Raw genomic sequence first — 51762 nt, forward strand, 5'->3', positions numbered from 1 at the left:
AAAAAGAGGTTGAGTACATTATAACAGTTTGCAAATAAAATATTAGTTTAGTCAGGGTAAATAACCAAACAGTAATATAAAAACTATGGGTCAAAACAACCCATATTCTTGGTTTTGATTGGTGACCAAATGGTTTTAAGTTAACCCGGTAATGAGTCAGTGCTATATTAAACTATATTAAAGTTGGGTCAAATTTGACACAGTGATTTTTGGTGTGTAGATTTTTTTTCTTACATTTTTGCATTCTGCATAAAATCAAAGTGATTTAGTGTTAAATTAACTAATGGGTAATAGTACTTACTTAATGTGAGAGTCATTAATATTTATTTATTACATTTCTATTTTTATAGGGACAAGTATATAGCATTGACAAATGTCACATACCACAGCATTTATATCCTAAGCTAGTCTGCGATGAGAAAAGAAACAAGAAAACACATAAACAACAGCACAAAACACAAACAATGATATATTCAAATTACCATAAAACTCAATGACAAACACCAGATTCATTAATGACTACATGACGGATCCCTCTTGAAAAGCTGTTTCAAAGTGAGTTTGAAAATGATCCCAGTCATGATCCATTTTGATCTGTGGGTGAGGAGTTCCACATATTGATCCCCTGAACAGAGAAAGACGTCTGTCAAAAGGAGGGTTTCCAAAAGGGCACCTTACAGTTAACCCATAGACACAAGCAACCCAGAGAGAAATTTAATTAAACTAACATATTTTGTTGGCCTTATTGGCTTCCTATCCTAAATTTAATTGCATGATCATCATATCATCTTCAAAGGCTTAAATATCTATATTACCATAAGAAGGAGAGTAAAACTAGCTTCATACAGTAAAACAAGTGTATAAGCTTGCTGGGTTGTGGGTACTCACACTACCTACCACTTTCCTGTATATTGCCTCCAAAGCTATAGTTAGTTGGTTACTGTGATTTTAGGTCTCACAATAGCTGAATTCCTTGCTGAGGTCAACTCTGCCGTTATATCTTAAAGCGTATGTATGAAACACATATTTGTCATTAATAATTAACGATAAAACATGGAGAGTGCAGGTAAAATGTTTGAGAGTGAGGGACAGATGGGGAGTTGTGATGGATCACAAGGTGCTCATCAAATAGTGCATCACATACATACAGTAATATTTTAATGATACAGTAATGTGTTTTTAAGAGGTGGCTTAATGGATCAATAAATGATTTAACAATACCAATGATCATGCTGCTGAGACTCATTGAATCCTGTCTGATCATATTGACCATGTGGCTTTAATATTTTATAGCTGTATCAATCAAATCTTTATAGTCAGATCATTCACAGTGGTGCAGTTTTGTTATTGACTGAAAGTTTATTTGTCTTCTAAGTGCATGATTACCACAAAGCAAGTTGAAGAGCTTTTTTCCCCCAGCATTTGGTTACAACACTCAACTTGTTTTCTCACAAAAGCCTTTTCATAACTTCAAGTGCTAATTTCATTGGCTGTGCTTCATACAATACAGTGCAGTGCTCATCTGTTTCTTTGCTCTGACCTCTAGTGGAAAATAAGTGGTACTGTAACTGACCCTGTTTATACTGTATTTCCTAATATTAAAAGAATATCCAAAATTACATGTTTATAATGCAATAATATACTGTGTGACATTTAATAAATAGAATTAAGATCTAAGGTTGATGTTGAAGTGAAGATTAGCACATTAAAAACTACTGTTTTTTCCACCATTTTAAATGATTTCCCACCCAGTGGCTCTTTAAAGTAAAAAAATCTCATTGGCTCTTTGAAACATCCCTTCCATCCGGATATGGCTTTATCCCTCTGGAGGGCGCTAAAGATTTAAATTGGACTCCGACAGAATTGCAAGTCAAAAATGAATTTGACTTCAAAGGTAAGTAATAAGTCATATGCAGCATCAAAAATGAGTCACAAAAATATTTTTTTGTAGTGGAGGATTTGTTTCTTTCTTTTCTTATTATGAAATTCCTGTAAAATAACAGCAAGATTGAAGAAGAAGTAAATGAAGACATAGAATAAAGAGACTGTGGTAGAAGCTTTTGATAGAACACACATACAACACAAACCACATCCTTTCATGTGGCGCTTAGACAGTCTGCAGCAGCTGCTTCCTGATGGTTTTATATTATTTTTTTACACTGGGTTTATTGATGCGATTAATGGTTGTTGTGATGAACTGTGCACCAGCAGTAATGGAGTGATCAGTGATTCATGAACTCTCACAGCACAATTCTTTCTGTGATAACTTGTTAGGCTGTCAGCTACTGTTTAGGTTTAAGTTTGCAAAGTGTTATTTTAAAGTGGTCTGAAGCCATATGTTCTAATGGAACAATATGAAATGACCTTTATGCAATTTGATCTCATTTAGCCAGCGTCCTTTCACTTAAACTTGTATAACTAACACAAGACTACTATTGTAAATGCTTCAATAAACTACTGACAGGGAAATGTCTTGACAAATTCAAAAGCACTGACTTGTACAGGTAAGTAAGTAAAGCTTTATTTGTATAGCACTTTTTAAAACATACAGTTACAAAGTGCTTCACACATACACACACACACGTGGAAACACAGCAAAAACAAACCAAAACATAAGACAGGGATGGAAATCTATAAAAAGGCTTGCCTATAGAGATAGGATAAGCAGTCCAAAGATTCAGCAAATCTGATAGTTTGTGGAAGATGATTCCAGAGGGTTGGGGCTAAAACAACGAAGGCATGATCACCTTTTGTTTTGAGGTTGGAGCGCGGGATGTTTAAATGGCAGAGTTTAGAGGATCTGAGTTGTTGAGAAGTGAAATGAGGAACGAGGAGATCAGAAATGTAACTGGGGGCAAGGTCATTCAGAGCCTTATATGAAGCCAATGGATGGAAGCAAGAACAGAGGTAATGTGGGACTGATGGCTAGTTCTAGTTAGAAGCCTGGCAGCTGCGTTTTGGAGCAACTGTAAACCCATGCGTGCGGGAATTACTTTCACGAGGGGGCTGCTGCTGACTTGGCCAAAACTGAAAAACTGATTACCACTTTGGTGTTTTATTCAACATGTTATTAATGATATGTCATGTTTCAGATAAATGTCCATCCTGTCTGTCCTCAGAATCAGCACCTGCCAGTACTTACTCTTCACAGAGCATTTGTGTCTGGATTTGTGGAAGTAAAGAGATAAAAATCTCTTTACCTCCACAAATCCAGAGTGGGTTATTTGCTGCTCTGTGCGCACAAGAGGACACTGAGATTCTGTGTCAACAAATGAAGGAAAAGCTGGATTTACAGGCAAAAAACCTCCAGACAGTATAAAAGCAGTGTAAATTCTGTGCCTGCATGTAGAGATAACATGTAGCCCACTCTCACTACTGGATGCTTTTCCATAGAGCCTATTTCAGTCAGTTTTGGACTATTTAATGTGAAGAAACATACAATTTTATGTTGTTTTCTGCTCCATTATTTTGCTATGGCAAGCTATGTTCAGCAGCTCCCCTAAACCTTTAGCTGAGGTGAAGGCACACAGTCACATCAGCATACTTGTGTTTATCCTTTCAATTTACCATATTTTCATACTTGAACTACAACAGAATAATGCATCCACAAGCACTTGAAAGGAAACTGTTAACATTATTTTTACGACTTTTTAAAAATTTAACTGCTAAATGTCAACACATTCATCCTGTTAGATTGAAAATGTTTTTAATATAAAAATTCAGTGTGTATTGTTGAGGACTTAAGGCTTAAAGGTGCCCTGTGGAGTTTTCTTGTGAACAAACGAAAGTTGTTTACATTCAGTGTTACTCAAAATGCATTGTGTGTATCTATGAGGGCTGACAAATGTGTTGATGCAATGTATTTTTTGACCATTTAAAATGCATTGTTTACATCCATGTTCACTAGCTTGCACTCTTGTTCTTCAGTGCCTTTGTTGGTGCATTACTGTGTTTCTTGGCGCATTACCGCCACCTGCGGATCAATCGAATATTGTGAAACCATTGGCAGGAATGTGTATCGTTTCACCCACCCACATGCATTGTCATGCACTCATAAATAAACTACTCAATAGCACTACTGAAAATAAAAACCACCGCAAGTTATCTTTAATCAAATAAGGCATACTAAAAAAAATGCAAAAGAAAACCTACTGAAATGAGGAATCTAGTGCAATTGATTAATTAATCATGAAATATATCCTATTAACTGAAAAAATAAATAAATAAAAATGAAGACCCTTTCTAGAAAACTAATATATGTGACATGCAGATATTATTGTCCAGTAAAACTGAACTTGCTTAAATATGCTCTAATCAATAGTTTTATATTGGAGGATCAGATGACTTCGAGTGATGTGAAAGGTAGTGACAAACCCACAGAGAACAGCTGACTGCAGTTTACCCCAGCTTTATGGAGCTTTTTTAGCACCTTTCAGCTCAAGGGCCTTTTCCACAGAAGACATTTGACTTTATCAGCTATGACAAGTCAAAATAACTCCTGTGAAAAAGGTCCATTGTTTTGTCTCAACAGCCAAATATGAATTTTGGAGATTTGATCTGTGAGATAGGATTGCACAGGTGTTACTAATAACATTAACAATTATTATTAATAATGTTCTATTCAAGTGTCCCAGTAAGCCATGACAGTGTGACAGTGAGCCAGCATGCACAAAACCAGGACCCTGAAACTGAAGCAGCTAAATGGAATTCAGCCGTCATTCATCTTAGTTACACCTGCGCTTTTCCTTCTGTGAAAAAAGGCCCATCTCATTACATATTTTTTCTCTCTTTAACTGTGTTTGACATAAATATTAAAAATAAATATTTAACTAAAGAATAATATTTAGATAACTGGAGAAAAGTCAGGTCTTATATGGCTTAATTTGTCTTTGTCTGATTTGTGAACTGAGCCTCTAAACATTGCTGTGAATCAGTGAGCTAAACTGTTGTTATCTGTCCACACATACTCTTGTCGGAAATAAAATGGATTTCTGTGAATTGTGTCTGGTAATCTCTGTCATCAGTTAGAGTGTGCAGTAACTGGAGTATGAGTCAATGACAGAGCTGTGGAAAATTTACACCCACAAGACAAAGTGTAAAATGTCTGTGCGTACACCTAACCCTCGTGAGGTGTGACTTCCTGACCCCTTAAGCTGCAGTGCTTTCTTGGTTTCTCTCTCTGTTATCAGAATCAGAATCAGAATTACTTTATTGATTCCCTAGGGGAAACTCTTTTGCTACAGCATTTCACTTTCTCGTCAGTGCACGCAGGAATAGAAGTACTAAGCAAAAAAAAAATATATATATATAATACACTATAATACAGGTCAGAAAATAAGTTAAGTACCAAGTGGGTATAAGTATAAAATAAAATAAAGTAAGTGTGAAGTACAAAGTGAGTTTATCGGTTGATGATAATAATGGTATAAAGTAATAGTGCAATCAATATCAATAAATAGGGAATTTAAACAGAAAAAGGGTATATTGCACAGGAGTATTAACACAGGATATTGCACAATTATCTCTAGTATTGCAGTGATGTTAATGATCAATGTCAAGTTTAATGACTTAGGTTCATATAGACTAACACTTGAGTTAAAGAGTTTGATGGCCACAGGCAGGAATAACTTCCTGTGGCGCTCTGTGGAGCTTTTTGGGGGAATGAGTCTTCCGCTGAAGGTACTCCTTTGTTTGACCAGCACGTCATGGAGTGGGTGGGAGACACTGTCCAAGATGGCATGTAGTTTGGCCAGCATCCTCCTCTCTGACACCACCGCCAGAGAGTCCAGCTCCGCCCCCACAATGTCACTGGCCTTACAGATTAGTTTATTGAGTCTGTTAGCGTCTGCTACCCTCAGCCTGCTGCCCCAGCATGCAACAGCATACTGGATAGCACTGGCCACCACAGACTCATAAAACATCCTCAGCATTGTCCGGCAGATGTTGAAGGACCTCAGCCTCCTCAGAAAATAGAGGCGGCTCCGGCCCTAGCCACTGGGACGCAGCGTCTTCGGCACAGGAACAAGGCAAGATGTATTCCACAGAACAGGGACCTTTTGAAGACTCAGGCTCAGGTTGAAGACATGTTGAAGGACTCCACATAGCTGGGGGGCACAGGCTTTTAGCACCCCGGGGCTAACTCCATCGGGGCCTGCAGCCTTGTTTAAGTGGAGTTTCATCAGCTGTCCTCTCACCTGGTCAGCAGTCAGGCACACAGCAGAGGTTACAGGTGGGGGAGGGGGGGGAGTCGTCAGTCAGGAGAGGGCTGTTAGCCTGATAGCCAGTTGAGGGGGGAGTAGGACTCTCCCAGGAAGATGGGGCAGGGGGGAGCAGAGTACTCAGAGGAGCTTGAGGGCCAACAGCAGAGTTAGAGGGGGGATGAGTAGGAGCCGGTGTGTCGAATCTGTTAAAGAACAGATTAAGTTCGTTGGCCCTGTCCAAGCTGCCTTCAACTCCTCTGCTGCTTATTACTTAGTTACCACCCTGATGATCCTCTAATGCCCACGTTGGTACACACAGCGGCCCTTGCTGTGTCTGGTTGTGTGTGTGTGTGCGTTATTCTTGCGCACACAAAGCATTTCTAATGGGACATCCTCTGAGGAAGCCGTGTGACAATGCAGCTACACAATGCAGCTACAAGTTGGACCACAGGGGCTGTCGGAAGTAACACGGTCTGATGTTCTCTGTGGGGTTTCTGAGGGGCCAACGAGGAAACACCTTCAAAACAAAGGGCCTTGAAAAAGCAACATTTCGTCTGTGACAAGATCTCAAATACAAGGAACAATATGTATGACATAATTAGAAAGTAGCTTACTGACATTCATGTCAGCTGCTCCAAATTTACTGAGCGCTCCAAATATTTCAGTGCTGATGGAAAACTTTATCACAGTATTATTATTATTAGAATTCTTTATTCGTATTGAATTATATAGTGGTCATATCAAAAGAAGTCAGAAATGCCCTTCAGAGCACAGGGAAGTGTACACTGACAGCCTGGGTGGCGCAAAGACACTTTGGTAAATAAATACATGAGTGTACCTAAAAAGAGACTAACCTTGCAAGTAAATAAGCACATGAAGCAGTTTGCACTGAACAAACCTGAAATTGACATTATAGCAACAGTCTGATGACAGATGTCATATTAAAGAAAAAGTCTGTTTGACAAAAAGCTGTCCAGATATGGCTGTTTCAATTTCTTACACCTACAATAACACTACTTGGGGGCAGTAGTGACATATTATCACCTTAAAAAGTTGATTTAGCGAACATGTTACCAAACAGTTACTTATTTACACATCCAGCTAATATGTAAAAACATTATCATTCATTTGGAGTCGTGTTTCTGGCCACTTGGCAAATATAAGTGCAATATTCACTCTCTTTTAGCTCTGTGTTGGTCTCCACCAACTCCTGAGGGGAATATCTTGCTCTTTTTGAGTTTTTAGAGCTTTTTTTTTTTACTGAAAACAGCTGCCTGCCGTCTGAAAATGAGTGATTAGAGTGAACCAAAATAGTAAAGTTGCAGGATGTAAAACCAAAACAGCTGAAAGTTGTTAAAACACTCTGTAGAGTTGAGAGGGAGTGTAGAGTTGGGTGATAATTCTGTCTGGGTTCATCACTATAAGCGATCCCTTTCACATTACACATTTGAACAGAAAAATACTGATGAAAGCTGCTTTAACTTCTTTTGCAAATGAGACCTTCAGTGAATCCCTTGGTTTTCATCCAGTTTTTCTAAGATTTTAATATCAGCGGGCGTATCTTTGTTCTCATTTTGCACAATATGAATGGGAGAGTAAGGCTGAGTCATTTTCCATTTATTGTTTCATCATGTGGATGTCCTAAATCATTTTGACGCTGACTGTTAACGTGAAACGCGAGCACAGCAGCCTTCAACCACAGCAACTTTGCGGAGATGTAATCCCTCCAACAAGTCCTGAATTCCAAGTAATGTCTTCTCCCAGTTGTCGTATCTAACAATTACATATCTGCAGTGGATCATCAACTGTCTCTTTTCAGTGTGATTGAGCAGGGGATTAATACTTGTTTTCTGTGATCACTGAGCAACAAATTCTACAATCTTGAGTAATGCTAGACACATCACCTTTATTTACAGTTACAGGTTAGAGTTTGGCCAGTATTTCAACACTCTCACTTCCTGATCAGCACAGATCAGCTTCCGGACAGTGTCTTCTGAAACTTTTTTCGTGAGTTACCATGAAATAGGTTTGGCAAGACATTCAAGGAAAGCTCTCTCTCTCTCTCTGAGAGTGTCAACTTTATGTGTGTGTGTGTGTGTGTGTGTGTGTGTGTGAGAGAGAGAGAGAGAGACCACTAAATTACAACATACAAAAAACTACAACATAAACTCCACAGGCAGCTATAACATGGCAAAACATCTCATAACATAACATGTGAAAGATCTCAGAGACAAAGCAAGAAGAGCTTTCTATGCAGTTAGAAGAAATATTAAATTTGACACTCCAATTAAAATCTGGATAAAAATGTTCTAGTTTGTATTAGAACCTATAATTCTCTATGCCAGTGAAATTTGGGGACCAAAATTTAATCAAGAATTTGACAAATGGGACAAAACAATAATAGAATTGTTCCACACAGATTTCTGTAAAAACATCCTGCATGTCCAACGAAAGACACCAAACAATGCCTGTAGCGCAGAACTCGGCCAATACCCCATATTGAAAATACAAAAAAGAGCAATTAAATTTTACAATCACCTAAAAACTAGTGACCCCCAGACATACCATCACACAGCCCTAACCTGCCTCAAGACCACAACACCAACCCAATCAGGTCAATCCAAATAATCAACCAACAAAAAGAAAACTATATCACATATTGGAAGGAAATAACGAAAACACAGAGTAAATTAAAATGTTATCTGACCCTAAAAAGAGACTTCACATTAGCAACTTATCTGGCCACAGTAAAAAGTCCTAATTTAGGAAAAGTCTTGACCATGTACAGACTCGGCGAGCACACTCGCTACAGAGAAGGGTCGGCAAAGCCAGAGCTGGCTGCCAAAGGAGGAGAGACTCTGCTCCCAGTGTAACAGACACAAGGTACAGTCAGAACTACACTTCCTCACATCACGCCCCAGAAACCAGGCTCTGAGAAATGAATATTTTCCCAATATAATAAAAAATACACCGTGAATTTGAAAACGTAACAGACCAAATGTGAGATTTTTGCAGCAAAATTTATCATCTCATGTCACCTGAGGACAGCCAGTGGAACCTGAGAAACACACTATATATACACACACTACTGTATACTTCTTTTTAAAATAGTTCGTTATTGTTACTGTTATTATTATTATTATTATTATTATTATTATGATATTATTATGTATATATCAGTCAACCTGGTTGGTAGGCCCATAATTTATCTGGTTTATTAAAACCTGATTATCATTTTTCTATTATAACCAAATTATGTATATGTTGCTAAATATAAGAGTTCATTATAATTCTGTAAGTACTTTTATTATTTAATAATTCCTTGCTCTTATACTGATACTGAAACTGAGTGTGATGGAGAGTCTAATGTCATCAACACACACACACACACAGACACATACACACACTCACTAACAACACACACACACTTCCACAGTCTTTCACAAACACACAAAGCAAATGTTAATTGTTTTTTTCCCCTGCTATTTTCCTGATTTTATGAATTGTACTTTTTTCTTTTAATCTCAGTATTGGCAATATTGTTACACTCATGCCAATAAAGTATACTGAACTGAATTGAGTGAGTGAGATGCAATGACATGCAATGTTCAAGGTTCTCTTTTTTGTTTGGCGTCACCATCAGAGAAGTCTATTTAAATCTTTTGTCACTTATGTCAAATGAACGGCTATTCTTAGTTTTGACTGGTAGAGTATTTGATGCTGTTGTATTAGGCAGTCAAAACAGCCATAACAGCCATTTTCACATATTTACTAACTATTAAAATACTGGTAGGAAAGTGAATTAGCTTAATCGTTTAATAACTTGTGAAATAAATGTTAAGTTTTAGATTATTGCTGGAATTGATTGACAGTTGTTTGTAAGTGTATATGAAATACCTTCTTGCAGCAGAGAGCAATGACAGATCAAGTTCTAATTAATGGAGAAGTGTGTTTCAGTTTCCTGTCTCTTGTGGCTTTTTGTCTTCACAGCAAGATCCTTGATCATATTAATAGACATTACAAATTACATTGTTGTAAGACCTTTCCCTCCCTTAACACATCTAACACATTATGAGATATGCATTTTTCTTAGCTGCAGACAGAATGTCAGCTGCCCTCTCAGTCTTGTTTGTTGGCACCAGACAATCAATCTGAGAGAATCCTCAATGGTAGACTGAACTCAAGAGTGTGTGTGTGTGCACACTGTGAGAAGGTCAGAAAGGCCTCTAATAAAATATGTATACACTTTGGGGAAGGGATGCACAGCTGGAAGGTTTTACTATACAAAGCATTTTCACCTGTCAGGTCAAGCCCCCATTAAACGAGTCGTGTCTAAATCATGACAAAGCCTTCAGGAAACAAGATACAATACGTAGACATCTACAAGAAAATAACACAATAAAGTGAATGTCTCTATGAGGACAGATTCTGCTTTTATAGTTCATTCATATCTATTTTTAACAATGAAGTGATGGAGCCACAACTGACAATACTGCGTGAGGTATTGTTCTCTTTTTATAGCATGGGTAAAATTGAATTTATCAGAGGACACAAATGTACATTTTGATCCTCATCATGATCCACCTCTTGCTGGAAACACACACTCACAAACCATTACAAAATAGCTGAAGACCTCAGAGACACACCTGATCAGATGACAGTGTGTATGGTGCTGTAAATATGTTTATATGACTTTAGTCATTACTGCAATCTTAATCACTCAATCATTTAAGTAATAGCTGTGTGGTTTGTTAAAAAGCATTTGATAATCATATGAACAAATGAAATTGTGTGGTTAGTGGACTGACTTTTCTCTCTCTCTTTTAGTACAGAGTCAGGCGGTTTGGTGTCTCTACCCACATTTGCTGATCCAATGACCCAGAATGTTTCTTTAAAAATGTCATGGTACAGCTGTACCACCCCTCTTGTCTCTGTTGTCTGTTTGTCTCCTGTCGGTTCCCCTCCTGTGTTTGTCTGTGTATGTGTGTGCTAGTGGGGCGTGGCCTCCGGTGAACCTCCCCTTGTACACATCTTCTTCCCCATTGTCACCACAAGAGATGAAGTAGATTCCCCTCAAAAATCAAGGCACCTATTCTGCTAAAGTACAAACGTTAAAAAGTCATTATTATGGTGGCTATATAATTTTTTTGAGGAATCCATTTCCTCTCTTGTGGATAGTGTGTGCCAACCTGTGCATCAGGAGCACGTGCTTTGCGTTATATTGCTGTCACATCCAAGTAGCGCTTTCTCCCTTGTTTTTCATAGGAGTTTTATATATCAGGAGAAACTGTAGAGCCATCTCAATGCTCAACTCAACTGCTTTAAAATCTGTGGATATGTGAGGTACATATACTGGCATGCATGCTGTGCATCCCTCACCTGGAGTTAGGAGTCTAGCCTAATGTACGCCTACATTTAATCAGGCAAGCTATAATGGTTTCCTGTACACTTACTATGCATCTTAGTAATTTCCTAGGGAGCTAAAGAGCAGTTTTATTGATTCCACCAACACGAAGCAAACAGATAAACATTGAGAACAGTCAGCCTAGGGTCAGCCTTTGATCTCAAATGATAAATATATTTTATTCTGAGTTGAACTGTTTCACTGTGAACAGACATGGAAAAATGAAAATAAACTTACCCTTACACTTACCATGCTGTTACAACACCTCGGTGTCAAGTGGATGTAAATGGAGACACAGGACATTGATCCAACAGAACATCTACAGCTTTTCAGTAGGTTAAAACAACAACAGAGTTTTTCTGTGCGTCAGCAAATACTGCAGAAGAGTTAAAGTGCAGGTGTAGATTTGCAACCCACTGCCGCCCATTTAGATGATTAGGTTAAAGAGGAGCGGCTTGAATCCCTGCCAGGTTTAAAAAAATAGATAATTTTCATATCATAGTTTTTAAAAATGATTCTCATTTATGTATTTATTTATTATACATTGGATTATGTTTGGTTTAAGTGATGTAATAAGGAAAATGACAAGAGGAGTTGTGGAGAAAAGCAACTGAGTGAAAGATCACTATAAATATATATAATAAATATAATGATAATAAATATAATGCATTTAAGACCGTCATATTTGGGGTTTTATATGAACTTTGCCCTATGCTCCACACACTCCGGACTCTTCTCTGGTTAACGACAATGTAAGCCATCCATTCAGCAGTAAGTCAGGCAATGACCAATGACTGCTGGACATCAATACAACAAGCTCTGAGCACTGTAGACCTAATGGGCCTGAGAGAGAAAAGCATTGCCTGACCTCATGATAAATGAACTATTGGTGTACACTCACATTAACTCTCTGTAAGACCAATGCAATTTCACTCAAAAAAAAGAAAAGGAAATGGCTCGCTACCTAATGTAGTTGCGGCGGTTTTTAATTACAATTCATCATGTCAAACTCTTAGAAGTGTCGACATATTCCAGCCCTAAATGCTACGTAACTGGCAACTGAGTAAGTTTTAAAGTTGGCATTTTGAATAGATGCATAAAATGACTGCAGCACCTGATTGAGGTTTTTGATTAACCAAGTCTTTAAACACTGCCATAGCCCATACTGTGTTCTGTTTAGTGTTTACTTCATTTCCAGCTCTTTTTGTCTTTTCACCTCTCGTGCTTTGTGCTCTCCAAATATATTAAAATTAATATGAGAAAAATATTCCATGGTGTTTTCTGATGAAAACAAAGTCCGGTGGCAAAAAAACAAATGTTTCTTTCTCTTACTAACTCTAAAGTTTTTTTTTATGCCACAGGACTTCTTTCTGATTGGACTCCAGAGTATATGATCAGAACTGCGTCCATAGCAACGGCCTGTTATTCATAGCAACTAATGTCAATATTCATTAACAACTTATTGACACTTTCAACTGCCAACATGATGATTACAACTCTTTATTAATAACTTTTTACCTGCATAATAAACCAGAAAGGAAAAACAGATGCCAATAGAATTTTTTACGACGTAGAAACCACAAATCTGGTCTTTTCAAAGGCTTAACTGATCTATAAAGCATAAGTAAATAATTTATTTGGCATTAATAACGCTATTAGTTTCAATTTACAAACGCTTTATACATGGTTTCTTTTTAGACAGTGGTACCACAAAAACTCTTGAAAAAATAATTTCAAGATGCTATCACAGTAAAAATCTACACATAGGAAGTGTAAAATGTTAAATTTTTGGGTGGTGTTGGTATGGATGGTATTATATTAAACTGCTTCTGAGAGATAAACATGTGTGTGAAGGTGAGGAAAATATTATGTGTGCTCACATACTGCAGAGCAGGCAGTAACCTTGGCTGGGAACCATGCAATTATCACGGAAGCCCTCAAAATGAGTCTACTACAGAAAAACTGTGGCTTCTGGGTTTTTTCCATGTTCAGTGTTAAGTGATTTCAGTCCATTACATTTATGCTTATGTGATAATGCCAGCCCGTTTGACACTGGATAGTCTATTGAGAAACCACTGTAGTATAATTGAAGTCAGACCCATTGGCAGAATCTAAATAAAATCATCCGATTAATCTCTCAAAACAAATGAAATGGAAAATTAAAAGTGCTGCATTTAATGGTGAAAGAACTAAAAGGTAAGAGCACTAAATATCCCTGCAGCAAAAGGAAGTGACAGAACTAAAGACCTATTTCTGTTTGTGTGGCCTTCTAAAGTTGGCAGATCCTAGACTAAACTGTGCCACAGCTCAAATTATGCCTCAGAAACGTCTTCGAGGCCTTGTTCTGTTAACTTGCATGCGAGAGACCGCCGTGCCTAGAAATACTGTCGCCACAAAGCCACAGGGCAGGAGGGGACTGTCCGCCTTAGATTTGCAGCCCAGACTCATGGGGTGTGTTTTTGCCTCAAAATGGCGAGGGTGAAATTAAAGGCAGGGTTGTCATGTAATTGCACATGGATGTGCCCACTGCCCACGGCTCTGACCCCAGCTCTTGCACTCTAATGAAGGGTTGAGAGCTTGAACAGGGCAAACCCCGGCAAAGTAATGGCTAGAGTGATGCCGGCCAAATAGATTTTGTAATGTGCTTATAGTACATGGATGGAGATGGAGATGGAGATAGATAAAGCACAGGGCCCTTATCTTTATTCTATCCGGCCATTCTCATTTAACCATTAGTTCTCTTCTTTGAATGAGAGGCTATTATGTTACCAGTCACAGAAACTGCATTATAATCAATTATGAATATCCTTAGAATACTTTACATGTGTATTTGTGAGTGTGCACTACTTTATACTGCATTATGATTAATAATGAATACCCTGATATTTTACTGTACAATGCTCTTTAAATAAAAAATAAACAGATATATTTCTATGTCAAATATCTCATCTTCAGTCTCTATTGGATTATTCAGACATCAAACAATGTCCAGTGGTGGAAAGTAACTGAGTACATTTACACAAGTAGTAATAGTTATACATGGTTCCCACAAGTTCTTAAACATCAAATTCAAGGACTTTCCAGGCCCAATTGCCTCAAATTGAAGGACCCCAACATGGCATGGTTTGAGACATGGATCAAGGTTAATTACTGTTAACTTTTAAGGATTTCAAGGACCCGTTTCAAGGAACCCTGGTTATAGCTCCACCTTGACAAGATGCAACAATAAACCGCTGCTTGTATGTTAAAGTATAAGTCATAATAATTAAATAGTCTAATATATAATATTATTACATGGCTTTGTTGAATACAAATCAATCAATTCTGATCTGGTCAATTATGGCATTCTACAGTCTGTTATTTCTGAAGAGCAGACCACTGCTATGAATAACAGACCGTTGCTATGGATGCAGTTCTGATCATAGACACTGGAGTCCAATCATATCAATCTGCAGAAAGAAGTCTGTGACAAAAAAACGTTTTAAAATAATTTTAAAATCAATTAAATCAATGTTTGGTGTCAAATTCTTGATTTCTTTAGTAAGTATCCATGTAATAAACAGGATAATGTACAGCCAGCCGGTCATTATGGCAAAATTAACCCCAATAGGGTGATGCAGGACCCCAACTCGAAGTGGAGGGGTCTAGAATCACCCTGAATCCCTCACATATACCACTAACAGGGGGACATCCTGCTGCATAATTAGTACTTTTAGTTTTGATTCTTAAGTACAATTTGCTGATAATACTTCTGTACTTTTACTTAAATAATTTTTTAATGCAGGACTTTTACTTGTGATGGAGTAGTTCTACAGTGTGGTATTGCTACTTTTACTTAAATAAAGGATGTGAATACATCTTCCAACCACTGATAATGTTGCACAGAAATCGTATACTGTATAACGGCTGTAGGCAGTAGTTGAGCAGTGGAAACTTTCACTGAGGAATGGTTTTACCAGCTGTGAGGCCAGCTACTCTGGGGGAAGGAAGGTTATATTGTACATTACTTTCAAATGAGGGGTTGCAGCTAGGTTTATACTTAAATAATATAGCATTATAATAGCAGGAAATCACACATATGGTGTATTGATGATTTAGGGGCGACGTACAGCTCCTGATGCTGGAAAATGCAGCAATAGAGAACTTTAATTACTGTCTTGCTGACGAAGATGACAGGAAAATTCAGCCTCATTTAAACCAAAGAAGTGGTTGCATACAAAGTAACATTTTAGTGAGGGTGGTCCTGCAAAAGTGAAACCCTCCACCCATGCTCTTCTTCAGTACTCTATAAATACACATAGACATAGACTCACTCTAACCACATATTATGGGTTTGTACTTGTGGACGGTTTCATATTTGGCTCAAAGTTTATGTAAATGCAGATGTGAGCCCAACATCACTGTAGTTTGCTGAAAAACCCAAGGTTTTTCCAACCATGTTTCTGGTCTGTTAATCCAGCTGCCTTTACGTAGCCCCACTCTGTGATTGGTCCCAGATTTGCTGCGGGTCCAGAGTAACTATTTGGCTTTTTCCCAGAGATTTTCCCATTGCTGCTGGCACAGTGTGACCTGCAGGAAATGACTGAGAATTGTGACTGTAACAATGCTAATGGACCAATGCCAGACCACAGATGTTTATTCAACCACACAAAACATTTCTCTGAGTTAATAACCACAGACACTGGAAGAGATCTACTATTTAATGGTTTGGTCTGTGACACAGTACAGTATGTGCTTCGTTTGGGGAAAATTGCAAGCAGCTAAATGTGTGGCACCATATAAAGTAAAGCAATAATATTCTTAGCGTTTGAATCACATTCACACAGTGCACAAATCCAGTGCACAATGCTCATGACTCAATTATTCTTGGTGCAATTTCTGGGTTTTGTTTAGAAAAAAGTTTATTGTTTTAGTCACATTTTGGTAATTTTATGTTTAGTTTTAGTCTTAAAATCTCCACTTAGATTGATACAATAGATTTCACTTCACCACATGTATTTCAAAGAGTCATCATCTGTCTTTCTGCCTCCCAGACTCTGAGTCCTTCTGCTTGCTGCCAGCCCTGCCCATCCTTCCTGGATATGAGGTCACGACACAAGGACCAGAACAAAGGATGGGCTGCAATCATCTTAACTTAAACTCTTAAAGCATATTGTATGCTCACTCTTTCCCTTTTTTGTCCATGCAACACAGCAGGGAAAATCAGCTACTACACGCTTTTGTTAAAGTAAGCTATATTTATGATGTGTAAGTAAATCTGCAGAGATACGGCTTTTGTTGCATTGTATTCATATGTGAAGGAGAGGAGGAACCAGTGTTGGAGAGGTGCCGACCTCTCCAAAATGTTACCTAAATTATTAAAACACTTTTTTGCATCATGGCTATGAGTGTGTGACTATCATCCTTGCATTGTATTCACATAAAATATGCCTGAGCTTTGTACAGAATATCACTCTGCACTTAGTTATTAGAGAGCATGGCCCTAGTTTTAGTTAAGTCTATATTCTCAGTTTTCATTTTATTCTATTGTTTTTCTATTTATATTATTTATTGAAAATAAATTACAAATCTCTTTAATAAACCAATTTCTGACTCATACATGTGAAGATAAATGACAAAACTTGAGATACATTAGGCTAAATGTCTGAATAGATAAGAAATGCTAACTAATTGTAAATTTCCGCAAAGCATACCAAAAAAATGTTTAGTAGTAGTAGTAGATTTTAGTAAAAATTGTGGATTAAATTAATAAAAAAATTATACTTTTGGACTTAAATACAGGCCACTGTCCAGGGTGTGCCCTGCCTAAGGCCCGAAGTCACTGGGATAGGCTCCAGTCACCCGCGACCCCCTAACGGGGACCAAGCGGTAGAAAATGGATGGATGGATGGATGGACTTAAATACAATAGCCTACCTGCACAATAGGCTACCTAGACGACTCCACAACTGAAACATATTCCTGAAGGACTTTTTCATCATGCCTGGGACAAATACTGTGAGTGACAGTAATTGCAGCATATTTTAAAAACGTAATTTTCAACATACCTCCTGGCTTTGATATGTTTCATGTACTGTACTGACCCTTCAGCCGTCCCAGCCTCTGCTCTCTCCCAGCCCGGGCAGAGGGGAGGAGGGAGGAGGGTGATGGAGGTGGTGGTGGGGGGGGACTTCCAGCCAACCGTCGACAACTCCGGAGTTTCGAGATCAGTGAAAGATGAGGAGCTGCTCTCATCCACTGAGCGAGAGAAAAGGAATTACAGTTCAACATCAAATCTCGGAAACACGGAGAATCGACTACTCAGCAATGCAATGTATGTCTTTCAGTGTGCGTTTAACACTCAACTAAACCTTGATTGCAAGCATCCCACGGTAAGTTGAGTTAAGGCTATCATTTGGGAAAACTAGACTGCTCAAATCGGCAAATATAGGTCAATTACAACTGCGAGGTCTAATTTACCGTGAGGTGAAATCGATTATGTCTACAGTGTATGATTGTGATTAACAATAAAGATAATTGCATGTCTAAAAAGCCAAGGTAAAGATTAATAAACACTTTTAAATGAGCCCCTTTTAGTTCGGGAAATGGTGACTATGTAAACAAACAAACAAACAGCACCAGGGTGTGCTTTAAGGTGTAGACTATATGCTTCCTATATTTTTAAGTGTTCTGCAGGTATTTGCAAGTCTTAATGACCTCTTGTTTCCATAGGAGTAAGGGAAACTTGATTATTTAGTTTAAATCCATCAGAATAAAAACATGAATTACTGGATAATGACAATATACTGAACTATGAATTGGCTGCTTTCTGTAATAACACTCACACATCTTCCACTGCAGTTGAACACGGTGGATCTGCTGACACTGGACTCCTTGCTCACTTCTGACATCCAGTGTCAGCAGCTTTGAAGATGATCAACCCTCAGATATTCCTCCACTACAACTACACAGGAAAGCTGGACCATCGGCCCAGCAATGGCACGAGCGCTGGCCCTGTGGACGCCAAAACCACTGTGTTCCTTATCATATGCAGCTTCATCGTCTTGGAGAACCTCACGGTGCTGGTAGCCATATGGAAAAACCACAGGTTCCACAACCGCATGTACTTCTTTATTGCCAACCTGGCACTGTGCGACCTGCTGGCTGGAGTCGCTTACCTGGTCAACCTGCTCCTGTCAGGAGAGAAGACCCTGCAGCTCTCAACTACTCTCTGGTTTGTCAGAGAGGGAAGCCTATTTGTAGCACTTGGCGCCTCCATTTTCAGTCTCCTGGCTATTGCTATAGAGAGACACCTGACTATGATCAAAATGAGGCCTTATGATGCCAACAAGAACTACAGAGTGTTTCTGCTCATAGGGACCTGCTGGCTGATCGCTATATCTCTTGGAGCTTTGCCTATACTAGGCTGGAACTGCCTGGACAACCTCCCCGATTGCTCCACAGTCCTCCCTCTCTACAGCAAGAAATATGTAGCTTTCTGTATGATAGTTTTCATGGTTTTGCTCTTAGCCATGTCAGTCCTTTATGCCCGCATCTACATCCTGGTTAAGTCCAGCAGCCGAAAGGTGAGCAAGCACAGAAACTCTGAGCATGCGATTTCCCTGCTGCGCACTGTCATCATTGTAGTTGGGGTCTTCATCGCCTGCTGGATGCCCATCTTTGTCCTGCTCCTGGTGGATGTGGCATGTGAGCAGGGCTGCCACATCCTCTACAAGGCTGATTGGTTCATTGCAGTGGCTGTGCTCAACTCAGCCATGAACCCAGTCATTTACACTCTGGCGAGCCGCGAGATGAGACGGGCCTTCCTGGCTCTGGTGTGTGGCATTTGCTACAGGGGGAAGGCTTCTGTAAACGGCAGCGGGAACAGGTCGTCTCTGGAGCCCAGCCGCAGCAGGAGCAAGTCGTGGAGCAGCCAGAACAACCCCAACCAGAACCAGCAGAACTCCAGGCAGGCAGAGCTGGAGAAGGAGCAGGAGACAGACCCGGCCCATTGCGAGGTCTCAGTGGTGGCAGGAGGGGCTGCTCAGGCCGTCCTTGAGAGTGACAGAAAAGACTGAAAGAAGGGAGCAAGATATCTACAGTAGGAAGGTGAGGGTGGTCCTAATGTAATGTCACGGGCCTGTTCAGTGGTCACAGTGGACTGAATTGGTGACGAAAAGGAATTTGAGTTGTGACTGATTTAGAATGAAGGATTTCTTGAATGAAATGTAGACTTTAGGCAGAAGCTGCAGGGCAGTGGTTTCTCCTTTGTGCTTGATATTGATATGTCTGCAATCATCCATAATTGCAAAGCTTATTAAAATGTCTACACTTGGCATTAGACTGATACATTTATGAGGCCAATATGTTCAATAAGATAATCAATATCACCAAGTACAGGTCTTATTTCATCACCGTCCAGTGAGAACCATGTATCTCCAAATTTGGTAATTTAACAAAGGATAAACCCTTTATTGGTTGAGAAAATAAACCATGTTAGAACCTATTGGATCGTCTGAAAAAATGCATTGTTTGTATGTGGTTTTTGCAGGACAATGACGATGCGAATGAATGGTGCTCTTAACCCTTGACAGAAAAAGTATTTACCTCTGCGGTTAGAGATCATTTAAGACAAATAAGAAGTGAAAAATCACCTGCAATGAATTAAAGTGCAATTATAATTCTGCAAATTAATGTAAAGATGAATGATTGTAGACAATTATTAGTGTAATGACAAACTATGGAAATTATTTATTATTCTATTCTGTCATTTTGTATTTACTCAGTAATACTACAGTATACTGTGCAGTTACTGTAATGAAAACTGCATTATAAATTGCATATGTGATGTAAATGAGATAAAAACACATGCAGTCAAACCTGCTACCCTTTTTATTTTATAAGTAGCATCATGGTCAAACCGCATCTTTATCTCTGTACAAAGAATTAATGTCACTGATGCAGTAACATCAGTAGCTTAAAGTGATACCAGGGTTCCATCTGCTGGTTAATAATGGTAGTTAATATCCTCAATGCTGACTAGATATTGTCACATGCTGCATGAACAGTACAGAATCTATTTAAGCCTCATTTCAGTACCAAATTGAAATAGTTGTTTGTGTTTTTCTGTATTTTATAAGTGGAAAAGTTTTGTATTAACTTTAAAAGCATGACGCTGGTAAACTGAAGGAAGAGGCATGTGAATGCAGCATGTGAAATAGAAATAGTGTACTACATGCAGCTATTTATATGATGCAAAAATATTAGCTTTGACACAATAAAGTAAAAAAAGAGTAAACATACTGTGTAGGGAGGATTCACCTGGATCACCTCATGTTGCCATGTCGCAGCATCTTCCTCATTCCTTTGAGAAAATAACTTAAAGGTTAATTCATCGAAATTACTAATAAATATATATTATTTTCTCATTTATTTGTAGTGGTATTTAGCCATGCAGGAATTTTTGATTTTGCATGTCCACGTTTAGAGACATTTCTGCAGCCAACACAATACAACAGAGGTACATGGATTTTTATTTGCGTTGTTCACAGCATTGAAAAATAACATATCCTATATTTGACTAACTACTTTTTTTTGTACAAAAGAAGTCCCTATTAAAACTTTCAACAGTGTGTTCTATGGATTATCCAGAATAACAAGGACATGTTTATGGATATTATTTTTTATCTCAAAATCTGAGCACAAATAAACCATAACTATCTGCATGGCAGGATATCACTAGAAGTAAGTGAGAAAGAATTTGGATAAACCAATCCTTTAAAATTTTAGAGGAAACTGATGACACTGTGGCTAAATGCTGGGTTTAACATAAACTAAAAGATGATATTATTACAGCAGAGACAATGAGAGATTCTGCACATTCACGGTTTTATTGCCAACAGTCATACAGAATAATGATAAACCCATACAACCAAAAGATTAAATCTGTAAACATCATTTGGACATGTTTCTTTGTTTTTATTTTCTTTTTTTTAACTATACCTGTTCCAAAATATTGAGTTTCTGTGTGATTCCCTCTGACAAAGATTTATATTTAGAATCTGGAAATGATACATTTATAATATATAATAGAGAGGGAGGAAGGGAGGGAGAGAAAGAGACAGATAGAGAGAGAAAACAGTAGTCTCAAGCAGCAACACGCAGCAGGGCAAAACACAACCTCTAGTGAACAGGCATGCCCCATTGAAGATCAGCTATTGCACTTTGAAGAGAGAGAGAAAGAGAAATCAAATACCATTTGTACAAATAAAAGGCACATTTTCATCAACAGAAATCTGGAAAGAAGCCATGTTCTTTTTGTGTCCCAGCGTGTTTGGTTGTATAATTTCTTTATGCCACATAGCTAATCATCATTTTATCAGACAGATTCAAGTATGGAGTTGTTCCTGCTATACTGTATATGCTTTATTCAAAACATTTTGCTAAGGTGATTCTACAAAGTTGCTCTTCAGAAATAAAGACTAATCTCAAAAGAATTCTTTATATTAGCATAGTGCTTTTTTTCTTTTTTAATTTAGCGCATTATTCCTTCTCCCAAGATATTAGATTTGATGAAATTATGTCACAAAGAATTGGACAAAGTAAAAGTGAATGGCTGATAACCTTAAAAAAACCCTCAATGATTGTTTGTGCCCTTCTCTTCTCACCTTTCTCTCAAAAAATGCCAATATGTTAGGCTCTTCCTCTCATGAACTCTGCTGAAAGGGACACAAGGAATCAAGGAAAGTCTAATCGGCTTAAACCAAAATGGATCTGGTGCTGGATATTTTTATAACCAATACTGCTCTTTGTTAAAATATATGTTGTTGTGAGATACATCTACTGTACACTCCCTCTTGCAGCAAAATACAGGCACGTTATATTACATTGCATCTGTCTTGTCAAACTCATTGAACACATGCTGATTTGGGTTCAATTGAAGTGGTCCAGTGCATATCAAATACAATGCCCCATTCACATTTGGTATCCATCAGAGTACTGACAATAGTAAAGATGAGAGCATTTAAAAAGTCTGTTGCCAGAACTGCTGTGTACTATTTCTATAAGCCATTTCAAAATTGTGATTCCCACTCTACAAAAACAGTCTGCATAACCTAAATACAGCAGTTCTGAGGAATGCTGTGTACTATTTCTATAAGCCATTTCAAAATTGTGATTCCCACTCTACAAAAACAGTCTGCATAACCTAAATACAGCAGTTCTGAGGAATGATTGTGTACAGTGGACTGCAAAATGCAAATTAACTCTGACCTGTCAAGCAATAATGATTGAAAACTTGCCTTGATTGAGTTCCCCTGTACTGTAGTACAATACACAGCCAGCATCCTTTGCTACTAATAAGTAATAACACAAGAGAATTGAAGTGAGTGTGACAACAGGGTAAACAAGCATTTCTGTGATGACATTTAGTGGTGACACAGTAGTCTTGCCATAAGATATCCACACACATCAATAAGTGAAGGTGATCTAATATTAAACATTCTGTATTGAGTGCGCACTGTGTGAACTCAACGTCTAATTCAGACTCTTAAGTAAAAAGTGTAAATTACATCTCAACACATTGGTAATATGCCTTGGTACAACTGACACAGATGGTCTAACTGATCTAACTTTCTCATTGTGCTATTCATTTGTGATCATTCAAATTCAAACAATTACTTTTAAAAGCACAAAAAAAAGCCGAAAATGTTGATTAAGAATGTGAGAATATCCATTGCATGACTCAAGCCCCAAAACTAATCATTGACTACACACCTAAAAGAAGAATCCAGCGAAAACCAATTCAGAAATAATAACTGGTTGAAAAGCATAAATATTTTACAGTGTCAGCATACACAAGAACCTCTTTCAAATAAAGGGGTATCAAGGTCTACGAAGATGTCCACAAGAACGGTTGATTTTAAGTCATGCGACTGCAGTGACACAAGAAAATACTTCATAAAAAAGTTTATCTTTAAAGCCATTGACAGCACTATGAAGGATGTCTGTTTGCACCCCAACACTTTGTGACCACTGCAAAGCAAAACACATTCAGTTCTAATCCCCAATAAAAGCAGATTTCATATAGTGACTAATTGAGTGAGATGTCACGCTATTGGTGAGATTAAAGGACATTTTTCCCAAAGTAATTCATTATAAACAGCATTTGTTGTCCAAACTGTTTTTGTTTCCTCAACCTCTTAGCCAACGGTTCCTGTAGAAATGTGGTTGTGCTTGACAGACAAAACTAAAATTTCAGGTTTTTATTCTAAAATACTCTTGTTAACACCTCTTTGAGGTTTGATTTGCACTTAATCTAAACTACAAGAACAATTGTCTTTTTTTTTAAATCTTTTAAAACACCAAATTAAGATATTATGTCCAAATGCACCCATGTCTTCTCAAAAATATAGCATTTCAGTCATCACAACAAAATAATAACAGTTCTATAAATAATTTTTTATCTTAAACAAATCTTGCTTCTTCCAGTGCCTCCAGTAAAGTAACCATGGGCCAATTTCCCAAAAATACTGTCAGCGCATCGAGCCTTTAAGCATCTTCTCTTCATGTTTCAACTTCAAGTTTCAGCATGGTAGGAGAGACTGTCCAGAGCTTACAATTTCCCATCAGGCATTGCCGACATTACTGTTTCCTTCCAACGGGCTGTAGGAGACACAGTTCACTCCCAGCTGACACAATCGGCAGATTGTTGTCACGGTGATGGCCAATAAGATGGCTAATGCTGTCAAATATATGATCTTTTGTCCGTACCTTTGAAAAGAGAAAGAGATGTTAAATGTCTGTTGTGGCCTAATAAGAAGTTTAATTTTAGCTTGCACAATGAAAAATATTTCACTTTATGCATTCCTACTCACTGACCCCTTCAGTCTTTTCTTTCTACACTATCTCCCTGAAACACACTCTACATGTCCTTTAACCCCATCTTACCGTGCCCTCAGGGTCCACCAGCAGTAAGTGTTTGGCAAGTCCATTGTGCATGCCCGTCAATACGTAGGACCCTGGGTTGGTAGTGCTCTTACGAACCAGGAAGTCCCCGTCTTCTTTCAGCAGTTTTTCAGCGTCACGGCGGCTCATTTTGCCATGGTACCACGTCTGGCCCTCCAGCTCCTCCTGTGCCCGGAAGGCCAGTGAGCGCACAAGAAGAGGGCTTGAGTTGTCTACAGATGCAGCCTTGTGAAGACCAGAAACCTGGGACTGGGCTTGACCCTGGGACAGCGGATGGGACTGCGACTGAATGGCATCCTCGAAGGGCTCTGGTATAGGTGAGGGCAGTGCCAAAATGGTGAATTAAGAGAGGAAGGAAATCTGTAGAAAATGTTTTAACTTTTACATCCTACATCTGTCAAGACTTGTAAACTATGAATCTGGCTAAGGACCTTTATTGCATGTCATTCCTTTCTCTCTCTTTCCCCATGAAATGGGCCCTTTAAAAAGGTACCCTGTGAAGTTTTTGACCACTAGTAGTGCTATGGAGCAATGTTTCTAAGAATGGGACCCGTTTTGTTTGTCTCATGCACGGAGCTGATGCAATAGACATTCCTGCCAATGGTTTCACACTATTTCACGGATCGAGAGGTGGCGGTAATGCAAACTTTTCCTGAATGAAGATATTTATATCAGATACTCAAATTTTCAAAATACCCTGCAAAACAAAAGTATGTAGGTGCATTTAAAGAATATAACTGTCTGTTGTAGAAGTGTTGTAACTTTTGTTGACCATTTAACTTTTTTTAACCACTCCACTGATAAATGTGCACGTGCAACATTTTTCCTCACTTAGGAAAAAAAACAGTTTATATATAAAGTAGACCCATATTTATAGTTCAAATTGAAGAGGATGTTATTCATGGAAATAACTTTTCTTACTCTGTATACTTCGTCAGTGGAGTACCACAAAGTTAAATTGTAGACATTATTTTCTTCTCAATTTTTTACTCCGTCTGTACACTCAATTTGTGTGTACAGTATATCTGTATGTACATATATCTGTATACTTTGTATGTCACATAATTTGCAAACTGATGCGATGATATGCTGATGACGCAGTGTTGTAACTGTAAGCCTGAAGGTTCTATTCAGTGTGCTGATTTGTTCTCTATGTCCATACATTCACTCTCTGTACCCACTTATTATTTTTCAGGTCCTCTGGGAGAGGGCAGGGTTAAAGCCTTTCCCGGCATGTATTGGGTTATAGGCAGGGAAACACATTAGACAGTTGCCAGCCCATTACAAAGGTAATGACATGACATTCACCTTAATCTCAAACCTACAGGCAATATAGAGTCACCAATTAACCTGACAGGCATTTATTTAGATCGTGACAGGACATGGACAGAGGGAGAACATACAAACTTTACACAGAAAGGACCAGGACCTTGTTTAAAACCAACAAATATAACCACTAAGCCTCTTACTTAGTCATATCATTTTGTATGTATTCTTATTCTGTTATGCTGTTTATACATAAAACTGTATTTCTAAAAGAGCCAGTGATAATTTTGATTAAATTATGACTTTCTTTCATAAAAGTGCTGGAGTTTGTTAGTGGAGGAACAAAGTAAAATGTGAGTGTTAACAGTTAACTACAGTAGGTGGACGCCAACTTAGATTTTATATAAGAACAGTTCACTGCTCACATGTAATTTGTGTCATAGATTTTTCATACATAGTTACACACATCTTTATAGCAAAGCTAAGGTTGAAGTTGAAAGGAGGAAAGAATAAAGCTGTACACTGACAATAACCCTGTCCTCCTATTGTCCTCATACGGATATGGTGTTATTATAATGCTACACTGAAGTCACTGAGAAACAAAAGCTGGGAAACCTCTATAATTAAGAACTCTGATTAGAAAGTAATTATACAATGTTATTTTGAAAGCAAGGCAAAGATCCTGTTCAGATTATTTGTAATGCTTCAACAGGTGTGTCTTAATGAGTGCTTCCAAATCCACTATTGAAATCACATGACCAACAGAAACTGAAACTTCACTATAAGCCAACCAAGACTTACTCATGTCAAACAGATCCTTCTGTGGGCTCTCTTTGGCTGCAGCTGCCATGCCCTTTGTCACATTTTCCGCCTCTGCCTGGAGTGCTGCGAGCACCTGGGCGTCAATCAGCTGAGTGTTCACATACGCGGGCATCTCCCCTGTTTTTGGTGCCTGACCTTTACTCTCAGGCAGACTGCTTATATCAAATGATCCTACAGTAGACATTTGGAGAAACAATCATAGCAGTAGTGTTGAATTGATGAAATTCTGCAAAATTAAACACGCCTTATGTATTTAAGAAGGGGGAAGCATGGATTTTCTTACCCTGTTGTATGAATATGGGCTTTCTATCATCTCCCCAGTGTTCTCCACAGTGCCGCCCCTGGTAATATGTCTGATCTACTGAACCTGGGCCCATCTGATGAAATACAGACACACGGTTATCAGTTAAAATATATTACTCAATTAAGTAAAGAAGATCAGAGTTGATATTTAAAAAAGACTCAACATTAATTATGTTATTGAGATTACATCAACATGAGAACAAAAGTTCTTCTGTTCTAGTTCCTGAGATGAATCCACATAAATTGTATTGTACCTGGCATCCATCTGGCGCTGCATTCTGATTGGTCAGCCGGGTATCGATGAAGCCTCCAGGGGGTGGCATCTTGCCAGGGATGTTGTTATAATAAGGATGTTCTGCTGACTCCTCCTCCTCCTCGGTCCATGGTAACTCCTCCATGTTTAATACCCTGAGGAAAAACATGGTTTGATCATAAAACTCAATACTGGCTGTGTCTGTGTGTGTGTGTGTCCGTCTGTGTGTGTGTGTGTGTGTGTGTGTGTGTGTGTGTGTGTGTGTGTGTGTGTGTGTGTGTGTATGTGTATGTGTTAGTAAATATGTACTTTTGTGAGTGTTACGTGTATCATGAACACCTCACCTGTCATGTGTGGAGGACAGTTTGCTTGAGGGACACTGCAGGTACTGCTGGAAGCGAAGGTCAAAGGCCTGGCCGATGGTGCTGATGACGTCCTGGGCCAGCCCATCAGAGCACTCCAGGATGTGACATGCTGACAAGGGCCAGAGCAAAAAATTTAAATGAGCATGTTGCAGGTGAGATATGAGAGACTCTGTAGAGTAATATAGGCATGATCACCTACCTCTTCTGTTAACGGGGTCCTTTGCTACATAGGCAACATAATCTGTTGTGTCCTAAAAAAGACACATTACAACTGTTGTAATAATCTCCAACTATAAAATACCATAATACCTTCATACAGCAACCTTTATTTTCTGGTTAAGTTACCATTATTACATATTGGTTTTTAATACGAGTGATGGGAAGGTTGAAATTCATACTTTCCAAATATGGAATAACTAATTAATAATATAATACAATTTGGATATTTGGTTATGTTTGAAGAGGGATAAACATATTTTGGAACAGGTCTTCTGTGATTAATGTACAGTATTGTCTGTAAGAGTAATTAAATCTAGACTATATACAAATTGTCCACACAGTATGATGACACAATCTTCTCTGCACTGTAAATAAATATACTGTATGGAAGTGTGTTCCAAAAATTCCAGTTAATAAAGATAGGACAACATGACTTTTGATAAATAATAGTATCTCCCATGGACAATTAAAAAAATTGTATTAGTAAATAAAATCTTTTGGTTATGAAGTAGTTTAGGTTTTCATTATCACATGACACAGATGCCAGTTAATTTGACACAGGCCATTGTGTTACTTACAGGGTCTCCACCTGATGCAAAGGAGATGGACTGCATGTGATGGTTGGCTATGATCTGTCAAGATCAAAATTATACAGAACATGTTAGTTAGCAAATGCCTCTTTATACACACAGATAGATACAGAAGCACATGCATTAATTCTGCACACATACTGTATATACTTTAAAATGCATGTCAGAATTTGGTTAATTTCTTACCCACTCTATCAAATGACAGAGGACCGACTGGTATCTAACACACTGTGAGGCATCTATATTAGAGGTATTCAGATCTGTAAGATTTCTGAAACAAAGGCCTTTAAAGGAATAGTTTGAAATTTTGAGATATATGTTTATTCATTTTCTTGCTGAGAGTTAGATGTGAAGATCTATACCACTCTTATGTCTGTCCCTTAAATGTGGAGCTGGAGCCAGAAGATGTGATTAGCTTTGCTTAGCATAAAAAGTAGAATTAGGGAGTAGCTTACCAGCACCTCTAATGCTCACTTGTTAACACTTTGTATCTTGTTTGTTTAATACATAAAAACGAAAAGTTGTGGTTTGACTGACAATCCATTGTGGATTGAATTTCTTAACATGCAACTTCAGTTTCTCAAAATAATTAAAACAGTATGGTTAATGTCATTGATATCTTGACAACTGATACTCAAGATATCATAAATGTTATTCTATCTTGTTTGATTAACTATGTAAGATTTAAATTATTGAATTATTTACTTTGGCACCATCTGCTGGCAGTATCAAGAAGGACACTGGGGTAGACAGGAATGTACTGACCACCCCTGGCAAAGAAAACTATTTTGTTACCCATATAACTAAATATAGTGATAAGCATAGGGAAAATCAACTTGCCTCCTCTGGTAATTGTAGCAAAATCTGGACAGGTCATGTGCTCTTGCTTGGCTTCCTCTTTTAACTGTTTATTACATAAACCCCCTTAAACAAATATCCTTTGTTCTATAAAAAAATCACTTAGCAATGGCTAAAAATAAGATAAGAAAAAGAAGACATCAACCTTAATTTGGAAACAAATGTCCTTTGGATAACTTTTTTCATCTTTTTTAGTTGGTCGTGGAGATTCATTCCTGACCTTCGGGACACATACTATATGTGAAGTAAATATTTTAAAACGCAATGTCCACTTAGTTATTTACTGAGCTTTCAAGCGTATCCCATGGCCTTCTTCAGTGAATGTTTTTTAGGTATCTTTGCTTTCTGACCCAGTATTACTTGTGCAGAGCAATAGCTAACACACAGTATGTGTGGTTTCTGAGAGGTTTGTTCAGACCCTCTAATACAAAGGTGCTACTATGTTCTTAAACATACTATCATAGCAGTATCATTTATTTTTATCACATGTATGCAGCTCACAGAAGCCTGTAATTGTATCCAAAGGTTGCACACTGACCTGTTTGCCATCAGGGGTCATCAGGTTGAGGCTACTGGTGGAGATATTTAGGTTGATGGACATGCCAGCAAACTGCAGGTTGCTCTTCCCCAGGATACTGGACAGAGCTTTGGACGGTGGCTGAGAGGATCAGAGGAGGACACAGACAGACACAAATATTTTTACCAATTATGCAGTATATCTTAAATTATTCAAAATTTTTTGGGGAAAAAAGCATATTTGCTTTCCTCCTGGGAGTTAGATGAGAAGTTCGATACCACTCTAATGTCTATACAGTAAATATGAAGCTACAGCCAGCAGCTGGTTAGCAGACAGAGCCGCTTAGCTTGGTTTAGCTTAAGCTAAAGACTGAAAACAGGTGGGAAAAACTAGCCTGGCTCCGTCCAACAGTAAGAAAATCCACCTACCAGCACCTCTAAAGCTCACAAATGGAAATATTATATATCCGGACTATTTCTTGCACAGGCGCAGTGACTTCCTGGAATCACTGCGCCTGGTGCCAGATCAAGAAATAGTCCAGCACATAACGTTCTGTAAAACCAGAACTAATTATTGAGCTTTAGAGGCATGAGTAAGCGGATTTTATTATCTTTGGACAGAGCTAGGCTAGTTGTTTCTCTTGATTCTAGTCTTTATGCTAAGCTAAGCTAACTTATAGCCTCATATTCACTAAGTCTCTGTGAATAAGTCACTAAGCATACTTCCCAAAAATGTCGAACTATTCCCTTAAGGAGTATTATCCATTAAAGTGTCATTTCACCACGAGTAAATAAATACAGAAGAAACATTTGCACACGCAAATTAATCTAATAATAGGGGACTGTGAAGTGTTGGATACTTAAAATACTGTTGTGAGTGGTGATTTTGATGAAGAATGGAGGCAAAGAGGCCAAATAAAATTAGTCAAACCCATTCAAAATTCTCAGTATGATGTCACCATAGTGCATTTGTCACACAGCCAAAATAACATTATCTTATATATTACATCTATTCTGAGAGAGAAACTAGTCGGCACTGATTTTGTGTTATATACTCTTCCCTGACATTTGAACAAGCTCTAGAGAGCAGAGTAATGCTTCATTTCACACCCCACATTCAGACACAGTCTCCTCACACACTGTGGACACACACCATGTACGTGCACGCACTCACACAAGACAAACGCTCACACACACACACACACACACACACACACACACACACTAGCTCAGCCTCCTGATCACAGATATTGTGCACTACATGAGTCACTAAGCACTGTGCACGGTGTGCAATGCATCGTGGGCTGGAGCTACGCCCACGCACATACAGTCCCATACCACTTCATCTCTCCTCTCTCTCCTCAGCCTCTCTCTTCAATGAGTACAATCTCACTCTCTCATCTTTTCTTCCTCTCTCTATCTGTCTCTGTTTTCCCTCTCTTTTTACATGAAGGAAGGATGAGAGAAAAATAACTTACAGAGGCGATGCTATATATAGAATGTGAAAGAGTAAATGAATATCTAATGCTGTTTACTCTTTTTCTCTCTACTGTACCTTTCACTAACATTCATTTTCTCAGTTCTCTCAGTGCGGGCATCATTTCTCCCGTGATCACTATATCCCCCTCCCTCCTTCCCTCTCTGTCCATCCATGTACCTTTCTTTTCCGCAGAGCTCCTTTGGTCCCTGGAACAGCCTCACACACCAGGCTGATGGCTTCCCTAGATGGAGGGCGAGAGGAGGATGAAGCCAAGATGGTGAACACAGACAGCCACAGAATCACACTTATTTTGGCATTAAGTTAGATTGTATTCATGATTACGGACTTTGCCAAGATAACAAAAATAATATTTTCTCTTGGGAGGAACAAGACTAAGAGTCATAGGCATCAATTAGGTATGGCAAGGTATGACAGCTGCCATACCTTGGAATCAGTTTTTTTTAAAATAAATAGTTTTGTTTTTCTTTTATAATCATTTGCAATCATAAGTCAGTAATGAGCAAAACTCAGGAAACGCAGCAGTGAGACATAGTCTCTCTCTCTCTCTCTCTCTCTCTCTCTCTCTCTCTCTCTCTCTCTCTCTCTCTCAGCTTGATGCGCAACTTAGTGTTTCCACTTACTTAGCTCTCTCTCTCTCCCCTGGCCTCTCTCTCTCTCAACCAACCCGTTCTCATTCCCAGGTCGTCAAATACAGACGTTTTGTCAGGCCCCTTGGCATCTCACACAGACGCACAAGGTACCCTTTATCGTCTGTATGAGACACACCGCCCTTTCAGTTGTCAGTCTGGTTACTTTTTTTGCAAACCCTTCATACAAAATAACATCTATCTACAACCTATCTATCGACAACCTAAAAGCATGAAAGACCATTCAAATATATATATATATATATATATATATATATATATATATCAGTCTCTATACATATCCATATATTATACTGACTGATTAAACCTACTGCTGTATCCTGTGCAATCAAATCTTTGTGCAATTCATCCATCTCTCAAGGCAATAGATAAATATATAGATATAATATAGATATAGATATAGATATAAACAAGATTCGAGCCATCAACACATACATTTCTCAATACATTTAATATACCAGCGGGGTATCTGATTACTGGCGCCCTGCCAGTCATCCCCACTGGTATAATAAACTGGCCAAAGGAGGAGATAGAGCCCCTGATATCAAGACAAGGAAGTGCCTCACAATTTTTACCCCAACTCCACCACCCTGAGACTGTGCATTAAGAGGAATAAGGGAGGCCGAGGACTAGTGAGTGTCTGAACCACTGTCCAGGATGAAACAAGAAAGATCCAGTTGTACATCAGGAAGATGGCTCCCAGTGATGAACAGCTAAGTGAATACCTCAGGCAGCAGAAACCCAAGGATGATGAGGAGGAGGAGGATGTTGCTGTTTCCATTTGTATGCATTTTTATCCCATTACTGCATGTTACTAACTCAACATCTTCTCTCGTAGTTTTGTGCTTTCTCGTTTCTCTCCTCTCTCCTTCTGTCGCTTTCAGCAGGTATTTCTGCCTCCGGAGCTGCAGAGACTGGATCTGTGGTTGTGGGCCACTTCCAGCCCAGAGTTCCTGCTTGACAACTGCTACTACAGTTGTTGTTATTGGCTATGTTACAAATACTGACATTATTTTTCCTATAGCTTTCATTCCTATTATTACAAATTTATTAACATTAACACTACAATTACTATTCTACTATTCAAAAATAAATAAATATTTGGTATTTGCATTGTGCCCCCCCTCTGTCTCTGTCTCTCTCTCTATCTCAAAACCTAACACGGCAACGGCGGATGGCCACCCACCATTGAGTCTGGTTCTGTCCAAGCTTTCTGCCTCTTAAAGGAAGTTTTTCTTTGGCACTGTCGCCAAATGCTTGCTCATGGTGGGATTTGTTGGGTCTCTGTAATTAATATTATAAAGAGTATGGTCTAGACCTGCTCTATAGGAAAAGTGCAATGAGATAACTTCTGTTATGAATTGGTGCTATATAAATAAAATTTAATTAAAGAAGGAACACGAAAAGCTCCAAAAATAGCAAGGGCTGGAAGAGGAGCTAGACAAGATGTGGAGAGTATACAACAGTTGGTCCCATGTCTGTAGCCTCTTTTGTTGCTGGATTATAAACCTTTAAACATGCACCAAGGTTTCTCAAAGCAGGAGCCATGAAGAATCTTCATACTGACATATCCTGCGCTCCAGGTCGTGGCCTTTCCAACAGTGTATCTGGTTTAGCTCCAATATATAAAATTAAGCTTTTTGTTGGTTTGCTTGTTTTTTCATTTTTAGTGGAACTTGTGACCAAATGAGTCACCTTCAGAGATTGCTGCATAATACTCCTGACAATCTAGGGCATTACTACAGGCTTGGAGGAAGGCCTGAAGTGCTTGGGTTATGGCTGAAAAGACTAACTCGTTCTCATTCACAGGTCATCAAATACTGAGGCATGCATAGGCTACTATTTACACAACCCTGGAGAATTTTTGTATCTTGGTTTTGGGATTATATTTCAGCATGACATAGTCCATTCAATCAGAATCTGTTTTATTAGCCAGTGCAAGCATACAAAGAATGTGTCTTGGCATTTGCTCCCAAAAAATGTAACACAGAAGAATAATAATAGACAAAAGTATGGTAATAATAATAATAATTAAATTAAGTAGGCTAATATTAAAATTAAACTGACATTTTAAAATCTGTTTACAGAATGGAATAGTAATAATTGTGAAATGGGATATAAAACTTGAAATGAAATATTGACTTTACAAAGGAAATATGGACTGTGCTGTGGACAAAATAAAATATTACATTTAATTAATTAATTGAGGGACGTGAAATGTAAAGTCCAGTTTGATAACCCCTTCTTAAGAAAGTAATTTGAAAGTAACACAAAAAACAAAGAAATGCATTGAATTACATGCTAATTTCTAGTAGGTAACCAAGAGGTGTTCCAAACACAGAAAAACAAAAGGAAAATTTGGTACAAAATAGACAAATTTATTGTAGTTTCAAAGTACTAAGGCCTAACCACAGAGGCTGATTTCAGCCTTCAATAACATGTTTGAATTAATTTGTTTCTAGAAAAAAATACCTAGAATCACATTCATCATTTGTACAGGTTCTTGGGCACTTATCTAAATCAGCTGGGCAAAATGCTTCCATAACACACTGTCGAAAATCATGGAGGAACAAACAAGTTCACTCACTGACACTCATATTCACTGACGGCATATTATGGACCTATCAGAGGTCTATTTTCTCCTCATAGACCAATTGTCCTCAATGAGTGCAGTAGAAGGGTCCTGGCTTTTAAATTAAAAGTTTTAGGTAAGTTCATATTTCTCAAATCACATTGTTAGTGAGTATTTCTGTGAAGTCATGTCACATTGCCATACCTTGGCTTTTGCTGAAACAACGCCCATGCTAAGAGTACAGCCATGCTAGCAGCTCTGTGAGGCTGTAGATATTCACAGCAGAACTCTCAGCTAAATGCTAATGTCAATGCTAACACACTGATGTTTAGCAGGTATATTTTATACCATGTTCAGCATGCTAACATTAGCTAATTAATCAAAGTACTGGACAAATAAAAATATTGACCAGATGATGGCAGTAGATGAAAAGTCAGGGTATCACCAACTTAATGTCAACCTCATGGTGGCCACATGAGGACTAGTCAGGAGATCACCAAAGTCAGTAGGATTCATCCTCTACGGACCATGAACATCTGTACCAAATTTCATGATAATCTATCCAGTAGTTGTTGAGATATTTCAGTCTGGACCGATCAACTCACATTGTTATCCCTAGAACCACGCTATTAGCTTGGCTAAAAATTTTCTAGTTATTGTTACTATGAGAAAAATTAACTCTAGAAAAGCAAAATAGCAGATATATATTTTTAAAAATTTTGGGCCCCTTTTCTCTCTATTTCAGTCGTGAAGACTTGTAGCTGTACTCACTTGTATAGGGCATGTTGTCAGGCAGATTTGATTTTAGGGTACATGAGCTGGTATGTGTTTTTTCACTTAGTGGTTTCTAACAATTATGTGATAATCTAATAATTGAATTCTTTTGATTTTTTTCACATCAAGTACTTATTATTATTACCGCTAGTATTTTTTTCTCTTCTGTTACACCTTTGCATAGTTTGATCTGAGAGTTACTGGACTATTCAGGAATCCTTGGGAAATAAAATGTTGGCTAGATGTACAGTACATGCAAGTTTATATATATTTTATTTTTCTGTAACTGCCTGTGTAACTGCCTTGTTCTTATTTTAACTTAATGTATTTCACGTTTTCATATATTTAATGACATTATTGTTTTACATATGAATGTATCAATTAATTTGCTGGTGCTGCAATCTGTTTTCATTTTGTGTTTATTAACATATGGAGGATGAAATATGACTTACCCATAAATAAATGAGAGAAAAGACACAAAAAAACAAAAAACAAAAAAGTAAATAAATACACTGAACTAAAAGAAGAAAAGATAATATTAACAGTATGCTTGAACTCTACAGGTTGTTACACATAAAATGAAATCACCTTGGCCACATAGACCTGAGTCAAGATTCAATAGAGTGTAGAGTGTTTTATATGGTGCCATAGGGAACATTACAAATGCACTGCACCTCTTGTAACTATGCAACGGTATACAGTGCTAGAGACTCATAGAGTAAAATATCAAACTGTCTTTAAGATATGAAATGAACCGTTTTATCTGCAGCGGCCATCACCGTGCTATAATTTTTATGCAAAGACAACAATATGTGGATTAAATAGTGGCTAAAGATAGAGCTGCTTTGAAGCAGAAAAGTGAAATGCCCCTTTGAGACAAAGTGAATATTGGTTTCCTGACAGAAAGATAAAAGTTCTGTAAAATTTCTGTATCTTTTCTACCTGGACAAATCACACACAGCAGTAGGTTCTTTTAGAAAAGGAGAAATCTAATAATAGCAACAGCATGAGACATAGCTTTATCTCTGTGTTTGTCTATCTCTCTCTTTATTAGAGGGAAACAGAAACACACATACACACAGTGAGAGAGGGAGAGAGTATGCCACTGTGTGGCCTTGCAAGCTAACGTTAGTCTGGACTGACTTCAGGAAGTCAAGCATAAAAGTGGACATGACACAAACCGATTCACTGTTGGCCTTTGCCTCACTGCACATTGGTCAATGATTTCAAAGATACACATGGAGTCACAGAAAATTCCATGTAAACAAATTGTGATAACAGACACCCTAAATGTACTCTAAATACATATCATATCAAAATCCAGGTGGATTGCAGATAGAAGCTTATTAATACTGAGAACTACGTTTCTGCTTGTAAGTATACGTTTATATCTGCTAAAGCATGACAGAAAGTAGTGATTTTCTTTAAAAAAGTGTTTTAACAGACAAAAGTAAATGCATCCATTACTAAAGGAGTTATGATATTAGACATTTGGGCACAGACAGCAATTCAATTCAGAAAATACATTTTTAATTTAGACACACTAAAACATTATCACTGACCAATTTGAACTGATAATACAGTTCATAAAGTTTTACTAACAATGCAATTTTAAAAAATGCAACAAATTCAAAAAATATTTCTCTACTAATTTCTGCTGATGTTTTCTGTTTTTGCTCTACATGTTTTCTGCTGTTCTTCTTTTCTGTGCTCTTCTCATCGCTTTTCTGCTCCTACCTTTTTGCCTGGACAAGCTATAGCGTCATCATTGTCGGTCTCTTAGTCACTATAATCATTGTGTGTCTGCTGAAGTACACAACTGCTAAACAGACACAAACCCTGGTAGGAGCGTAGGTAGAGTTAGCATCAGATCGTCAAAATGTTCAGTATGTAGCTAACTATAAACTTACATGTATTTCAGATTCGTACATGTTAATAGTTCGGCATTAATTAATTAATTAATTGCTAAATTAGTCACAGTAACTTTGAGTTACTAATAATAACATTAATTCTTTCTAACATATGTTAGCACAACATTAACAAAAAAGCTAAGCTAGCATGGGAGCTAATTGTAAAAAAGCTTTTCACCAAGTTCATTCAGGAAATGGCGGTTTATTTTAATGCATACATGAAAGATCATGTAAGACTCAGCAGTTTATGCATCACAACAAAGTTGAGACCAGTGTAAATAGTTGATGGAAAGGTAACTCACTATAGTGTCTGCAGTTCTCCATTAATGTTACAAGTTATAGTAGGAAGGTTCTGACAAAACAGATATGAAATTGGGTTCAGACTGCCCCTTACCATGGGTAGCATGGTTCTTTTTTAGAATGATGGTTTTGTACTTGTAGTAGGAGACATATTAACTTTTATTCAATATACAAACAATTTTAATACTATTTCAAATTAGATACAATCTTCAAAGGTTTTTGTTCCTACATGTGCTGAATATAGGTTATATGTTATACATAGTAAATAGCTCATTAACCCATGCAAGACAAGTGGTGCCACTTTTAAGTACTGTACACAATAAATGGTGTTGAAATGTTTGAGAGCTCTATAGCTACATTTTCTGCATTAGAATCCAAACTTGGGGCATTAAATAAGATATTTACATTTCGAATTTCACATAATAAAGCTTTCCACGTTAAATTGTTTACAGTGAAACCAAAAGTCAAGAGGTATTATATAAATTTACAATTACTGGCACAAGAAAATGTTCGTGGGTGTTAAAAAACCCTGACATGATTTTTAATTCTAAATGTTTGTGGTTTTTCAGTAAAGGTTAAAAAACTGCCAAACATAACTCATCAACTTCACAAATCATTTTACATAGTTAACAGTTATATTGAGTCCCGTACTGTGAACACCAGTCTTACATGTGTGTTGTTTGTGGATATAAACAATAAAGCAGCAGATGGAATGATAACTGATTTACTGGGATTTGTTTTAAAGGAAATCTAGTGAATCTTGAAAAGTGTGGACGTACCTCGTAATTTGTGATCTTGTGGTGAAATCCAGGGATCTCATCGACCGAAGGACTTCAATACAGCCCAGATACTGGAAAGCAAAAAATGTAAAGTCTGTGTGAAATACATATTCAATAGGGTGTCAAGAGTTACATTCAGATTTTCACAGCCATTACATCATATACAGAAAAACACACCTGATTTGTTTGCATAACCAATCAAAACCCACTATATCCAAATAACTGCAGTCCTTAAATGTATACCAAATCACTATAACATCAACTTAATATTTAGAAAGGCTTATTTCAGAAAGGAAAACCGTGAGATGCTGGACTTTTGTCACAGTTGTACATATGCATGATTTTTAAAAGCAGCTGGAGGACTTCTGTCAAGCTACTGTTGTTAGCTCAGTGTGTTGACATGTTATTGATTGTGTGATTTATAATCTTACAAACTATGGTTGAAACTGTGGATCATTGTTCTTGTGTATCATAAATAAGAAAAATTTGCTTATAGCTACTCTATAACAATAAATAATTTTAAACATTTAGATTTGTTGTCTGTCCCTTTTAATTTATATTCGCTGTAAAATGTTAAATCTTGTTAACTTTTCCATTTCTTTAATCTTACTCATCATTGCATCTTGTATGAAAAGGTTGGGTGGGCATTTCTAACAGACGTGACAGGCATTGGTTTCTATTTATTTATAAAGCCCTTAATGGCAACTTGCCACAATATATCACTTCCTTATTAAACTAGTCCCACAGTTATCATTATTTGACTTGATCTAGTGACACATTTGTACCTATAGGTCAATTTAAAACCATGATTACAAACTACTCTGCACTTGAATGTAATTGTTTTTAACTGTCATCTGTTGCTGTCTGTTTGTTTGTTTTCTCGTTATTTTTTGCGTGTATTTATTCTGTTTTGTACTCTCGACATCATTGAAAATGACGGTATGCCAATGATTCCTCAATGATTCCTCGAGATATAAATAAAGGTTGAATGAATGAATGAAAACTAATATTGTATGGTGTTTCAAATGAGAGCAAATGGTAAATATAATGTAGCCATAGATATTGGTCTAAAATGCAAGCTCTAGTTTCAAAGCAATTCTAATTGTATTCAAATACATAAATACAGCAATAAAATATATTGTATTTTAAAATCAAATAAGTTCCCTAAAGTGCTTTGCAAAAGACTCAACTTTGTAATTCAGATTGAACTTCATGTTTGAAAGTTAGAGCTTGAAAACTGTCCTGGCACCAGCGGTTAGGATCAAGTTAACCTGCCATATAGCAAGTTAGCGTCAGGACTTCAGTTGCCATGTTAACAGACACAGATTTTCAGTAATTCTGATTTTTGAAACAGAGACTTTGCTGTGTTTTTAGAACAAAAAAATCCCAGATTCCCTGAATTTTGACTCAACCAGTCTAGTTAAAGGTACCCTGTTGAGTTTTTGACCACTAGTAGTGCTATGGAGCAGTGTTTTTGTGAGCAAGTTGATTTGTTTGTGTCTTGTGCACGTACACGAGGACACACATACATGCCCAAGAGTGGAAGTGTCAGGCTAATCCACTGATCGACAGTCGTTGGCAGTAACGCGCCAATATTCTTGTGCCAATAAAAAGCGGTGAAGAAGAAGACAACTAGCTAGGTAACAGGTAAACAATGTAGAATTCAAAACACTTTAAAAATGGGTTTTGTAAATGTTTTATGAGGAAGTAAATGCATTCATCACGATTATTAGACCTCAAGGATACATACAATACATTTGAATAAGAGACAGAAAAGATGAATTTGTTTGTTTACAATAAAACAAAAAAAGTTGCTAATCTTGCTTTTTGCAATACCCAATACCCAGCAGTCCAATGACACACTGTGATATTAAAAAACAACAAACAAATTGTTTAAAATGTGTCTTGCACAAAAGGGCAATCCACATTGACAATTACAGTATATCCTGTTTGAAATCTCTTCTGATTCCTAATTTGCAAATTAGTTGTGGACAAAAGCAAAGACATGGAAGTTGATATCGGTGACCATAAAACCCTAAAAAGTTACCCCTGGCAGAGAAATCGGTCACTTTCTGGTTTATCAATATTAAGTACTGTCCCAGGATGTGTTGTCTTTGAGTGGGTCACTGTGTTTAATATCCAGTCTGCACAGAACATACTTAGTACAAATTATTTTAACAAGTATTACCCTGATCTAATAAATTGGTATGTAAGGGATGTGACTGAATATGAAACTGGTAATTTCCGTTACTATCCTTTCACCCAACCTTCATCTGCTTGTGCACGTAAAAATAAGAGTCACGAGCAGACCAAAACCTGTACATCAGCAAATGTGCTTTCATAAACTTACTGGTATCATGGTTTTCTACTTTCTAGTTAAAAATACAAACATCCAGCAGGAGTCTGGCACAAAGTTGGAAGGGATTTGGAAACTGCATCAGTGTCCTCCTAGCCCATAAAAGCACCTACTCACATTACAACACCTCTTCTGATTAATATTGTAGACTGGGAACATTTTGTGCTTCCTATCGTTATCAGAATCACATTCATAATCTGGCTGTAAACAAAACAGACATCCAGACACACTAATGTTTCTATTTCCACTCCTTTTCAGAGAGAAGTTATTAGAATCATAACTTTCATATTATGAGGCCCCTTCTTTTCAGTTTGCGTACCAGCAAACAAATACCATTTTGTCAACATGACGTTTGCAAATTTTTAATGTCATCTATTTTTAGAACAGTGAGTTTGAAGTGCACAATTCAGTAGGGCCAAAAATATATCTGAGCACAACATGAAGACATTTTTGTCTCATGCTGTACAACAAACAAGAACATGGTTGGTTCACACAGGAAAACTGAACTTCAAATTAATTGTGAAAATCAATAGGAGGCCAACTCTGACAAGCTCATAAATGATCCCAGCGAACAACACAACTTCTAAGTGATCACAGGTAACATGCACTAACAAAACTACAGACACATACACAGTACTGGCTTCATATATCATACTGGCTGCAGTTGTTGCTTACTGGAGTTTATATGTGCTCATAAATTTAAACATTAAGTTTATTTCATATCATATATTTGCACTCAGGTTAAAGATGTCACAAAACTTGTTGTTCCATAATGTGTACAGCTGTTACTTTAGAAACTTTATATTATATACAGTCCAGTTCTGTAAAGTTTAGACAGGATATGTCAGGTCAAGAGGATAAAGCACTTAAAGATTTTAAACAGGCATGGATTATAACATGAGCAGTAAATAATTACGATATACCAGTGTATAATAATATATAACCAATGCAAAAAGAATGCTGATTTGTCTGTGAAAGGGGTCACTCGTAGTGATGAACCCACAGAGTTATCACCTAAATCTGCAGTTCCCCTCAGCTCATACAAAGCTTTATTGTTGCATTTTTTAGCTAATTTTAGGACATTTGTTAACTATTTGTTGTAGTACAAAAACTGGACTGAATGTGCGTCCTTTTTTTTTTTCATAAACACATAGCTAAAACCACGGGCTAAAAGTGTGGGTGTAAACAGTGTCACTGTCACTCACTGTCCCTTTAGAGTAATGGTGCATGATGTGCGAGGAGTGACCACATGACACTAATTAAAAGTGCTGTGAGCATAACACCACGTTGAACTCAATATGCACAGGACTCAAACCACAGGAAAAGCAGAGGGTGGGGGAGCACAGACCAGACCCATTTCCCCTCTCACAGTGTGGATGCTTTCAGCAGCATTGACTGGACAAATAAGCGCTCCCGTCCTTAATGCATTTAATGGAATGTCATGCTGGTCACAGATACTGTAGGCTTTGTTTAGGCAAGTTGTAGTAGGTGTCATATGATGGCAATCATACTGTGTAACTGACACATTTCACCTAGCAATGCTGTTCAGTATGCTCATTCAGCCCCCCAAAAACTAAATTTTGCTTTTGTTTAATGTGCTGCATAAATAAAAGGAAAACAAAAAAGATTATATGTCCAGGCAAATCCACACTTTACTGCTACGTTATGGCTTCAGTGAAAATGGTTTGTTCCATTTTTTTCATTCACTTTACACCTTGAAGAGCCAGGGCTCAGCATCATCACTCCTCATGCGAGTGACTCATTGCCGGCATGATGACATTCACATATCTCGTAGTTGTGCTCCTTTAAATGATTTATGATGGCTGAACAACATTAACATGAGATACGGATGTAATGAGACAAACATGCAATCCACCATTTCACTATCTGCGAGCTAAAACAGCCATACAACTCATAGAGATGCACAATGTACAGAAATAACACATCACCATGGTTACAAAAGCATAACGATGCGACTCCACATACAAAAGACAGATAGAAATACTGTATAAATTGAAATGTTTACAGCATGGTGAAAATGACACTTATAATTGCTGTTTTTGTTTTCCCATCACAGGTTTTTCCCCTACGTTTTCCCCAATGTTGACCTTCTCTATTTCCTGAGTTATTCAATGTCTATTTTCTGGTCGCTGCTCCTTCGCTCCTTCACTCAGCCTTCTGCTGTAGCCAACCTACATACACCCACTCAAGGGCATGTTGTGATGTGCCAATGAAACTACATTATCTCTCCTTCATCCCCCCTTGCAGGTAGCTTAGCTTGAGTCATTGAAAAAAAATTGGAGAATGGAAAAGAAAAAAACAGAAATGAAACAGGGGGAAGACAGAGAGACCACCAACCTTTACAATGTATATCACTCCTGGACCAGAGATCTTCTCGCTCGAGTGTAGCCATCCTCTGGAGGGTTTGCTCACCAGTCCATCACCTCCACCTGGATTCCAGTCCTCTCTGCCAGGCTGGTGCTCGTCCAGCCTGCTCTTCTTGCTCATGCTGACGGCTGGCTCCAGCTGCGAGCAGGGGGTTGAATGGGAGGCCGAGCTGCACAGAGAGCCGCCCACACCAGAGGCTGCTGCCGCTGCTGCTGTTGTCACACTGGGGCTCGGGCCACTGGAGCTGCCTGAGCCCGACCCCCCACCCACCTGCAGCTTAGACACAGCCAGGTCCTTGACAGCTGAGGGCAGACCTTTGATGCCCAGCAAGCTGCCTGAGTTGCTGAATTTCAGGCTGGACACCTTGTTGATGAGGGTACAGAGGGTGGTGCCTCCATCTTCCAGGTGGTCAGAGCCATGGCTGGTGGGGGTGCTGGAAGCAGTGGTGGTGGAGGAGGGCTGGACCTCAGTCGGGGGTGTGTAAGATGTCTCGGCTGTAGACTGGGGGGTGGCCGAGACCTTGGGGTTCATGGACAGGCCGTGGAGAAGCTCATCGACGGATGTTACTGACTCATTCCTGAAGCGGTTGTATTTGGTACGGTGAAGCATACCCTTCTCTCTCTTGCTCTCTCCCCTCTCTCCACCAACCAACACGCACAGCCTGCCTCTTTCACAAGTGTGCTGGCAGACGTTGCTGAGCCGTGCTGATTACCCTCTCCTGTAACATAGCAGCAGCAGTACAGGCAGCAAAACGCCTTTAAGCAATCACAGGCCACCTGACTGTAATTTTCTCTATTGAGGTTACACTGGTGGTTGTGTTGAGCTGCTGCTGCTGCTGCTGCTGTCGCCAAAGTCCAATCTGCTCTCAATGAAATCCAGTACTACAATCCAATCCGTCAGAGAGAAATATACAGACACAATCCATGGAAACACAGCATTGAGGCAGAGGAAGAAGAAGATGGAGAGAAAAAGGTCTCTAAAAGGCTGCCAGTGTTGTGGTGCAGCTTGTTTGGTTTCCAGCGGTGATGCTGCTGCTGATTTCTAGCCTCAAAAATCCAAAAAGTAAGAGAACAGAAAAAGGTCTATGTTGTCGATGATCACGGATACTGCGAGGGAAGAGCAAATACTCTCTACTGACTGCTGCCTGCCTGCCGGCTCAGAGCTAAAGCATGACTCACTGATCTGAGAAAACCTTCTCAACAAAAGGCTTGCTGAACACTGCAAATCACTTCCTGTCGGAGAGGGAAAAAAAACTCCCACTTACAGCACACTAGAACCAATCAATTTTTAAATTCCCCAGTCTGATATTTATTCTCTATAATTCTTTCCTTCTTATTTGTTTTTCTGAGGAAAGGAAATGAAGAACGAGAGGAAGCTTGATTATTTAACTTAATAACATAATTATTCACAATAATTTGCTTGAATTCATGTTATACACAATTCATATCTTACAAAATGCATGTAACAGAGAGAAGTTGCGATAAAAGGATGACACACAATAAATTAATCACAGAGATGATACTAAATGAAATAAGTAATGAAAACTAACATCCATTTAATTGACTGCTACAATCTGAGTGCCAAAATCTTCTCTAACAAAAAATACATACGTCTTTATTCAAGAATAAAATCTCTATCTAAATGTTTCATGAAGATTTTCCTTAAAGGATGTAAAAGAAACCTCTATAAATCATTGAACGCAACAATACAGTAAAATTTTAGCATGACCGGAAATACGCAACATCATTAATATATTGTCCATGTTAATTTATAATAACTGCAGAATATTGGCAGACATCACTCCAGTTTCTCAGTTATGTACTTCACAAACCTATGACTAGTTAATACACTTGTTGTTTCTCAAAATGTTTATAATCAGGCATTAATGCAAAAAAGAATAAAGCTATTTCTTCCATAAAATTGTTTTGAGACAATTTGTCTAATGTGTAGCATAAAATCTCTGCAACAAAGGAATAAAAATTTCAATTCATAACTAGGAAACAGATGCAATCTCACAGCTTGTCTAAAATACCCAGCAATTGGTTCAGGTTGAACTACATGAATGATGCAACTCAAAAAAACAACAATATGAATGACATGTTTCTCAGGCAGATGAGTCAATGAAACAACCAAAAGGATTACAGAAAAAGCCCATGAGTCTCCTTAAAACCAGCAGCAATGAAGCATCTTTGTCTCCTCGGTAGCGGAAAGCACACAGCCAGACACCATTCATGTAAAATGTCCTCAGGAGTATCTAGCAAAGCCGAAAGACTGACACTCATTCATAAGCAGCTTCCGCTCTCACTCTGCTGCAGATTTCGCACTGCAGTCCCTCCCAACATCTCTCTTTCCTGCCTGGCAAATATAGAAAAAAAAAAAGGACAGCACGTCTGCTTTCTCTCCTCAGAAAAAAAGGCAAACACAAAAGCAGGGAAGAAAAGGCAGGCCCTCGCAAATCAAAAGAGGAGGAAAAAAGACAAAGGTGAATAAGAGCAGAGGACAAAAAAGCATGCAATATTTAGTCTTTATGTGAATGAAATAGCAGGCTGGCATACCAATGTTTCTGTGAATGGAAGCAAGGCCTTTCTGCCTCTGCAAGGCAATCCCTTGGGATGGCATGGTCTTATCCAATGAGGAGCCAGCTGGATGACTCATTCAGGGGAGGCTTGCAGAATAGTGGAAGAGACCATTCCAGACGCAGGTGTACATTTTGTTTTCTCTCGACTGCCCTATAAAAAATAATACGTACATCACGTTTGCATACTTAAATGAGATAATGTTGTGTTAACAAAATAAGAAACAAGACAAAATATCCAGGCAAGAAATCAGGTCAAATCAAGTAAAAATGCCACCCCCATGATTTTGATTGTCACCATTGTCAGCTTTTTTTCTGCACATTCATGTTAACAGTTACCACTTACACATTTAATTAGTAATTTACTGTTTATATGTATGAGGGCAGATAGTACAAATGCACTACAATAACAAATGTATTTTCAGTTGATAGATATAGTTAGATATATTTGTACATTTGTCTTTTGAAAATACATCATTAGCATCCTATTTGATTTTACTATTAGAATGACATCCTGTATGCTAATATCTTATTTGTTCTGGGGGGAATTTGAATCATTTATTTAAACATATATTTTAAAGTCCTAAATGTCACCTGTTGAATTTTTATTAGCCTTTGAAATTTTATTACCCTCTGAAACTGTGATCATTAATGCTTGTCATTTTTTCCCTTTTTTTTTTTGCTGCTACCAAAAACATTTATCAGCTGATACACTGGTTAAATTATCAGCAAACACTACTGGTCAAGCAAGAGTATTTGTCATCTACTTGTATTTTATATTGGTCTTGCTAGTAGACCAAATGAAAATTACTTGGAACAAGGAAAGACTACACTTTGTGAAATGGGTATTTGCTGCTGTTTGAAGGTTTGATTTTGTAAAAAGGACTAAAACCCATCACCATCTTCCAGTTGTATGTTCTTGTCTTGCGGATATTCTTCCTATTAACTTTACTATGTGCTACAAATTGGCTTTCAACATTCTAACTAAAAATAATGCATGATTGTATGATAAGCTGTGATCAGTGCAAGCGGAGTCAGTACTGTATGGAAGCTCAGGGTGTCAATATTAAAATCAAATAATGTAATCAAATTGAACTTTAATTTGCTGGTATTCATTTTCACTTTGAATTTTTGAAATATCACTACTACCAAAAATAAAATTAGAACTACTAAGTACACTTTCAAATAATTTTCCGTGTTCCTGCTATATAACCCTGCCGTATTTAAATATGAAATGGACTCAGCATTTATATTTTAAAATTGGCAAACAATGACATCAACTTAAAAATTTAAAATGCAAACCGGGCTCTTTCATTTGAATTTGACATCATTATTTTAGCTTATATGAAATAAATATAAAATGGAAATGGCAGTTTGGTGGTTTTATTTGAATAACGCCAGCATTCTATGAGGCTTGTTTTGTGTAATCTGTCATCTAGCAAAAAGAGCAGGACATAAAATCCAAATCTCATAAACCCCTCTCCCAAACAGTTGGGAGAGGGGTTTGTCCAATCATGGCTTAGCAACCATACCTAGGCACGGCAGGTCTGCCAAGCTTCAGATTTCTCCCGTGGATGTACTGAAAGAGCTGGATACAGGGCAGACACTCAGCTTTACTGGCAATTTGTCCCAGTGGCCAACTGCGGTCCAGGGGTGAAGTGGACTGGGGGAAGTTTACACTCCAGCAACCCCAGCCAAACTCATGACAAGAGATAGCGTTACGTTTCCCAAACTCATGGGTTAGTCCACATCCTCAAAGCCTTTTCTCTTGTAAAAGTGAAACATATTATTTGAAAATACGAAGGATAAAACTAACCTATGTGTTGCTCATCCAAGTATGCTTTTCTACAGGAAGTACCCAAACAGGGTTATGGTAGCACGAACTGTCACTGTATCATGCTGTATTTTAATACCATGGCTACATTCTTCTCCTTTAGCTTTAGCCTCAGTCTTTTAGCATGATATCCTGTATGTAGCCATCAAGGGCACATGTAAGACAAGGTTCTTGTTTTATAACAAGTCAGCCTGAGAATGAGTTTTCAACCAACTCACAGACTTAACGGTAATTAGCTACCTAGCTACAGCTGATACAATCTGCCATTGATAGTTGTCATTTCAGCCATCAAAATCGATCATCGCGGATTAGAAATGCGAAGCTTGCTTTTGTCTACCTGTCTGAAATTAATGACCCTGAAAATTAATGAAAATTACTAAGAATTTTGAGTGATAAATTAGAGTGACAAGATTGAAAAGCTCGACAGACATAGCAACAGTAACCAAGGGGGGCGGGGCTCATGGAAGTTGGTGGTGCAGCATAGACCACAGCATGGAGCTTCCTGTAGTGGATGATGGGGTCCATCTGCAGACAGGTCACAGAGCGTCTTATAAATAATAAATAAGATTGTACAAACATGAACAGGGGGTCTGTACTGTCTTCTTATAATGAAGATTTGAAGTGACAATTTGGAAAACTATCCTGGGGTCTGAGTGAATGAGATTCTTATAGCATCTTAACAACCCACAGGTAAGTGACAGGTAAAGCTTTCAAAATAAGAGTGTGTTGACAACATAAACATAAATGTGTCTTCTGCTAATTTCATAAATTATGTGCATTAACTAAGAACATACACAAAATATACATATAAGTGATCCAGATAATCACCCAAAGTCCATAGCATTTAATAGATGTAAGAATTGCAATTAAACATGTGATTTAATATCAGTTTTCTATCTCATTTTTCAGACATACATTAAGAGTGAATGAGAAAGGAGAGGCAGAGGAAAAGATTGGCAAGGAAAGCAGCAGACACTTCTCCACTTGACTACTGTTGCCAGGTTACCAAAAACATTCAAAAAAGCAAGAGTTATTTTCAGACTAGCTAGAAGCAAAATAACCAATGTTACAGAAAGGGCAGACACAGGCAATTGGTAAAATGTGACCATTTTTTGTTATTATCAAAAAAGGGATTATTCACCAACAGCAATGAAAAGCTCCTGAGATTTGGCTCATGATTTAAGTTAGTAATGTTTGAAGAGACTTTTAACATTCACAATAAAACATGCTGTACAGATGAGAATAGACTATGAGCAATATTGTTAAGTCAAGTTACATTATTGCAGCATTTCATTTATTTGTCCTGTCAAATATATTTTAAATAAACTATTTTCTTTGAGGCCATTCTTCAGAATATTATTCTAAAATCACCAGTGCCAAACTAGACCTGGAAGACTGTTGGGCATTCGTGTTCAGCAAGCCATCTTCCCAGATAACTGGTATATTTCATTTGGTTGCTGCCAAGAGAACTACCAACCACAGTTTATTGTGGCTACATACCTGCTTCCACAAGGTTTTGTGTCAAAAAAAAAGTTTATTGATTCCAGGTCCGGGACAAACTCCAACAAAGCAGCAGAGTTAATTACCTGTAGACTATGACACGAATGATCTAATGGCTCTTGTGCAGCAAAACAATGTTTTTGACAAGGTATTTATTATTTAATATTCTGCATGTGAAATGATGACGCTGCCACAATCAGAGTGGAATATGAACAGAAAACAAGACCTTAAGCACCTAAGAGTCTGCCGCCACGCTAGCAGCTCTGTGAGGCTGTACTTCGGCACAATAGTGCATGCTAACATGTTGATGTTTAGGAGGGTATAAAGTTTACCATGTTCACCATCTTAGGTATAATGCTAACATTTGCTAATTAGCACTAAACACAAGGTACAGCTGAGGATCATGGAAATGTCATTAGTTTTGCAGGTATTTAGTCATAAAGCAAAGTATTGGACGAATTAACATTTTGGCGTTATGCGGTGCTAGATTAAAAGTCAGGATAACATCAAAGTGACTTGTCAAAGTGACAATGTCTGGACCAAATGTCATGGCAATCCATTCAATAATTGTTTGGATATTTCACTAAAAAACACAAATGTGAACCTCATGGTGGCGCTAGAGGAAAAGTCAGGGGATCACCAAAGTCTTTAGGATTTATCCGCATGCGACCGTAAATAACTCCACAAAATTGAATGGCAATCCATCCAATAGTTTTTGAGACATTTTAGCCTGGACTAAACTGGTGGACCAACCAACCGACCTACAGAAATGCCGCTAGTATGGTGAAAAAACATAGTTAGGTACCAAAATATACAGAAGATATTACAGTTATATTAAAATAAGACTTAATTAAATAAAAGATTAAAGATAAATGATTAACAGTTAAGACAAAATAATTTCAAAATGATTTGTTTGTCACGAGTTCAACATCCAAAAAAGTGCAAGCTCAGTTTTGATGAAATGTTGGGGGGGAAAAACATATGTATTACCAGAAGATGTATGTTTTGTAAAATAGCGGTGTCTTATAATCTCATGTGGGATGGGCCAGATGTCTGGCATGACACAGAAATAAAAATAAAAATTGCCTCTGTTTACAGCCACTAATTTGCTTTATTGCTCCAACACTGTGTTGTTCTAACACACTTGTTTCACTGTTGTTCCACTATCACTTTTGTTACAAGTTATAGAATAATGACAAAAGTCGACCCCATATATATTCAGTCTATATATCGTATATCATATGGGCCAGACACACCTCTATGTTTGATGAAAATATAAATAAAAGTTACACAACATTTGGTTACTATTATGTTCACACTAAATGGAATGGCATGGAGTGTCATTTTCTTGCCCTACATCCATGACCTAATATGAGCCTGTTTGTGACCATATTTCAATTGCATTATTGCCTGTGGTTATACAATTGTGTCGTGTTTCTTAAAAGCTCAATGAAAAACAATATAATGAATAGCAAAGGGAAACAGTGTTGATAGCCTACTTGAAGAGAGCAGAGTGATGTAAGAATTTCCTGTGTGGACAATAACATCCACAGCCTTGAGAGCTCATTTTCATAATCATGTCTGGGACATCATTTGAGCTTTCTGTGAATGGTTCATAAAAAAGCAGCAGAAGCAGTGGAAGCACAAGAGGATCATATATGCATGTATGTGTGGGACGGATGTATGTGTCTGTGGCCCTATAGACAGAGTAACCTTATACTGTATGAGCCATCCGAGCCATTTCTGTAATCAACTAATCACATACTGGTTATAGAGAAAATCATTCAACAAATTAGTAATTGCCATTTTTAATTTTTAATTTTTAATTGCCATTTTTAATTTTTAATCTCTTTAATGGATACAGCAAACCTCATGTGTTTATTGTTACTGTACTAATTTACTAACACAGTGCAAGTGCAGTACAAGACCTGTGCAATACGGGAAGGGGTACAGTCTTTCCCAAAAAAAGTCTATGAATAAACTGGTTCCTATTTGATTCTGTGATAGAAATCCATTAGTAATGTTTAAATAATTACATATATTCTGTGATCATTATCTATCTTTTAACCCCCCCCCCCCTAACAAGATTCTGGTAAATCATCCAATCAGAGTTTTTGTGCAATTTAAAGCAATAAGCCAAACGTGAGTTGTCACTCTGTAACAGGTGGCTAGTTTGTTTTAAACGTTTTCTAAATAACCAGACTTTATCTGATCATATGTCTCGCAACCAAATATATTATTCAGACAGGTACAATGACGACCACTATGAGTACAGGTGAGCAATATCTATCACTAATATCGTTAAACATGGAAGCTAGCCAACTGTCAGTCTATTTAACTTCTGTACGTTAACCAGACGTCCATTTGCTAAAACAACCAGTTAGTCTGTCACCTTTGTGTCGCTTGTCTTAGTCTTTCGAGTGTGGAATTGGCTCAGACATTGTTGTCCCTTGTGGCCGCTGGGGGAAAAACACCTACTACAACTGATGTTGCACCAGTTGGCGTTTCCCGCTCATCGTCCTCAGGGGGGCAGTAGAGAGCCCATTACGGCTTAGCCCACCACAATGAGGCGAAGAAGACTTGGCAATAGACAATTCACTTGGACAAACGACACAACGGTGGAATTTAAGCTTTATCGGAAGTGTTTTGAAAGTGTATTTTAAGGTTTTACAAGAGAAAAGACTTGAAGGATGACGGCTAACTGGTTGTTTTGGCAAATGTACGGTTAACCGCTACACCTCCGTTAAAGAGCAGCACGCAGCCGCCTTCCTGAGCTTTTCTATGGAGCCGTCCGGGATTGTCTCGTCTCCCACGTAGTGGATGAGACCGTTAGTAGCAGTTACCTAAATCCAGTGTTGTTTTCAAAAACAGTTTAGGAATATGCTG

General features: G+C 38.0%; 2 protein-coding genes across 3 annotated transcripts; one reads left to right on the forward strand and one right to left on the reverse strand.

The window, feature by feature from the left end:
- The first annotated feature begins 17776 nt into the window (after nucleotides 1-17776).
- Nucleotides 17777-21720, forward strand: LOC122865785 (sphingosine 1-phosphate receptor 3). Of its 2 annotated transcripts, none has more exons than XM_044174646.1 (2): nucleotides 17777-17916; nucleotides 18444-21720. In XM_044174646.1, the coding sequence occupies exon 2, from the start codon at nucleotides 18515-18517 to the stop codon at nucleotides 19658-19660; it is 1146 nt and encodes a 381-aa protein (XP_044030581.1). In that variant the 5' UTR covers nucleotides 17777-17916; nucleotides 18444-18514; the 3' UTR covers nucleotides 19661-21720. The 2 variants fall into 2 exon arrangements, with proteins under 2 accessions (XP_044030581.1, XP_044030580.1); XM_044174645.1 differs by having other exon boundaries at nucleotides 17785-17974.
- shc3 (SHC (Src homology 2 domain containing) transforming protein 3) lies at nucleotides 21452-45934 on the reverse strand. The gene is made up of 12 exons (XM_044174644.1): nucleotides 42938-45934; nucleotides 38224-38294; nucleotides 31398-31461; nucleotides 29763-29882; nucleotides 28355-28408; nucleotides 27757-27808; nucleotides 27537-27666; nucleotides 27194-27347; nucleotides 26920-27013; nucleotides 26616-26807; nucleotides 24531-24856; nucleotides 21452-24353 (listed from the first exon to the last, which is right to left on the reverse strand). Exons 1-12 carry the CDS (start codon nucleotides 43574-43576, stop codon nucleotides 24225-24227), a joined length of 2025 nt encoding a protein of 674 aa, XP_044030579.1. The 5' UTR covers nucleotides 43577-45934; the 3' UTR covers nucleotides 21452-24224.
- Nucleotides 45935-51762: the final 5828 nt, after the last annotated feature.

The sequence above is a fragment of the Siniperca chuatsi genome, linkage group LG18 (assembly GCF_020085105.1).
Source record: "Siniperca chuatsi isolate FFG_IHB_CAS linkage group LG18, ASM2008510v1, whole genome shotgun sequence".
NCBI lineage: Eukaryota > Metazoa > Chordata > Actinopteri > Centrarchiformes > Sinipercidae > Siniperca > Siniperca chuatsi.

What these genes read in the sequence shown, in the direction of transcription:
- LOC122865785 (XM_044174646.1), top strand. Translation starts at nt 18,515, where the DNA reads ATGATCAACCCTCAGATATTCCTCCACTACAACTACACAGGAAAGCTG.
- shc3 (XM_044174644.1), bottom strand. Translation starts at nt 43,576, where the DNA reads ATGCTTCACCGTACCAAATACAACCGCTTCAGGAATGAGTCAGTAACA. An exon ending in ACAAGATCACAAATTACGAG is followed by an intron (nt 31,462 to 38,223) that starts GTACGTCCACAC and finishes CCCTCCATCTAG; the next exon opens with GGAAGCCATCAGCCTGGTGT. An exon ending in CAGCGCCAGATGGATGCCAG is followed by an intron (nt 27,014 to 27,193) that starts GTACAATACAAT and finishes GTATTTCATCAG; the next exon opens with ATGGGCCCAGGTTCAGTAGA.